The sequence below is a fragment of the Oncorhynchus mykiss genome, chromosome 16, assembly GCF_013265735.2.
Source record: "Oncorhynchus mykiss isolate Arlee chromosome 16, USDA_OmykA_1.1, whole genome shotgun sequence".
Lineage (NCBI taxonomy): Eukaryota > Metazoa > Chordata > Actinopteri > Salmoniformes > Salmonidae > Oncorhynchus > Oncorhynchus mykiss.
The window spans coordinates 34,700,597-34,767,916 of NC_048580.1; the positions used below are offsets into that span (position 1 = coordinate 34,700,597).

The 67,320-nt window shown below is 41.6% G+C and overlaps 1 protein-coding gene across 3 annotated transcripts; it reads left to right on the forward strand.

Annotated features, from left to right (window-relative positions):
- Nucleotides 1-11,054: 11,054 nt before the first annotated feature.
- Nucleotides 11,055-56,517, forward strand: LOC110491855 (DENN domain-containing protein 2D). Of its 3 annotated transcripts, XM_036946748.1 has the most exons (15): nucleotides 23,934-24,636; nucleotides 35,286-35,345; nucleotides 35,988-36,086; nucleotides 38,753-38,922; nucleotides 40,569-40,681; nucleotides 40,782-40,851; nucleotides 40,960-41,037; nucleotides 42,021-42,161; nucleotides 45,065-45,213; nucleotides 45,342-45,513; nucleotides 46,079-46,129; nucleotides 53,703-53,784; nucleotides 54,648-54,893; nucleotides 55,091-55,161; nucleotides 56,086-56,517. In XM_036946748.1, exons 1-14 carry the CDS (start codon nucleotides 24,570-24,572, stop codon nucleotides 55,159-55,161), a joined length of 1,569 nt encoding a protein of 522 aa, XP_036802643.1. In that variant the 5' UTR covers nucleotides 23,934-24,569; the 3' UTR covers nucleotides 56,086-56,517. The 3 variants fall into 3 exon arrangements, with proteins under 3 accessions (XP_021421342.1, XP_021421343.2, XP_036802643.1); XM_021565667.2 differs by lacking the exon at nucleotides 23,934-24,636 and adding an exon at nucleotides 11,055-11,116 and having other exon boundaries at nucleotides 55,091-56,517; XM_021565668.2 differs by lacking the exon at nucleotides 35,286-35,345 and having other exon boundaries at nucleotides 23,932-24,636; nucleotides 55,091-56,517.
- The last annotated feature ends 10,803 nt before the right edge of the window (nucleotides 56,518-67,320 follow it).

Genomic DNA, 67,320 nt, shown 5'->3' on the forward strand with positions numbered 1-67,320 from the left:
CGTATTAGACTTTCGACCCCATGACCTTTATGGGCAACCGACCAAATAAGAAACTGACAACACTGTAGTGTACCTTCATCATTACAGTACACTGTCTGCGAGGAAGAGTGAGCAGATAGCCAGCATCGTTTGAGAGATATGTCACTGGTGAGGAAATGCACATAACAAAAACAAAACGATGCCTTCATACAAACATTGGTTGCTTTATTGCACAAGGTCGTTGGTTATGAGAATACACAAAACAAAGTGATTTGACAGCATTCAACCTTCTGATTGACTAGTAACAGACTGACATTGACACCTGTGTGTTGTGCCTCACTTATAAATAATATACAGTGCCTTGCGAAAGTATTCGGCCCCCTTGAACTTTGCGACCTTTTGCCACATTTCAGGCTTCAAACATAAAGATATAAAACTGTATTTTTTTGTGAAGAATCAACAACAAGTGGGACACAATCATGAAGTGGAACGACATTTATTGGATATTTCAAACGTTTTTTAACAAATCAAAAACTGAAAAATTGGGCGTGCAAAATTATTTAGCCCCCTTAAGTTAATACTTTGTAGCGCCACCTTTTGCTGCGATTACAGCTGTAAGTCGCTTGGGGTATGTCTCTATCAGTTTTGCACATCGAGAGACTGACATTTTTTCCCATTCCTCCTTGCAAAACAGCTCGAGCTCAGTGAGGTTGGATGGAGAGCATTTGTGAACAGCAGTTTTCAGTTCTTTCCACAGATTCTCGATTGGATTCAGGTCTGGACTTTGACTTGGCCATTCTAACACCTGGATATGTTTATTTTTGAACCATTCCATTGTAGATTTTGCTTTATGTTTTGGATCATTGTCTTGTTGGAAGACAAATCTCCGTCCCAGTCTCAGGTCTTTTGCAGACTCCATCAGGTTTTCTTCCAGAATGGTCCTGTATTTGGCTCCATCCATCATCCCATCAATTTTAACCATCTTCCCTGTCCCTGCTGAAGAAAAGCAGGCCCAAACCATGATGCTGCCACCACCATGTTTGACAGTGGGGATGGTGTGTTCAGCTGTGTTGCTTTTACGCCAAACATAACGTTTTGCATTGTTGCCAAAAAGTTCAATTTTGGTTTCATCTGACCAGAGCACCTTCTTCCACATGTTTGGTGTGTCTCCAAGGTGGCTTGTGGCAAACTTTAAACGACACTTTTTATGGATATCTTTAAGAAATGGCTTTCTTCTTGCCACTCTTCCATAAAGGCCAGATTTGTGCAATAGACGACTGATTGTTGTCCTATGGACAGAGTCTCCCACCTCAGCTGTAGATCTCTGCAGTTCATCCAGAGTGATCATGGGCCTCTTGGCTGCATCTCTGATCAGTCTTCTCCTTGTATGAGCTGAAAGTTTAGAGGGACGGCCAGGTCTTGGTAGATTTGCAGTGGTCTGATACTCCTTCCATTTCAATATTATCGCTTGAACAGTGCTCCTTGGGATGTTTAAAGCCTGGGAAATCTTTTTGTATCCAAATCCGGCTTTAAACTTCTTCACAACAGTTTCTCGGACCTGCCTGGTGTGTTCCTTGTTCTTCATGATGCTCTCTGCGCTTTTAACGGACCTCTGAGACTATCACAGTGCAGGTGCATTTATACGGAGACTTGATTACACACAGGTGGATTGTATTTATCATCATTAGTCATTTAGGTCAACATTGGATGATTCAGAGATCCTCACTGAACTTCTGGAGAGAGTTTGCTGCACTGAAAGTAAAGGGGCTGAATGATTTTGCACGCCCAATTTTTCAGTTTTTGATTTGTTAAAAAAGTTTGAAATATCCAATAAATGTCATTCCACTTCATGATTGTGTCCCACTTGTTGTTGATTCTTCACAAAAAAATACAGTTTATATCTTTATGTTTGAAGCCTGAAATGTGGCAAAAGGTCGCAAAGTTCAAGGGGGCTGAATACTTTCGCAAGGCACTGTAACTTAAGAGGAACTCATTTTCAGTGCCTAGAAATAACTTGTGCAGAATCATGTAACAAACATCTTTGTTGAAAATAAATAATCTTCAACCCTTCAAAATAAAATAAAAAAACTCAAAATAATTTAACTACTTTGTTTCTCCAAAATAATTACTCCAACTCTAACTAATTTACAAACAATATCTTAAAATTCAATAGCGAGGCAAGTTTGATCAAACAAACATTGCTTTGGCATCAGTTATAATCAAATGAAAAGTCCTTCTGGACCTTCTAATAAAATAATCACAATCTATAAGTTATTTCTAACATATATGAAATATTTTCACTAATCACAAGATCATGCATCACAGGTCTTGGGAGATAAAGTGCGGACAGGTGTATGGGGTTTCTACCTTTTAAAAAATAGAACTTTACCAGTTACAGTATGGATGTTCTAGCAGGGCTTAGGAATGAAAGTGTGTGGAGTAATCGGCCATGACATTCAACACATATCTGTGAGGGCCCTTAGAAATAATTGTATCCCACTTTGGAGACGTTTAGCTTTGGGAGTGCAGGTTGTTGAGGGCAGCCTCCTTCTCTCTCAGTTGTGCTCTGAAATGGTTGATCCTCTCCTCGCCGACTGCTCAAAGTCAAAGCCATGATACTGTCTGGGGGTCTTTGATATCGATTATTGGGTCTCGTCAGTCAAAGGCGTATCTACCTCTTGGGTCACCAACTCAATATCATCAGCATACATTCATCTCCACCTAGCTTTTATTTACATCACACGATGAAAAAATAGGTTGTCAATTTCAAAAATAATTTCTTTGCCAAGTTTATATGATAATGTATTTTCTGATCAATTAACAATGCAGTGCCAAGGAGATTCATAGCAAACTCATACAAATCTGTTATTGGCATGTTATGGCACAGCTGAGATGATAGTACCCACCTGTTCTGTGTTATGAGCTTCTTCCACTGAGTGACCCTGTTCGTCAGCTCAAGGTCCCCCGAGGAGGTCAGGCTTAACTTCCGCAGCAATTCCCCCTCTCCAGCAATGTTGGAGGCTCATTGGAAGAAGGCTTGGGAGATGCAGGGAAGGACTGAGGAGGTAAGGAACAAGGGGATGAGGAAGAAGTCAAAAGACAGAAATTCAACTTATATAGAACCAGGTGTACAGAAAATATTCTCTACACCTGGTTCTCACACAGATTGGTCTTTGAATGATGCTTCAGACTAGTTTCAAGCAACTTGATCATGTTGCTATCACAAACGGTTTCAAGTCTCATATTAATAAACAGGCACTTCTTAACCAAGGGTTTTGCAAATGTAACCTCAGTAGGGTAGAGAGTGGAAAAAGGGGGGAGGAGGTATTTATGACTGTCATAAACCCACCCCCCAGGCCAACGTCATGACAGTAGAGTTCAATTTTGCACTACGCAGCATTACCTGTGGTACTTAGCTTAGGATATATCTTTATTCACTATGCAAATTCACAGAAAAATGGATATTGGTAAATACATTTAAAGTGTAAGGTATATACCGGATAGGTGTAAAAATGAGAATAGAGAGAGAACAAAAAAAAACTGACAAATCACTACATGTGTATTGCACAGTCTGGAGGATTAGAGCAAGTCAATTGTCTATTCAGGTTTTTTATGCAGCCCTTAGATAATTTTTGCAATAGCAGATTTCTTCAGCATCATCTCAATTTGTGTAAGAGGCACATTTCAAATACTTTTGCATCTCACAATTTTCTATTAATAAACATCATATAACAGGAAGGGAGGGAAAATGTTTGATCTACTTGACACGGTGCAGGTGCTATCAAACTAACACAATTCCACTTTTACTTCCTGTGGCTAGTGGTAACAGCACAACCACTGCATTTGGAGACTTCCTAATATTATAAAGATGTGAAAACATCCAACTTACTGATCTTATTTGAGTACATTTTGGCATTACAATAGTATATTATCACTAGGTTTTATTCAAGCAGATAATAGCATTTGTGCTTCAGGTGGTTCTGAGACAAGGCAGTGCTAGTGTTTCAGTGCCCTCCACAGGTGAATTGTTAGTTCAACTGAGTTGGCTTGCCGCACATTTGTAGAAAATAAATGTCTAATTAACTACTAAAAATAAATAATTAAAGAATACAGATAGATATAATTAAGAAACATGACTTAACCTGGTGTTAAATGTGAGTTATTCTGATGTTTCTTCTTTCTTAGTGTTTTTTGTAACATTACACAAAAACGAGCTGCAGCATACAGGAAGACCAAAATGTGTCAGGTTTGTTTAGATATACTTTGAAACCTAAATCGACAGTCAGACTACCAGTAACCTGCATTACTCAGGAGCTTCCGCTAGCGGCACCCCTCGACAACATTCCTCTGAAAAGGGAGTGCGCGAAATTCAAAAAAATTCCGAAATATGTAACTTTCACACATTAACAAGTGCAATACATCAAATGAAATAAACTTCTTGTTAATCTACCCATCGTGTCCAATTTCAAAATGGCTTTACAGCGAAAGCCCAACCTATGGGGCGGCAGGGTAGCCTAGTGGTTAGAGCGTTGGACTAGTAACCGGAAGGTTGCGAGTTCAAACCCCCGAGCTGACAAGGTACAAATCTGTCGTTCTGCCCCTGAACAGGCAGTTCCCAGGCCGTCATTGAAAATAAGAATTTGTTCTTAACTGACTTGCCTGGTTAAATAAAGGTAAAATAAAAAATAAATAAAATATGGTTATGTTAGGTCAGAGCCAAGTCACAAAAACACACACAGCCATTTTTCCAGCCAAAGAGAGGAGTCACAAAAAGCAGAAATATAGATCAAATTCATCACTAACCTTTGATGATCTTCATCAGATGACACTCATAGGACATCATGTTACACAATACATATGTTTTGCAGAGAGAGAGAGAATTAAAGATAGACTTTTCCTTAATGCAACCGCTTTGTGAGATTTCAAAAAAGCTTTACGGAAAAAGCACACCATGCAATAATCTGAGTACGGCGCTCAGAGACCAAACCAGCCAAAGAAATATCCGCCAAGTAGTGGAGTCAACATTAGTTAGAAATAGCATTATAAATATTCACTTACCTTTGATGATCTTCATCAGAATGCTCTCCCAGGAATCCCAGTTCCACAATAAATGTTTGATTTGTTCGATAAAGATCATCATTTATGTTCAAATTCATCCTTGTTGTTTGCGCGTTCAGCCCAGTGATCCATCTTCATGAGGCGTGAGCATTAGGTCCAGACGAAAAGTCCAAAAGTTCCGTTACAGTCCGTAGAAACATGTCAAACGATGTTTAGAATCAATCTTTAGGATGTTTTTAACATAAATCTTCAATAATGTTCCAAACGGGAGAATTCCTTTGTCTTTAGAAAAGCAATGGAACGCGAGCTACCTCTCACGTGAACGAGCGTCACGAGTTTGTGGCTCTCTGCCAGGTCACTGACTCAAAGAGCCCTTATGAGCCCCCCCTTTACAGTAGAAGCCTCAAACAAGTTTCTAAAGACTGTTGACATCTAGTGGAAGCTTTAGGAAGTGCAATCTTACCCCATAGACACTTCGATAGGCCAAGCTTTGAAAAACTACAAAACTCAGATTTCCCACTTCCTGGTTGGATTTTTCTCAGGTTTTCGCCTGCCATATGAGTTGTTATACTCACAGACATAATTCAAACAGTTTTCAAAACTTCAGTGTTTTCTATCCAAATCTACTAATAATATGCATATATTAGTAACAGGGACTGAGTAGCAGGCAGTTTACTCTGGGCACGCTTTTCATCCAAACGTGACAATGCTGCCCCCTATCCCAAACAGGTTAAAACCTTTTAGGGCTAGGCATCCCTCTAGCGAGACAACTTCTGGTGAAACTGGAGGGAACGCAATTTGAATAAATAATCATAAAAATTATGGATATTAAACATTTAGGTACATGCAAGTGTCTTATATCGGTTGAAAGCTTAAATTATTGTTAATCTAACTGTACGATTTACAGTAGGTATTACAGCAAAAACATGCCATGCGATTGTTTGAGGACGGCGCCCCACAACAAAATATTTTTCCACCGGATATTCACAAATAGCAATCACCTACTTTTTGAAAATATTCCTCTGATTTGTCATCCAAAGGGTACCAGCTATAACATGTAGTGTCGTTTTGTTAGATAAAATCCTTCTTTATATCCCAAAAAGTCAGTTTAGTTGATGTCTTCGATTTGACGATTTTTATTAGTTTTTGAAGTTAGAAGCCTGAAACCTTGAGCATAGACTGCTGACACCCTGTGGAAGCCATAGGAATTTCATTCAGGGAGCTAATTTTCAGTATGACCTTATACCTGCCATTGTAAGAGGATGGTCTCAAAAACAACAACATTCTAATTGGTTTTTCATTGGATTTTCTCCTACCATATCTATTGTGTTATATTATCCTACATTATTTTAACATTGCTACAAACTGCAAAGCGTTTTCTTTTCAATGGTACCAATTATATGCATATCCTGGCTTCTGGGCCTGAGCAACATGCAGTTTACTTTGGGCACGTCATTCAGGCGTAAAATTGAGAAAAAAGGAGCCTAGCCCTAAAGGACCGGATCCTTTTTTCAATTTCCGCCTGAAATGACAAACCCAAATCGAACTGCCTGTAGCTCAGGACCAGAAGCAAGGATATGCATATTTTTTATACTATTTGAAAGGAAACACTTTGAAGTTTGTTGAAATGTGAAATTAATGTAGGAGAATAAAACACATTAGATCTGGTGAAAGATAAAACAAACAAGCGTTTTCAAAAAGAATGTTGCATCATCTTTGAAGAGAAAGGACAGACAGTGATGTAGGATTCTAGGTGTAATTTAGATGTTGTCCACAAGACAGCAGTGTGTATGCGCAAAGTTTCAGAATTACATCACTGCATAATATTTTGTATCAAGTCTGTCAGGTCTAGACCCAAGCCTCCCCCTGTACCTGGACTTTGAACTATTCCCTCTGGGCGCAGGTATAGTGCACCCCTCAGCAGGAAAAACAGAACAAGACAATAATTTGTGCCAGGTGTGTTATCCCTCCTAAATAGCTTGGGCTAATGTTCCTATCGATTCAGTAAAGGCAGCGTTTAAAAAAAAATGTTTATGTATTGGTATGTAACTGTTATGAAAAGTTGTATTGTCAATTTTGTTTTGTATTTAAAGGCCACTTTAAATGTGTACATGACACCGCAACAAAATCTCCCCATGGGGACAATAAAGTCAGTAAGTAAGTAAGTTGTCCTTCACGAGTTTGCCCAAATGTGCCCAATTGGTCAATTGATACATTTTCAAGTACATACAGTGCCTTGCGAAAGTATTCAGCCCCCTTGAACTTTGCGACCTTTTGCCAAATTTCAGGCTTCAAACATAAAGATATAAAACTGTATTTTTTTGTGAAGAATCAACTACAAGTGGGACACAATCATGAAGTGGAACGACATTTATTGGATATTTCAAACTTTTTTAACAAATCAAAAACTGAAAAATTGGGTTCCTACATTTGAATATAAAAATGTATTTTATCAAACAAAACTATGCTACATTTGTATCTCTGGGACCCTCAGGATGATTGAATGTAAGGACATTATTCACCTTCAGAGGTGAATGTATCAAACCAGTTGCCGTGATAGTTCACAACAGAACACTATACTCAAACAATAGCATGGCATTTTTTCGCTGTAATAGCTACTGTAAATTGGACACTGCAGTTAGATTAACAATCATTTAAGCTTTCTGCCCATATAAGACATGTCTATGTCCCGGGAAGTTGGCTGTTGTTAACCTCTAGTGACACCCCATCCCGTGAACGGGACCGTTGTCATCATCTGACACTAATTAGCATAACGCAACGGACATAAATATTACTAGAAAATATTCCTATTCATGAAAGTCACAAGTGAAATATATTGAGACACAGCTTAGCCTTTTGTTAATCACCCTGTCATCTCAGATTTTCAAAATATGCTTTACAGCCAAAGCTAGACAAGCATTTGAGTAAGTTTATCGATAGCCTAGCATAGCATTTTGTCCAGCTAGCAGCAGGTAACTTGGTCACGGAAATCAGAAAAGCAATCAAATTAAATCGTTTACCTTTGATGAGCTTCGGATGTTTTCACTCACGAGACTCCCAGTTACATAGCAAATGTTCCTTTCTTCCAAAAATATTATTTTTGTAGGCGAAATAGCTCCGTTTGTTCTTCACGTTTGGCTGAGAAATCTCACGGAAATTGTAGTCACGAAAACGGCGAAAAATATTCCAAATTAGCTCCATAATATCGACAGAAACACGGCAAACGTTGTTTATAATCAATCCTCAAGGTGTTTTTCAAATATCTATTCGATAATATATCCATCGGCACACTTAGTTTTTCAGTAGGACCGATTGGAGTTATGGCTACGTCTGTATTTTACGCGAGAATCTCTGGGAGCATCAGGTGACCACTTGCGCAATGTAGCCGCCTATGGGTATTCTTCAACATAAATGCGTAAAACTACGTCACAATGCTGTAGACACCTTCGGGAATACGGAGAAAGAGTAATCTGGTTGATAGCCCATTCACTGCTCAATAAGGACGCATTGGAACGCAGCGCTTTCAAAACATGAGGCACTGTTTCGCCTGCAACATCAGTTCTGTTATACTCAGACAATATTTTTACAGTTTTGGAAAATTTAGAGTGTTTTCTGTCCTAAGCTGTCAATTACAGTGCCTTGCGAAAGTATTCGGCCCCCTTGAACTTTGCGACCTTTTGCCACATCTCAGGCTTCAAACATAAAGATATAAAACTGTATTTTTTTTGTGAAGAATCAACAACAAGTGGGACACAATCATGAAGTGGAACGACATTTATTGGATATTTCAAACTTTTTTAACAAATCAAAAACTGAAAAATTGGGCGTGCAAAATTATTCAGCCCCTTTACTTTCAGTGCAGCAAACTCTCTCCAGAAGTTCAGTGAGGATCTCTGAATGATCCAATGTTGACCTAAATGACTAATGATGATAAATTACAATCCACCTGTGTGTAATCAAGTCTCCGTATAAATGCACCTGCACTGTGATAGTCTCAGAGGTCCGTTAAAAGCGCAGAGAGCATCATGAAGAACAAGGAACACACCAGGCAGGTCCGAGATACTGTTGTGAAGAAGTTTAAAGCCGGATTTGGATACAAAAAGATCTGCACAAATCTGGCCTTTATGGAAGAGTGGCAAGAAGAAAGCCATTTCTTAAAGATATCCATAAAAAGTGTTGTTTAAAGTTTGCCACAAGCCACCTGGGAGACACACCAAACATGTGGAAGAAGGTGCTCTGGTCAGATGAAACCAAAATTGAACTTTTTGGCAACAATGCAAAACGTTATGTTTGGCGTAAAAGCAACACAGCTCATCACCCTGAACACACCATCCCCACTGTCAAACATGGTGGTGGCAGCATCATGGTTTGGGCCTGCTTTTCTTCAGCAGGGACAGGGAAGATGGTTAAAATTGATGGGAAGATGGATGGAGCCAAATACAGGACCATTCTGGAAGAAAACCTGATGGAGTCTGCAAAAGACCTGAGACTGGGACGGAGATTTGTCTTCCAACAAGACAATGATCCAAAACATAAAGCAAAATCTACAATGGAATGGTTCAAAAATAAACATATCCAGGTGTTAGAATGGCCAAGTCAAAGTCCAGACCTGAATCCAATCGAGAATCTGTGGAAAGAACTGAAAACTGCTGTTCACAAATGCTCTCCATCCAACCTCACTGAGCTCGAGCTGTTTTGCAAGGAGGAATGGGAAAAAATGTCAGTCTCTCGATGTGCAAAACTGATAGAGACATACCCCAAGCGACTTACAGCTGTAATCGCAGCAAAAGGTGGCGCTACAAAGTATTAACTTAAGGGGGCTGAATAATTTTGCACGCCCAATTTTTCAGTTTTTGATTTGTTAAAAAAGTTTGAAATATCCAATAAATGTCGTTCCACTTCATGATTGTGTCCCACTTGTTGTTGATTCTTCACAAAAAAATACAGTTTTATATCTTTATGTTTGAAGCCTGAAATGTGGCAAAAGGTCGAAATGTTCAAGGGGGCCGAATACTTTCGCAAGGCACTGTATATGCATATTCTAGCATCTTGTCCTGACAAAATATACCGTTTACTACGGGAACGTTTTTTTTCCAAAAATGAAAATACTGCTCCCTAGTCACAAAAGGTTAACAATGTCAATCTAGTCACATTATCGCATATTGAGCAATAACTGTCCCGATTTCAGGACACCAATCCAGTAGAAGTTAACACCAACATTGGGAGTAATTTTACACCACTGAGTGTTCATTTCACTCTGACTCCTGAAATCAATCAACACTGGTCAATTTGCTGTGTACAAGCTTAATGTTGATTGATTTGACTGAGGTACATTCCTTTGAATTGTTCAGTAGAAAATTATATTACAACTGGAAAAACCCTCATTAACTTAATATGTTTCAATTTGAATACTGAAATCCATTCCAAAAACAAATTGCATTGGAATTGACCTAATCTCTCGTGGACAGATTTTCATGGACGGGTGAAACGAGAATCTGTCAAGACTCACATAAAATTATGTGATTATGAGCAGCAGTAGTTCCTGGTTTGGGGTTTGTCATTGATTATTTGGACAAATCAGGATTTGGTGAGGTGATTTTCAAGCCTGTGTGAGGATGATACACTGTTTCCACTAGATTCCACAGCTACAATGTAAAATTGATATCATGTAGTAGTGACACAAGGAGGGCCTTCACAAGACTGAATTTGGTGCTTGAGGTCGAAAGATGAAGCTGTTAGGACATTTAGGGACGATTTCCGGGACTAAGATTAAGTTTAGTCCTGGCACTTTCAAGTTAACTTTGAAACTCTGCTTGGTATCATATCCTGTAAACTACACAGATGCTTTGGATTTCTGTTTCTTATGACGCATGACTCCAAGCACATCATATTGTTAGGCAAACCAAAAGGGTGTGCCCACAGTTTAAATATAGAGTTTCAAAGTCTACATTAGAGCAAACAATAACTGATAGCTTGAAGGAGAGACAATACATTGTGAGGGAGTCTGAAATATGAGCCTCACTACTGGGTTATGAGATTCAAACCACACTACTGAACAAGATGGACACTACGCTCACAGGTAATGAAAATATCTTAACAGAGGTGATCACTGTAAATAATCTTCAAAAGTAGTTGAAGGTCAGATGTTGACATGTCACTGCTTCCAATTAATTGTATTTCTTTAAAAAAAAAAATTCTCAACTACTTATTATCTCTTCCGGACAAATAGAGCTAGGATGGCGGGAGAAGCAGAGAAACTGAAGCTTTTCCTCTTGTCGATCCCAGTGTGAGCATCCCCGTCATCCCTTATTATTTGGGATTAACTAATTAATGAGGTCATTTATTTGGAATTGACTCAGAAGAAATACATCGGTCTTGACCTAGTGCCATAGACACCAAAATTGTTATTCTCCTAGCCAAATTGATACATATCGTCATTATTTCTGCCCATTTTTCTAAAATGTTGATTAAACCTTCCTTCAGTTCACATACAGAAGTAAGGTGTAATCTTGAAGCTTAATCTCAAGCGAAGGTAAACCGATGGCGAGTAGGCTGGATTTAGGTTTGGGGGGGGGGGGGGGGGGGGGGGGGTGCAGTCCTACTCGTCGGTGCGTGAGGCCTCAAGCGTGAGTGGCTCTCATCTAAACATCTACGATCTCCCTCTCCCCTTCTGTCTGAACCTGAATAGTTGTATACCGACCATGCAAATAAAGCATGAATTGAAAAAATCTTCAAAGCATTCCAGAGGAGAGGGAGGAGGTTGATGCTCTTGTGACAGGCGCCTCAGTAGGACCCACCCCTCTGGTCCAGCTGAGGCTGGTGGCAGACTGGTTAAAGGGTAAACAAACCAAACTATTCATCGCTCAACCTCATGGATGCCACGATGCATCACTTTACAGTGCAGTCAGAAAGTATTCAGAACCCTTGACTTTCCACATTCTTACAGCCTTATTCTAAAATTAATAACATATTTGTTTTGTTTCTCATCTACACACACACACACACAATACCCCATAATGACAAAGAGAAAAACGGTTTATAAAATGTGCAAAAAAAAATGGGGTACGACAGTAGTCTCAGACCCTTTGCTTTGAGACTCGAAATTGAGCTCAGGTGTGTCCTGTTTCCATTTATCATCCTTGAGATGTTCCTATTACTTGATTGGAGTCCACCTGTGGTAAATTGAATTGATTGAACATTATTTGGAAAGGCACACACCTGTCTATATAAGGTCCCATAGTTGACAGTGCATGTCAGAGCAAAAACCAAGCCATGAGGTCTAAGGAATTGTCCATAGAGCTCCAAGACAGGATTGTGTCAAAGCACAAATCTGGGGAAGGGTACCCCAAGAACACAGTTGCCACTAGTGATGCAACAATGGCATTTTTTGGCCGATACCTTATATTTTCCTTGCCAAATAAAACGATCCCGATACCCGGTATTTAAAATATTGGCGGACTTAAGCATTTTAGTACAGTTAAATAGTTAACACACACACACAGCGGATTAAGGCACTGCATCTCAGTGCAAGAAGCGTCACTACAGTCCCTGGTTCGAATCCATGCTGCCATGCATGCATCCATGCACATCCGGCCATAAACGGGAGTCCATAGGGCGGCGCACATTTTTGACAGGGAAGGCCGTCATTGTAAATAAGAATTTGTTCTTAATCTGACTTGCCTGGTTAAATAAAGTTCACACCAACCAAAAATATATTTGTTGGCATTTACGCATGTCCCCATTACCAGCAAAACATAATCAAAACCTATTTCTTGCACTTACTTTGTGCTGTTTTGTTGTTCAGTCGTTTTATTCTCAACCAGGATTTCTATGGAACGCTGTTTGGGTCTTTTTGTGTCAAAAAATACACACGTCAAATAGTGTTATTTGACGTGTGTATTTTTTGACACGCAAAGACACAAATAAGCTTGACCAATCAGGACCTGAATATGACTGCACAATAATTTAATGCATTCAAACATCTTTTACATAGTTCTTACACATTGATTACACTATCACTCATATGTCACAATGATTCATCGATACGTCTGCTATGATGCTGGTAAAGTTGTCTCGCGCACCTACAGTGCTGGTCATCTCATGGATACAAACAGTGTTCTTCCCCAAAAACATAGCAAAACGACAATCTGTTTCAGTAGCTATAGTTAGCTAGCAATATAACTAGGTATCATAAAATAACCCTAATTTATAAGACATTTCTTATTTGATTAATGGTGGTCGGACCCATCTATGTTTTAGCTAGCCACAATAGTGGATAGTATGTAATTGACAGTGATGCAAATAGTAAACTTGTCATCATTTAATAGATCATGCTAAACGAGGTTGGAATGTTGTTACATAAAATTAACAAAAGACAATGATTTGTTAATTTGACAAAAATCTGTTGAAATCACACTGGATGTATTAGACTTTAGAATTGCATTGGGGACATCCTTATTTCACTGCACAGCCTTACCTATGGATTGTGGATCAATGACATAGGGTATCAGTCTACTCAGTGACACCTAGAGAACATTGGCATCGTAGCTCTTAATGAGGGACTGAACTGAATTGAACACTATTCCTGAGGAAAAACAATACTGCGTGGACGTTTGAGGCTGATAACGTTGGGAAAATTGTTTTCAGGCTGGTTGTATTGGTGCTTTAGCTGAGTACCTAGCTAGCTAGCCTGCTACCTCAGAAGTTGCAGTCAAACAAATAATGCTTTATTACCAACGCAGTATTGTAAACACATTGTTCGTGGCCAGTGTTTGCAGACTTTTTTTGCACAGCTTTGACAGTGCTACTGATAGTAGTGGTGGCGCTTGGCTTACACATGCATATTCAGAACAAACATTCTGTAATAGAACTGTTATTTGACGTGTCAAATAGTGTTATTGTCATTTGATGGTTCTTTTTAGACACGCAAAGACCCAAACGGCATTCCAAAGTATGTTGTGAAGCTAATAGCAGTGACGCTATTACTGTGTAACTCCGGTAGGGCAACATCAGAAAAATAGCGCACTTGGTAGTGTGTACCAGTGCTCGACCAGTCGCGAAAGCCAACTTCACCCACGACAGAGAACGGTTGATTGTCAAGGGCAATGAATTCCATTATCTTGGTGTTAATGGATTTTGCCTTGGAGCTCTCTCGCTGCTATTCTTACTTTCAAATGACTGCTCGACTCGTTGACTGCTCGATCCATCCAGCAGACATTGTGGGCTAGGTTAGGAATGCTGTGTTGCACGTGTAGAGCAACATTACGTCATGTACGTCAGCTTTGGCATTTTTAGCTAATATCGTCCGATTACGATATGTTCACCGATATATCAGGCATCCCTAGTTGCAGCAATCATTCTTAAATGGAAGAAGTTTGGAACCACCACCACTCTTCATAGAGCTATCAGCCCGGTCAAATTTAGCAAACGAGGGAGAAGGGCCTTGGTCAGGAAGGTAACCAAGAACCCGATGGTCACTCTGACAGAGCTCATCTGTGGAGATGGGAGAACCTTCCAGAAGGACAACTATCTCTGCAGCACTCAACCAATCAGCCCCTTATGGTAGAATGGCCAGACAGAAGCCACTCGTCAGTAAAAGGAACATGACAGCCCGCTTGGACTTTGCCAAAAGGCACCTAAAGGACTCTGACCATGAGAAACAAGATCTTCTGGTATGATGAAACTTTGATTGAACTTTTTGGCCTGAATGCCAATCGTCATGTCTGGAGGAAACCTGGAACCATCCCTACAGTGAAGCATGGCGGTGGCAGCATCATCCTGTGGGGATCTTTTTCAGCGGCAGGGACTGGGAGACTAGTCAGGATCGAGGAAAAGATGAACAGAGCAAAGTACAGAAAGATCCTTGATGAAAACCAGCTCCAGAGTGCTCAGGACCTCATACTGGGATGAAGGTTAATCTTCCAACAGGACAACAACCCTTAGCACAGAGCCAAGAAAAGGCAGGAGTGGCTTCCAGACTAGTCTCTGAATGTCTTTGAGCTGTCCAGCCAGAACCCGACTTGAACCCGAACTAACATCTCTGGAGAGACCTGAAAAACGCTCCCCATCCAACCTAACAGAATTTGAGGGGATCTGCAGTGAAGAATGGGAGAAACTCCCCAAATACAGGTGTACCAAGCTTGTAGCGTCATACCCAAGAAGTCTCGATGCTGTAATCGCTGCCAAAGGTGCTTCAAAGTACTGAGTAAAAGGGTCTGAATACCTTTGTAAACGCAATATTTAAAGAAAAAAATAGAAATTTGCAACAACAAAAAAATGTAAATCCATCTTAGAATAAGGCTGTAATGCAACAAGCTGTGGAAAAGGTCAAGGGGTCTGAACTTTACGAATGCACTGCATGATGATTAATGTCAAATCACTGATCTTTGCCAAATGTGTGTATAGAATAAGTCTATAGGACATAAGCATATAGGATAGCATTTAATGGTGAAAACCATCATTATGGAACTGTTAGTGGCAATTGATAATGCTACAGTGCCTTGCGAAAGTATTCGGCCCCCTTGAACTTTGCGACCTTTTGTCACATTTCAGGCTTCAAACATAAAGATATAAAACTGTATTTTTTTGTGAAGAATCAACAACAAGTGGGACACAATCATGAAGTGGAACGACATTTATTGGATATTTCAAACTTTTTTAACAAATCAAAAACTGAAAAATTGGACGTGCAAAATTATTCAGCCCCTTTACTTTCAGTGCAGAAAACTCTCTCCAGAAAGTCAGTGAGGATCTCTGAATGATCCAATGTTGACCTAAATGACTAATGATGATAAATACAATCCACCTGTGTGTAATCAAGTCTCCGTATAAATGCACCTGCACTGTGATAGTCTCAGAGGTCCATTAAAAGCGCAGAGAGCATCATGAAGAACAAGGAACACACCAGGCAGGTCCGAGATACTGTTGTGAAGAAATGTAAAGACGGATTTGGATACAAAAATATTTCCCAAGCTTTAAACATCCCAAGGAGCACTGTGCAAGCGATAATATTGAAATGGAAGGAGTATCAGACCACTTCAAATCTACCAAGACCTGGCCGTCCCTCTAAACTTTCAGCTCATACAAGAAGAAGACTGATCAGAGATGCAGCCAAGAGGCCCATGATCACTCTGGATGAACTGCAGAGATCTACAGCTGAGGTGGGAGACTCTGTCCATAGGACAACAATCAGTCGTATATTGCACAAATCTGGCCTTTATGGAAGAGTGGCAAGAAGAAAGCCATTTCTTAAAGATATCCATAAAAAATGTTGTTTAAAGTGTGCCACAAGCCACCTGGGAGACACACCAAACATGTGGAAGAAGGTGCTCTGGTCAGATGAAACAAAAATTGAACTTTTTGGCAACAATGCAAAACGTTATGTTTGGCGTAAAAGCAACACAGCTCATCACCCTGAACACACCATCCCCACTGTCAAACATGGTGGTGGCAGCATCATGGTTTGGGCCTGCTTTTCTTCAGCAGGGACAGGCAAGATGGTTCAAATTGATGGGAAGATGGATGGAGCCAAATACAGGACCATTCTGGAAGAAAACCTGATGGAGTCTGCAAAAGACCTGAGACTGGGACGGAGATTTGTCTTCCAACAAGACAATGATCCAAAACATAAAGCAAAATCTACAATGGAATGGTTCAAAAATAAACATATCCAGGTGTTAGAATGGACAAGTCAAAGTCCAGACCTGAATCCAATCGAGAATCTGTGGAAAGAACTGAACTGCTGTTCACAAATGCTCTCCATCCAACCTCACTGAGCTCGAGCTGTTTTGCAAGGAGGAATGGGAAAAAATGTCAGTCTCTCGATATGCAAAACTGATAGAGACATACCCCAAGCGACTTACAGCTGTAATCACAGCAAAAGGTGGCGCTACAAAGTATTAACTTAAGGGGGCTGAATAATTTTGCACGCCCAATTTTTCAGTTTTTGATTTGTTAAAAAAGTTTGAAATATCCAATAAATGTCGTTCCACTTCATGATTGTGTCCCACTTGTTGTTGATTCTTCACAAAAAAATACAGTTTTATATCTTTATGTTTGAAGTCTGAAATGTGGCAAAAGGTTGCAAAGTTCAAGGGGGCCGAATACTTTCGCAAGGCACTGTAGTTGGTAACATGAGCTTAGTGAACTCGTACATTTACTGAACAAAAACAACTCAACAATTTCAAAGATTATATGAACTGTAACGCAGCACAAAGAAATCCGTCAATTGAAATGAATTAATTAGGCCCTAATCTATGGATTTCAAATGACTGGAAAAACAGATATGCATCTGTTGGTCACAGATACCTTAAAAATAGGGGCGTAGATTAGAAAACAAGTCAGTATGTGGCGTGACCACTATTTGCCTCATGCAGTGCGAGATCTCCTTTGCATACAGTTGGCTGTTGATTGTTATTGTAAGGGGTGCGTAACTGGTGGCAGGGAAGTCAGACGCAGGAGAGCAGAACTAGGTAATAGCCGGAGCAGTTTAATTGCAAAACCAACGGCATAAAGAAATAACCAACATGGGTACAAAACCCAATGCGCACCAGTAAACATGTGCACAAGCACTTAAAACAAACAGTACCACACAAAGACATGGGGGGGAACAGAGGGTTAAATACAGGTGTGTAGGAAAACAAGACAAAACAAATGGAAAATTAAGTGGATCGACGATGGCTAGAAGACCAGTGACGCCGACAGGCGAACGCCGCCCAAACAAGGAGAGGAACCGACTTCAGTGGAATGGTGAAATGGTGGCCCACTCCTCTCCAATGGCTGTGCAAAGTTGTTGGATATTGGTGGGAACTGGAACACGCTGTCGTACCCCTCAATCCAGACCATGCCAAACATGCTCAATGGGTGACATGTCTGAGTATGCAGGCCATGGAACAACTGGGACATTGTCAGCTTCCAGGAATTGTGTACAGGTCCTTGCAACATGGGACAGTGCATCATCTTGCTAAAACATGAGGCAATGGCGGGGGATGAATGGCAGAGCAATGGGCCTCAAGATCTCATCACATAATCAGTGAATTCAAAATTGCCATTGATAGAATGTAATTGTGTTCATTGTCCGTGGTATATGGCTGCCCATACTAAACTCAGCAAAAAAAGAAACATCCTCACTGTCAACTGCGTTAATTTTCAGCAAACTTAACATGTGTAAATATATGTATGAACATAAAAAGATTAAACTAAAACAAACTCAACAAGTTCCACAGACATGTGACTAACAAAAATTTAATAATGTGTCCCTGAACAAAGGGGAGGGGGGGGTCAAAATCAAAAGTAAGTCAGTATCTGTTGTGGCCACCAGCTGCATTAAATACTGCAGTGCATCTCCTCCTCATGGACTACACCTGATTTGCCAGTTCTGGCTGTGAGATGTTACCCCACTCTTCCACCATGGCACCTGCAAATTCCTAGACATTTCTGGTGGGAATGGCCTTAGCCCTCACCCTCCGACCAACAGGTCCCAGACATGCTTAATGGAATTGAGATCCGGGCTCTTCACTGGCCATGGCAGAACACTGACAATCCTGTTTGCAGGAAATCACGCCACAGATCAGTATCAGTAAGCAGTATGGCTGGTGACATTGTCATGCTAAAGAGTCATGTCAGGATGAGACTGCAGGATGGGTATTACATGAGGGAGAAGGATGTCTTCCCTGTAACGCACAGCGTTAAAATTGCCTGCAATGGCAACAAGCTCAGTCCGATGATGCTGTGACACACCGCCCCAGACCATGACGGACCCTCCACCTCCAAGTTGATCCCGCTCCAGAGTACAGGCCTCGGTGTAACGCTCAGTCCTTCGACTATAAACGCGATTCCGACCATCACCGCTGGTCTGGTCCAGCGACGGTAGAATTGTGCCCATAGGCGACGTTGTTGCCGGTGATGTCTGGTGAGGACCTGCCTTACAACAGGCCTACAAGCCCTCAGTCCAGCCTCTCTCAGCCTATTGCGGACAATCTGAGCACTGATGGAGGGATTGTGCATTCCTGGTGTAACTCGAGCAGTTGTTGCCATCCATGTACATGTCTCGCAGGTGTGATGTTCGTTTGTACAGATTCTGTGCAGGTGTTACACGTGGTCTGCCCCTGCGAGGACGGTCAGCTGTCCGTCCTGTCTCCCTGAAGCGCTGTCTTAAGCGTCTCACAGTACGGACATTGCAATTTATTGCCCTGGTCACATCTGCAGTCCTAATGCCTCCTTGCAGCATGCCTAAGGCACGTTCCCGCAGATGAGCAGGGATCCTGGGCAACTTTCTTTTGGTAATTTCTAGAGTCAGTAGAAAGGCCTCTTTAGTGTCCTAAGTTTTAATAACTGTGACCTTAATTTCCTACCGTCTGTAAGCAGTTAGTCTTTTAAAATATATATATTTTAAATGTCACCTTTTATTTAACCAGGCCAGTTGAGAACAAGTTCTCATTTACAACTGCGAGCTGGCCAAGATAAAGGAAAGCAGTGCGACAAAAACAGAGTTACACATGGGATAAACAAACATACAGTCAATAACACAATAGAAAAATGTACACACAGTGTGCAAATGTAGAAGAGTAGGGAGGTAAGGCAATAAATAGGCCATAGTGGCAAAATAATTACAATTTAGCATTTACACTGGAGTGATAGATGTGCAGATGAGGATGTGCAAGTAGATACTGGGGTGCAGAAGAGCAAAAATAAATAATTGGTGGAATGAGGAAGTTGAGTGGGCTATTTACAGATGGGCTGTGTACAGGTGCAGTGATCAGTAAGCTGCTCTGACAGCTGATGCTTAAAGTTAGTGAGGGAGATATGGGTCTCCAGCATCAGTGATTTTTGCAATTCGATCCAGTCATTGGCAGCAGAGAACTGGAAGGAAAGGCGGCCAAATGAGATGTTGGCTTTGGGGATTACCAGTGAAATATACCTGCTGGAGTGCGTGCTACGGGTGGGTGTTGCTATGGTGACCAGTGAGCTGAGATAAGGCGGGGCTTTACCTAGCAAAGACTTATAGATGACCTGGAGCCAGTGGGTTTGGCGACAAATGTGAAGCGAGGGCCAGCCAATGAGAGCCCACAGGTCACAGTGGTGGGTAGTATATGGGGCTTTGGTGACAAAACGGATGGCACTGTGAGACTACATCCAATTTGCTGAGTAAGGTGTTGGAGGATATTTTGTAAATGACATCGCCAAAGTCAAGGATCGGTAGGATAGTCAGTTTTACGAGGCTTTGTTGTGAAATAAGAAGCCGATTCTAGATGTAATTTTGGATTGGAGATGCTTAATGTGAGTCTGGAAGGAGAGTTTACAGTCTAACCAGACACCTAGGTATTTATAGTTGTCCACATATTCTAAGTCAGAACCGTCCAGAGTGGTGATGCTAGTCCGGCGGGTGCGGGCAGCGATCGGTTGAAAAGCATGCATTTAGTTTTACTAGCATTTAAGAGCAGTTGGAGGACACCGGAGTGTTGTATAGCATTGAAGCTCGTCCGGAGGTTTGTTAACACAGTGTCCAAAGAAGGGTCAGAAGTATACAGAATGGTGTCGTCTGCGTAGAGGTGGATCAGAGAATCACCAGCAGCAAGAGCGACATCAATGATATATACAGAGAAAAGAGTCAGCCTGAGAATTGAACCCTGTGGCACCCCAGAGGTCCGGACGCCCCAGAGGTCCAGACAACAGGCCCTCTGAGTTGACACACTGAACTCTGAGAAGTAGTTGGTGAAGCAGGCGAGGCAGCCATTTGAGAAACCAAGACTGGCTGTTGAGTCTGCCGATAAGAATGTGGTGATTGACAGAGTCAAAAGCCTTGGCCAGGTCCATGAATACGGCTGCACAGTACTGTCTTTTCTCGATGGCGGTTATGATACCGTTTAGTACCTTGAGCGTGGCTGAGGTCCATCCATGACCAGCTCTGAAACCAGATTGTATAGCGGAGAAGGTACGATGGGATTCCAAATGGTCAGTGATCTGTTTATTAACTTGGCTTTCAAAGACTTTAGAAAGGCAGGGCAGGATGGATATAGGTCTGTAACAGTTTGGGTATAGAGTGTCTCCCCCTTTGAAGAGGGGGATGACCACGGCAGCATTCCAATCTTCGGGGATCTCAGACGATACGAAAGAGGTTGCACAGGCTAGTAATAGGGGTTGCAACAATTGGAGGATAATTTTAGAAAGAGAAGGTCCAGATTGTCTAGACCAGCTGATTTGTAGGGGTCCAGATTTTGCAGCTCTTTCAGAACATCAGTTATCTGGATTTGGGTGAAGGAGAAGCAGGGGGGCTTGGGCAAGTTGCTGCGGGGGGTGCAGAGCTGTTGGTAGGGGTAGTTAGGTGGAAAGCAAGGTCAGCCGTAGTAAAATGCTTATTTAAATTCTCGATTATCATGGATTTATCAGTGGTGACAGTGTTTCCTAACTTCAGTGCAGTGGGCAGCTGGGAGGAGGTGCTCTTACTCTCCATGGACTTTAGTGTCCCAGAACTTTTTGGAGTTAGTGCTACAGGATGCAAATGTCTGTTTGAAGAAGCTAGCATTTGCTTTTCTAACTGCCTGTGTATATTGGTTCCTAACCTCCCGGAAAAGTTGCATATTGTGGGGGCTATTCGATGCTAATGCAAAACACCACAGGATGTTTTGTGCTGATCAAGGGCAGTCAAGTCTGGAGTGAAGCAAGGGCTATATCTGTCCTTAGTTCTAAATTTTTTGAATGGGGCATGCTTATTTAAGAGGTTGAGGAAAACACTTTTAAAGAATAACCAGGCATCCTCTACTGACGGGATGAGGTCAATATCCTTCCAGGATACCCGGGCCTGGTTGATTAGAAAGGCCTGCTCTCTGAAGTGTTTTATGAAGCGTTTGACAGTGATGAGGGGTGGTTGTTTCACAGTGGACCTATTACGGACGCAGGCAATGAGGCAGTGATCGCTGAGATCCTGGTTGAAGACAGCAAAGGTGTATTTAGAGGGCAGGTTGGTCAGGATAAAATCTATGAGGGTGCCCGTGTTTATGGATTTGGGCTTGTACCTGGCAGGTTCCTTGATAATTTGTGTGAGATTGAGGGCATCTAGCTTAGATTGTAGGACAGCTGGGGTGTTAAGCACATCCCAGTTTAGGTCACCTAACAGTACGAACTCTGAAGATAATGGGGGGCATCAATTTGCATATGGAGTCCAGGGCACAACTGGGGGCTGAGGGGGGTCTATAGCAAGCGGTAACACTGAGACTTATTTCCGGAAAGGTGGATTTTTAGAAGTAGAAGCTCGAACTGTTTGGGCACAGACCTGGATACAGAACTCTGCAGGCTCTCTCTACAGTAGATATAACTGCCAAAGAGGGCGGGGTTGTCATCTTGGCAGAAAATATTGTAGTTGGGGATGGACATTTCAGAATTTTGTGGCCTTCCCTAAGCCAAGATTCAGACACGGCTAGGACATCAGGGTTGGTGGAGTGAGCTAAAGCAGTGAATAAAACATTCTTAGGGAGGAGGATTCTGATGTTAACATGCATGAAACCAATGCTTTTACGGTTACAGAAGTCAACAAATGATAGCGCCTGGGAAATAGGTGTGGTACTGGGGTCTACAGGACCTGGATTAACCTCTACATCACCAGAGGAACAGAGGAGTAGGATAAGGGTATGGCTAAAGGCTATAAGAACTGGTCGTCTAGTGCGTTGGGAACAGAATAAAAGGAGCAGATTTCTGGGCGTGGTAGAACAGAGTCAGGGTATAATGTACAGACAAGGGTATGGTGGGTTGTGAGTACAGTGGAGGTAAACATAGGCGTTGAGTGACGATGTTTTGTCTCTGGTGGGACCAGTTAAGCAAGGTGAGGTCTCTGCATGTGTGGGAGGTGGGACAAAAGAGCTAAGGCAAGGTGGGCAAGGTGGGTGGGACTGAGGGCTCTACAGTGAAATAAAACAATATGGACTAGCTGAAATAGCAGTAGACACGGCATATTAACATTAGAGTGAGGCATAAAGCAGTCACAGGTGTTGATCAGGAGAGCTAAGACAACGGGTAAATGGCGATGAATGGGCAGAGCGGGTCAGTTAGGTACATAGAGGACCTGAGTTCGAGGCTGGGGCTGACAGATAAACAAAATGACGTACGGTGTTATTGAAACAGTCCAGGGGCCATCAGCTGTGTAGCCGGGTGATCATAGGGTCCAAAGAACAGCAATAGGTGAGTCAGGGAGCCGTTCAGTAGTCAGTACTACGCTAGGTGAGTGGGAGACACGGCGCTTAGAGAGCTAGCAGGCCAGGGCAAGAAGATGGGTCTTCAGCGGCATCGCAACAGAAAAGCCCGCTGTGACCACATTGGGCGACCACGTCGGCAGACCAGTTGTGATGGATCGGCGGGGCTCCGTATGGACAATAAAGAGTCTAGCTCGTTGCTAGCTCAAGGTGGTCTTAACGACCATTCCACCGGTGCATGTTCATTAATTTTTTATGGTTCATTGAACAAGCATGGGAAACAGTGTTTAAACCCTTTACAATTAAGATCTGTGAAGTTATTTGGATTTTTACAAATGATATTTTTAAAGACAGGGTCCTGAAAAAGGGGCATTTCTTATTTTGCTGAGTTTATAACCCCACTGTCACCATGGGCCACTCTGTTCACAACATTGACATCAGCAAACCGCTCTCCCATACAACGCTTACACGTGGTCTGAGGTTGTGAGGCTGGTTGGATGTACTGCCAAATTCTCTAAAACGACATTGGTCTCCAAGGGCATAGAAAGGAACAAATTCTCTGCCAACAGCTCTGGTGGACATTCCTACATTCCTGCCAATTGCATGCTCATCAACTTGAAACATGGCATTGTATTGTGTGACAAAACTGCACATTTTTGAGTGGCCTTGTGTTATGCTCACGCTGTTTAAATCAGCTTCTTGACATGCCACACCTGTCAGGTGGATGGATAATCTTGGCAAAGTGGAAATGCTCACCAACATGGATGTAAGCACATTTGTGCACCAAATCTGAAAGAAATATGCTTTTTGTGCATATGGAACATTTCTGGGATCTGTCACTTTACATGTTGCGTTTATTTGGTCAGTATTGTAAAGGCTAATTAATAGTTATGAGCTGTCCTACATAACTGCACTGAAAACAAAAAAGGATATCTAAGAAAAGTTTTAAACGATTTATTAGGGATGAAATATGTTTGTCTGATATGTTTGTCGCCTATCCTATGTCAATTTTATTTGATTCTCATCTCGACTCACCAGATGAAATTAGCTGTAATTCTAGTTATCAAATGAATAGTTATGCATTGGTAGCGTAATTGTATCGGATGAAGCACTTCCACGTGAGACACTGACAATTGATCGAACCATAGGCTCCGCGCACTGTACAGTTTGGTGCGTTCATCTCTCCAATTCCCAGAGAAGCCAACACGTGAACATTGAGCAACAGCATGCGTTACTTGTGCGACTATTCTCCTTGTGTTGCCATGATGAATGTGGTTGATACATATTAATTTGAGAAACGACAAGCAGTCCAGGGAGATAAGAGGCTCAACGTTGATACCTGTGTGAGCTATGAGTGGAGAGGTATCGAGAAGGATTCGAAAAAGACATGGATTAAACAACTTCACGCAGAGATCGAGTGAGTAGATGACATTAATTTATTGGCTAAAACGTTTTAAACATGTTCGCATTGAGAATGAATGACTGATTGTATGACAAGGTTTGTAAAAATGTAAGTGTACATTTACTGAAAAAGTGTCTTCAATCAAGTCGCTACTCGCGTTCCGGCGGTGCCAACAGCAGGCAGGTTTCCATTGACCAGTTTATTCGACAAAAGCAACGTCGCAACAAACAAATATTTGCGCCTTGTGTAATGGAAACCGCAGATGAGACATTTTCTTTTAAGATCGACAATTTATCTTGTCTAACTTGTCTTTGCGACAAAAATGGAAACGTTGTTTTTTTTATTGAACCTTTATTTAACTAATAATTTACGGTACACGTGGATGGTGATGTCAACGTAACTATGAAGCGCCACTCCACCCACATGTAGAACTAATTCGAAATGTCTGCCTGCTAAATGTATTTCAACTATAAAAAATATTATTTGCAGGATCCTTGTCCTGATATTTAACAATGGCGGAATTACTTTGCTTGTGTGATTGGTTGGAAGCAAGTTTCACCATCTAATTATTTCAGGTCTACAGGAGTGCAAGTTTCATAATGGCACTGCCCGTGGCGATATGTTGGCACATGGGAATTAGAATGTCAAATGTTAGTCAATTCTAACATTTTATCCATGAAGGTTTTTGAGGGCTACCTGATATATAGGTGGAAGGGCATGCAGGCCTGTCATCAGTGTATTAATGCGCAATTTACCTAAATGGGTAATGGTAACGCTTCAACCACATTTACATTTTGACACTAGGTTTTCTGAAAGTGTTTATTTCCTACGACCTCGTTCCATCCACCGTTTTTACATGAGTTAAGTCATACCAGGAAACGGGACGTTTCGCTACAATTTTACAAATGCAGACAATTTCTTCAACATGGGGGAATCTTTGTTAAATTGCTAGAAATGGCAGTGAAAACGCGTTTATGCGCAAATATTGATATAATTATCATATAGAAGTAAACGTGGAGTCACGCTGTTGATTATTTTGATGTTAGGAAGTGGAGATGAAATACGACCAAAGGTATGGAGACACCTGCTTGTCGAACATCATTCACTGATGTTGGGCGATTAAGCCCTGTCACAGTGGGTGTTCCAATTCATCCCAAAGGTGTTCGATGGGGTTGAAGTCAGGGCTCTGTGCAGGCCAGTCAACTTCTTTCACACCGTTCAACAAATAATTTCGGTATGGACCTCGCTTTTTGCACAGGGGCATTGTCATTCTGAAACAGGAAAGGGCCTTCCCCAAACCGTTGCCACAAAGTTGGAAGCACAGAATCGTCTAGAATGTCATTGTATGATGTAGCACTGGAACTAAGGGCCAAGCCTGAACCATGAAAACAGCCCCAGACCATTATTCATCCTCCGAACTTTAGTTGGCACTATGCAGTCGGGCAGGTAGCGTTCTCCTAGCATCCACCAAACCCAGATTTGTCCATCGGACTGACAGATTGTGAAGCATGATTCATCATATCGGGGGTTCCCGAGTTGCGCAGCGGTCTAAGGCACTGCATCTTAGTGCATGAGGCATCACTACAGTCCCTGGTTCGAATCCAGGCTGTTTCACATCTGACCATGATTGGAAGTCCCATAGGGTGGCCAGTGTCATCCGGGTTTGGCTGGGGTAGGCCGTCATTGTAAATAAGAATTTGTTCTTAACCTTTTTTATTTAAGGAGGCAAGCCAGTTAAATAAAATCATTCCAGAGAATGCGTTTCCACTGCTCCAGAGTTTAAGGCAGCGAGAGTTACACCACCCCAGCTGACGCTTGGCATTGCGCATGGTGATCTTAAGCTTGTGTGCGGCTGCTCGGCCATGGAAACCCATTTCATGAAGCTCCCAACGAACAGTTCTTATGCTGACGTTGCTATAGTGTTGCTTCAGCAGTCTGTGGTTACACTCAAATCCAATGTGATTTGTCACACACATGGTTAGAAGATGTTAATGCGAGTGTAGCGAAATGCTTGTGCTTCTAGTTCCGACAATGCAGTAATAACCAACGAGTAATCTAACCTAACAATTCCACAACTACTACCTTATACACACACGTGTATCCGAAATAGCCAAATCCACTCATTTGAATCTGTCCATTTCCTTCCGTTCACCAGTCCATTTTGAACGTGTTAAAACTTGTCATTTGACAAGGAATTTAGCTTGTGTATCCCATCAGGTAGATGCAGAAGTAAATGCCTATAAAAGCGTATGTGCACTCAGCATGCGTGTGTGGAGGGAGTGGTCTGAACGCAATTAAGTAAGACATGAAGGGGAAAGGAAATGTAGGGAGCTGAACTGTGATGCTTGGTTTCTTTTTTGTTGTGTCCCAAATGGAACAGTGGAGTCAACGCACATCAACGTTTTCTTCAAGACATCAATTACGAACAAATGGTTTTATAGTATTTGAACAAAATGTGATCTCTGGTTAAAGAGAGAATTTTGACGTCCTTCTCGATTACCCATCCCTAGTGGGGGAGAATTCTTGACAAACACGGGATACTTGAGCGTGAATCTCAGCAGCGTTGCGTTTCACACACCTAAACCAGTGCACCAGGTACTTTTCAAAGGCACTTCATATTTTGCCTTGCCCCCCAGAATGGCACATACAATGTCTCAATTGTCTCGAGGCTTAAAGTCTTTAACCTGTCTTTTCCACTGAAAGTGATTTTACAGGTTACATCAATAATGGATCATAGCATTCACCTGCTGAGTCTCATGGAAAGAGCAGGTGTTCCTGTTTTGTACACTCGGTGTACGTATTTACATGAATGCTATGTGAATTTAGGCTTGTAAATAATGATTAGGATTTTGCATACTAGTGCATCAAACAAACCGTCAAACAAATGAGCCCTTTAATTTGAGCTTTTTGTGGCCAACTTATGTTCAAAGTTTTGGGCTTCAGAACATGTTCACTCTTGATGTATTTGATCTTCAAAGGCTGTAACAAGTTCCTGTTATAGGTCCTAGGCCCATAACTGCTATGATTTGATAGTAACGGACTAACATACAGTGCCTTCAGAAAGTATTCAAACCCCTTGACTTTTCACATTTAGTTGTTTTACAGCCTTAATAAAAAAACATATTTACATTGCCTGCCACACACACACACAATACCCCATAATGTCAAAGCGGAATTGTTTTTTTGAAAATGTTACTTATTCTTTATAAATCTGAAATGCTTTTTAATCAATAAGTATTCAACCCCTTTTATGCCAAGCCTAAATAATTCAGGAGTCAAGATTTGCTTATCACATGGACTCACTGTGTGCAATAGTGTTTAACATGATTTTTGAATGACTACCTCCTCTCCGTACCCCACACATACAATTATCTGTAAGGTCCCTGAGTCGAGCAGTGAATTATCGACACAGATTTAACCACAAAGACCAGGGAGGCTTGGAAAGAAGGCCCACCTATTGGTAGAAGGGTAATAAAAAAAAGCAGACCTTGTATATCCCTTTGTGAATGGTGAAGTTATTAATTGCACTTTGGATGGTGTATCAATACAACCAGTGACTACAAAGAAACCGGTGTCTTTCCTAACTCAGTTGCCAGAGAGGAAGGAAACCACTGAGGATGGACCAACTTCGTAGTTACTCAACAATACTCACCTAATTGGCAGAGTGAAATGAAGGAAGCCAGTGCAGAATATAAAATTCCAAAACATGCTTCCTGTTTGCAAGAAGGCAGTAATGTAATATTGCAAAAAAATTTGGTAAAGTAATTTGCTTTTTGTCCTGAATAAAGTGTTATGTTTGCAGCAGATACAAGACATTACTCAGTACCACTCAGTATTTAAGCATAGTGGTGGCTGCATCATGTTATTGGTATGCTTGTCATTGTTAAGGGCTAGGGACTTTCAGGATAAAAAAAAAAGAGCAAAGCACAGGCAAGTTCACTGAATTCCCTTTTCAGCAGAACCTAAACCACAAGGCCAAATCTACATTAGTACCAAGAGGACAGTGAATGTTCCTGAGTGACCGAGTTAGTTATGACTTATCTATTTGAAAATCTATGGCAAGACCTGAAAATAGTTGTCTAGCAATGATCAACCAATTTGACAGAGCGTGAAGAATTTTGAAAGGAATGTGTAAATGTTGGTGGAAGCTCTTAGACTTAAGGTGTCAGCATTAATCGGCAAAAGCATGACAGTTTGGTTACGCAATGGGAGGGGTATAGACAGAGTAAATTTATCATACATACATTTGGAAGCTATGCTCACCATAAACATAATACTTAGCACCCTGACAACCACTCATTCGGATTAGAAACGCAATATATTTACAGGTAGATGTCTGTCTTTGTTCTCTCTGAAACCACTCGATCCCGGCTACGGGAGGTGGTTTGACGCAAGTCTCTGGTTGTCCACCAGAGGTCACATTGTCCTTAGTTGTAGGCTTCTGTCTGGGAGTGTTCTTTTAGAATTGATACTTCAGGTGTACCACAGTGGTGAGGAATCTGTTCTTCCCTCTCGTCTTTGGTCACATGTCCTAGACTAATTTACATACACAGCTGCAGACTGAATGTTTGGAGTCTTTACCTTCTTCACTCATTGAGAGTTTGAGGGTCCTACCATTCTCAGCTTGGTAGTCACTGCTCCACGCTGTCTGGTCTTGTAGTTTTAACAAGCCACACCCTTAATGAGGTCAGAGTTTGTGTCAACATGATGGACCACCTTTCAGGCCAGAGTGCTTAAAAGTGCTTAAATACAGACCAGAGAACGTGCAGTGGCCTACACATTCTCTGGTCTGTATTTAAATGTTTATTTGTTCTCTGGTCTGTATTTAAATTCTCAGTGAGTCCTTTTAAGCACTCTGGCCTGAAAGGTGGTCCATCATGTTGACACAAACTCTGACCTCATTAAGGGTGTGGCTTAGTGTACATTACATTTTTTCACATAGTTTCATATTTAATCATTCAAGTTTTACAACATTTAAATGTACGTCTGATATACTGTGTGAAAGCTCTTAAAAGTTAATGTTTCCATTTATAACATCTTTCAGATTTTTAATGACATCACAAAATATACATTAATTTCCCATATTCAATTTCTCATCATTACCAACATTCGGAGGATGAAATATGTTGTCCATTGTTTGATGTTAAAGTTCTTGGGCGGTAAACTCTTCATAAGTCACCCAAACTAGGCCACAAAGGGTATCGTCTGCAGCCTATGGTTTACGGAGGGAGTGCGCTGATCCACTAACCTGATCCTTTGGATCGTCATAGGATAGTCATGACTAGGGATGCACGATATATCGGTGAACATATCGGAATCGGCCGATATTAGCTAAAAATGCCAAAATCGGTGTCGGTCCAATGTCCAGTTTAACGCCGATGTCAAAGCTACCGTGCATACCTATATAGCGTAGGCACATGACATAATAATGGCACGTACAATTTTGTGCAACACAACATTCCTAACCTAGCCCGCACATGGTGTGCTGTGTGGCTTGAGCAGTCATTTTGAAACAGTAAGACATTTTCAGCGAGACAACTTAGACAAAATCCATTAAAACCGTTCTGCCGTAGGTAATGTTGGCTTTTGCCAACTGGGCGAGCACCGGTACACACTACCAAGTGCACTATTTTTCAGATGTTGTCCTACTGGAGTTGCACAGTAATCGCGTCACTGCGATTAGCTTCACGACATGCATACTATAGGATGCTGTTTGGGTCTCCGAGTGTGAAAAAATAACCAGTGGCACTGTCAAATCTGTACAAAAAAAGTCTGCAAAGGCCAGCCACGAACGATGTGTTTACAATACCACGTTGGTAATAAAGCATTATTTGTTTGACCGCAACTTCTGGGCTAGCTAACTTTAGCTTGGTACCTAGCTAGCACCAATACAACCAGCCTGAAAACAATGACCAGTAGAACCTGCAGTCATTTTCATTATTCTTAACGATTATTTAGGGATCCTTGTAAGTATTGTATTGTTTGCCTATTGAAATTGAACTTCAGTTCATGAAAATAAATAGCTAGCCAGCTACTTAACCCTGTTGCCAAAAGCTAACGTTATAAGCAGCCAGCTAGCGTCATCTGGCTAGTGAGGCTCGACCGAACCGGGTTATGTGTTGTAAAGCTAGCCACAATAAGGATTAGTCACAATTGTGGAATTTGCGGTTTGCCTTCAAAAAAGTGTCATTGATGCAAATGATAAAATAATATGCCATACTTTTATTCTGAAGGCTAACCGCAAAGTCCACTTGTGGCTAATCCTTACTGTTGCTAACTTTACCAATGGATTCGACCACAATTAATCAAACAAGAACTGTCTTATAAATTAAGGTTATTTTAGATGACACCTAGCTATATAGTTAACTATAGCTACTGAAACAGTGTCTTGTTACACGTCCAATAGTGTTATTTGACATGCATCTTTTTTGACACGCAAAGACCCAAACGGCTTTCCATAGAAATCCTGGTTGAGAATGAAACGACTGAACAACAAAACAGCACAGAATCGAAGTTGAAGAAATAATTTTTGATTGTTTTACTGGTAATGGGGACATGCGTAAATGCCAACAAAATAACCTTTTGGGTAGTGTGGTGTGTGACCTTTTTTATATTAACTAGGCAAGTCAGTTAAGAACAAATTCTTATTTACAATGACGTCCCGGACGACGCTGGGTCAACTGTGCGCCGCCCTATGGGACTCCCAATCACGGCCGGATGTGATACAGCCTGGATTCAAACCAGGGACTGTAGTGACGCCTCTTGCACTGAGATGCAGTGCCTTAGACCGCTACGTGTGCAACTACTTAACTGTACTAGAATGCTTCAAAGGCTGCAAAAATATAAAATATCGGTCTATTTTCTTTTTGGCAAGGAAAATATTGGATATCGGTATCGGCTAAAAATGTAATCGGTTCATCACAGTGCATTTCTGAAACCGCAGAACCTAAACCATGAATCACTGACTTTAGCGGTCTATCATGGTCATATTTCAAGTGCAATAATACTTTAGTACATTACATACAGATAAAGGTTTAGGGAGGAAGAGAGAGTGAGCGAGAACCTTGCCAGAATGAGAAGCTACCAATCCCTAATTGGATTGAGTTGAGGCTTGCTGGCTGTCAAGAGAAGATGTTGTAACATGTTATGTAACCTGAAGGACAGGCAGCACACCCTGTGATGGAGAATTAATTCTTTACACCTACGACGCAGTATGTAAGCCTGACTGTTCTCATGTTCTTCTAGCGGCCCTGCTGCGCTACAGCCATCGGGCATTGACATCAGCTATCAGCCATTAAATGAATGCTTCGTTTGAAATTAAAGCTGCTTTGCTGCCCACGTCCAATGGCAGCATCCAAGCTCAAGAATTGCTGATGCTCAATTCTTGATGGCTGATGCGTGCATTAATTCCGTATTGTGAATTCAAATAATGATAATTTAAGTTGATTTGTTGCATATACACCACTCGTTATTTTACAAAAATGTATGAAGTCGAATTGCTACTAGCGAGCAGAAACTCTTGCTAGCTACATTTGACTATTTTCACAATGTAAACAAAAGCAACTTGTGTATTAGAGGATCATTTAGGTCAACCACTAGCTGGAAAAAAAAGCTATTGTACTTAATCAACGAAAATGGTATAGTCGAGGAAATTAAAGATGCTCTTCCCCTCTGCACCTCTCCCCTCAAAGCAAAGCGACACGTATAGTGGCGCTGAAGTGTAATGCAGAGTTTCCCAACCTTCCACTTATTATATAGGAAATTTCAGAATTAGCACACCTGATTCAAATAATGAAGAGCTTGGTGATTACTTGACTTATTGAGTCAGGTGTGAGATTTAGTCTGTAAACTAAAGGCAGTATTGAACGAAACACATCCTTGGTAGTCCAAGTGTAGTGCTTGTGAATTAGTGGTAAATAAATATGTAGAAAAAGGAAGCACATCCAGTTGCTGGACAGAAAAAAGATGATAATAAGTAATGTCCCAACTGTTGTTTCTCAGTGGTTTTATATAGACCAACAGATATCCAACAATGTGTCTTTGTCAGGCCCAAATTATGTGTCTAGTAAATGTGTCTGCAGTGCAGCTAGCAAGGGAGTCTATTTGGACAACTGTGAGAAGAGGCATAAATTGGCGAGAAACGGTCAGTGCTCTGGTGAGAATAAGTTGAGTAGGTATGTGGTAATGATTAGGTGACATTTAATCTCTTTTCAAACATTTTTGTTTTTGTGAACTCCATTTTACACACAGACAACACAATATAACCCAGGGATTGGCAACTTTGATGGGGGCCACAAAAAAAAACAGAAATCATCATGAGGGGCCGCAGTGGTCTTCATACCCACATCCACACATCCATTTAGCGGCCCCCCTCTTGACAGGGGAGAGAAGAAAAATACGTTATAATTTACTGCAGTTCTACATTTTAAACAGGGCGTGGAGAAAATATTGCAGGTTTGCTAGCTAATTTCCAGCAATTCTACACATTTTGCCGGAAATTAGCAGTTTTATAGCTAATTTCAAGAAATTATACACATTTTGCCATAGGGAGGGGATAATTGTTTGCAGTTCGATACCAGAGTGAGAGTAACTAACAAAATCAATGGGGCCCCCCTAGTTGGTAATTCAACCATGATTACTACAAGTTTAGACAACTGAATAAAGAGTCCAGGTATTCATTTGGTGGTTCTGTTGGAAAAGTAGCCTGAGTCGCTGACTAGGCAAATGCATAACTGGAGCTCTTTAGGTAGTTATATAGCTGAAATGAGGTATGGCATAACTCAGTTCTTGACTATTTTCACAACTTTTGGGGGATTTGAAAAGTATATGGACACCCCTTCAAATGAGTGGATTCGGTTATTTCAGCCACACCCATTGCTGACAGATGTATAAAGTTGAACACACAGCCATGCAATCGCCATAGACAAACTTTGGTAGTATAATGGCCTTACCGAAGAGCTCAGTGACTTTCAAAGTGGCACCGTCATAGGATGCCACCTTTCAAACAAGTCAGTTCGGCAAATTTCTGTCTTGCTAGAGGTGCCCTAGTCAACAGTAAGTGCTGTTATTGTGAAGTGGAAACATTTTGGAGCAACAACGGCTCAGCTGCGAAGTTGTAGGCCACACAAGCTCACAGAACAGGAGCACGTAGAGTGTCCTCAGTTGCAACACCCATTACTGAGTTCCAAACTGCCTCTGGAAGCAACGTCAGCACAAGAACTGTTCGTCGGGACCTTCATGAAATGGGTTCCCATGGCCGAGCAGCCGCACTCAGGCCTAAGACCACCATGCGCAATGCCAAGCGTCAGCTGGAGAGGTGTAAAGCTCGCCACCTTTGGACTCTGGAGGGATAGCAGGGATTATAGAAAATTAACACAGGTCTCATAAACAATCTCTCAAACACAAGCCCACGTGCTAGTGAGTATCCAGCTAATATTTTTTATTTCACGCTTAGCCAACTTGGATCTTATTTGCTAGCTAACAGAGCACATCAGTTGAATTATTATGAACACCATTCTCCAACTGTTTGAACAGCATGCTAGCCTGTCCACTTTGTTCAGATGTTGAAATCAAGGGCCCTACATTAGTTGAGAATTCTTTGTAACTGTTTTATGCTTTTGAATGTTTTATACTAGCTGTTTAGTATTTTATAATCTTTATTTAACAAAAATGCTGCTAGCGCTATGTGGTACCGCAGTGTGCGAGCGACAAACTGGACAGTACTTTTCCTGAATGAATGTTCATTGATACATCAATTTTTTTTGTGTGGTGTTTGCTCTGCTAGAAATTGAACATGATTTTACTGTAATAATGTGTTTCGGTGTCCATATGACCTATTTATTTTTTTATTTATTCTGTTGGACCAAACCTTAAATGCAAATTGCGAGTTGAAACCGCTTGTCAGAGACTGAAGTGATCTCATGGCACGCGGGTTGCTGCTTCTGAGGAGATGGGAGAGGCAGGACTTGCACAGCGTTCACCGTCACAAATAGAACTGACTTCTATTTTAGCGCTTGGCAACGCAGACGCTTGTTGGAGCACGTGAGCCGTGTGGGTGCAATGATTGAATAACATTGCATGTGTAAATTTAATATGTGGACGCAAGCATTGCATGAGCATCTTGTCATTATATACTGATCTCTGGTGTAACTGGGAAGGTGCACAGCACAGGAAGAGCAAACGAGATGAAAAAGACATGAGAACAATCGGACAAACGCTCATCAAAATGAAAAATCCCCAAAACCTTGATTCTGCGTTACAGACATTTGGAATATAGTGCAAAAACATATATTGAAATGAATCAAAATCGATATATTTCCCAGCCCTAGCTGAACTGTGCATGTTTTGTCCTTTTGTTTCCACAGTGCTGGTCTGTAAACCGTAATAGTGAGCATGGAAATAAAATTGGACACATGTTCAGTCATTTTGGTTGACTGCAACACTGTAGTGTCTGTTAATGGTTGAACTGTTACACACACACTAGGTAATGTCATTGGTGGACAATTTATCAACTGGCAAACCATGTGGTCATTTTGTCCATAAGCCAACCTATGTATTGCTCTGGACAGTTTTGTTGGTTCAGTATGTTTCAATAAGGTGGAACCTCTGGCATTATGGGAACGTTATGACAAACCAGTTTCACAGAATGACTTTCCCCTGAACAGGTGAGCAACCTCAAGGTGCTGCCAATGGGAAAGAGAAAGACGCCCCATCATGTGATCTCAGTGAGTAGTTACAGTAGGCCTTATTGGGCACAGTACACATTTTTCACTTTGACTCTACCTTTAGCTCTAGGAGTGTGTTCCATGGCTTTGTTTGGTCCAGGCGGCTTGTAACCATAAAAGCATACTGTTAACCAAATAAAGGTATCAAAAGTTTAAAGGGAAAATACACACATTAGAGATGTAATGATAACGCTCCACAGGTGCCTCCAGTGTTTTCTTGTTTGAGCGTAGATTAGTTTGCTGATGACTAACCTATGAGCAAGGTCAGAGCACAGAATTGCAATATTCTACTTAAGCTGTTTCCATTGTTGTACATTTTATGATTTCACATTGTTTGAAGTGGTCCATATTTTAGCACATCAGTCACAGGGTTCTTGTTTTACTCTGGTCAATCTGAAGGCAGATGAATGTGAGGTTTAGGTGCCAAAGCTCCAGTAACAGGGTAACGCATTGGTCATGTTCAATAGGGCACTCCAAATATAAATATATATTTTTTTTTACGTTTTGCAACAGAAAAATAAGTGTTTCTTATTAGACAAGTCCACCTAGTCCCTCCCGGTTTCAGTTAATTTTGTTCCGTTTGGTAACATGACCCTTGTGTAGGAGTTACTAATCATCTGTTGGTCCGGTGGTCCCTTCTAGGCACTGTCCAGCCTAGTGAGGATGAGGAGGTTGAGAGAGGTGCCCTCAAGAGGCTCAGCACAATGTGGTCTTCATTCCGGGCCAAGCTCAACAGAGATCGTGAGTATAAGGCCTTAAAACGCTCCATGGAAACGTCTCGTTACATTAAAAAACGTATTGTTTTCTATTAAGTACTTCCTATTTCTCACACACACAATACTTTTCTGCGCAGCCAGAACCATGATTTGGTCAGTATCCTAATGATTCCTGTGATGCATGTGTCTGCCCAGGCCCTAGGCCCATTGCGGTGGGGCCTGCAGCTGTGATGAGTGAGCCACTCTCTCCCCTGATGTGCGCTCCGAAAAAAAAAGGCTTCTATAGTATAACGTTTCAAAATCCAATTGCGGCTAAAACACAGCTTTTGGAAGCAACTGTTGTTGAGACGACTTTCTGTGGGTATCATTTGTTTTCCTCAACTCTTAATATTAAGTTCAATAGCAATTATCTTACAACATAAATATTTGATATGGCTTTGAGATACGACATAGGCATCAGCCACTGTGAGTGCATAGGGTAGTAGGCTACAACAAAACATTTTCAGGACATTCAATTTACTGTTAGATTAATACATCACTTTTTCAGTTGATGGAACCAGCACATGATTTGGTTGCGCAAATGTTTTGCCGCTGTACAGCAATAATGACCTGACCTGTGTCCCATAATGTACCTGTATTCCAAACAGAACCAGGCTAATAATGACTTGCCATCTTTTAAATTAGCATGCCCTTGCAGAGCTTGACATTCAGGTAAATTTGCCAGTGGCACACCAGGCCAGTGCCAACAGAAAGCTACTGGCCCAGGAAAACAGGCAAATTATGTCTTTAATTTGTGAGCTGAACAAGTAGACTATAATATATAACCTGGAATATAATATAGCTTATAGCCTACCATACACAAGTAATTACATTTTAAGTTGACAATATCGTATTTACATTGATTGAACGAATCTGCACAATCTCAAAGGTGTTATTGTTCGTGATTGTAAACATGTTGTGTTTTCAGGTTTTCACTCTCAAAATAACACTTAAAAAATACAAAAACCTCAAATGCTAAAACCACATTAAAGGAGATCCAGTTTGAGGTCTGGGAACAACAACAAGAAACAAGAAAGTTGCCCTTTACTTCAATTGCACTCTTAGCAAGAGATTGTTGTTTGGCTAGCAGTGTTTTTGTGCTGTGCAATGTACAGTAGGCTACATGTGATGGCAGAGTTTGCTAAATAAATGCCTTTGCGATTGATGCAAATCATGATATCATTACTACTTGGCAGTCAATATATAATTGGGAAGATTTTTTGGGGAAAGCCTTCAGAAATGTTAATTCAAACAGTGCATGATGACTGAATTGCGCATTACAATGATTCAACCAAGACTTCGTACTAAACTTTTTGAATAAATAGTTTGCATACCCATTGTTGCATACCCATGGATGTTTTTTTTTTTTTTAAATGGCAGAAAGAATATGAACAGCTACATTTTTTTTCACTGGCACCCTAGCGACCAATTAAAATGGGTGTTTCACTGCCAAGTCAAAGGGTCATGCATACCATCCGGATGTGTGATCATGTTCTCTGTAGCCGACGTGAGGAAGACCTTTAAACAGGTCAACATTCAAGGCCAGACGGATTACCAGGATGTGTGCTCCGGGCATGTGCTGACCAACTGGCAGGTGTCTTCACTGACATTTTCAACATATCCCTGACTTGAGTCTGTAATGCCAACATGGTTCAAGCAGACCACCATAGTCCCTGTGCCCAATAACCATAAGGTAACCTGCCTAAATGACTACCTATCCGTAGCACTCACATCTGTAGCCTTGAAGTGCTTTGAAAAGCTGGTCATGGGTCACATACCATTATCCCGGAAACACTAGACCCACTCCAATTTGCATACTGCCCCAACAGATCCACAGATAATGCAATCTCTATTGCTCTCCACACTGTCCTTTCCCACCTGGACTAAAGGAACACCTACTTGAGAATGCTATTCATTCACTACAGCTCAGCGTTCAACACCATAGTGCCCTCAAAGCTCATCACTAAGCTAAGGATCCTGGGACTAAGCACCTCCCTCTGCAACTGGATCCTGGACATCCTGACGTCCCCCGCCAGGTGGTGAGGGTAGGTAGCAACACATCTGCCACGCTGATCCATGGCCAGGCACGACTCCAACACCATCATTAAGTTTGCTGACGACACAACAGTGGTGGGCCTGATCACTAACAACGACGAGACAGCCTATAAGGAGGAGGTCAGAGACAGGTCTGCAACCATCGGCACACCTCGCTGTCCCTGACATCTTCAGCCTCTCCAAAGAACACAGATTTAGATTTTTTTTGTGGCCTCCTTATGGATGCGGTAGGTACTGTAGCAAGTCCTTTGCATTACTGTGTAGCACCCACTTGGGAGATGCCACGGCAGCCGCTGGCGCCAGAATGCCTACCACACATCGGTAATCATCAAAGTAGTCCTGATATCTCCGCAATCCTCTCACTGCACTTCTCCACTGCCGTTGAAGCCGATGTCCGCATTCTAACCAAAACAGCTCCCAGTTCCAGCAAGCTAGCATACACTTTTCAACATCGCAGTGTTATAAAACCTGGACAGATCAGATTATTAATCAATTCTTATTTAACTATCAAAAACAAAGTGGATAAAAAGACACAACTAAATGTTATGTTACTATATAGTAAGCGTCTGCTTACACAACACAATGTTGTCGCTGCAGAGGTGAAGGAGCCATGTCAGGAGTCTCTGGATTCAGCCCCAGTGGGCACCACAGCCCGGGAGCAGCGCTACATGAGCGGGCACTACTTCTTTGAGTACCTGGTGGTGGTCAGCCTCAAGAAGTCCAAAGAGGGGGCCTACGAGCCGCAGATCACCTACCAGTTCCCCAAGGTGAGTCCGCTAGTTGGACACACTGCATGTCTCCTGAAAGGGATATGAAGGAAAAATGTGAAGAAATTAAAAGTGCATTGGAAGTCCTTGAAGATTAAAAGGGAGGTAGGATAAAATAGTTCAGGTAGGCCTTCAGCAAGGAAAGTAGGAGGGTTGCTAAACATCAGACAGGCATCCAGTAGTGGACTAAGTTGTGATTAAACGGCAGAGCACTCACAATAACACAGGCAGAGATCTAGTTGATCTTAGAATGCTCATTAGAGTGCATTCGGAAAGTATTCAGACCCCTTGACCATTTATACATTTTGTTACGTCACAGCCTTATTCTAAAATGGATTAAATCGTTCCCCCCCTAATCAATCTACACACAATACCCCATAATGACAAAGCAAAAACAGGTTTTGAGATACATTTACCTATTTAATACATCACATTTACCTAAGTATTCAGACCCTTTACTCAGTCCTTTGTTGAAACACCTTTGGCAGCAATTACAGCATCAAGTCTTCTTGGGTATGACGCTACAAGCTTGGCATATGTATTTGGGGAGTTTCTCCCGTTCTTCACTGCAGAACCTCTCAAGCTTTGTCTGGTTTGGTGGGGATTGTCACTGCACAGCTATTTTCAGATATCTCCACAGGTGTTAGATCGGGTTCAAGTCCGGGCTCTGGCTGGGCCACTCAAGGACATTCGGAGACTTGTCCAGAAGCCACTCCTGTGTTGTCTTGGCTGTGTGCATAGGGTCGTTGTCCTGTTGGAAGGTGAGCCTTTGCCCCAGTCTGAGGTCCTGAGCAGTCTGGAACAGGTTTTCATCAAGGGTCTCTCTGTACTTTGCTCAGTCCATCTTTCCCTCTCCTGACGTGTCTCCCTGCCACTGAAAACTATCCCCACAGGATAATGCTGCCACCACCATGCTTCACCATAGGGATGGTGCCAGGTTTCCTCCAGACGTGACGCTTGGCATTCAGGCCAAAGAGTTCACTCTTGGTTTCATCAGACCAGAGAATTTGTTTTCCTTTAGGTGCCTTTCCATCTGGCCACTTGAACATAAAGGCCTGATTTGGTGGTGTGCTGCAGAGATTGTTGTCCTTCTGGCAGGTTCTCCCATCTCCACAGAGGAATTCTGGAGCTCTGTCAGAGTGACTATCGGGTTCTTGGGCACCTCCCTGACAAAGGCCTTTCTCCCCCAATTTCTTAATTTGGCCAGTTCTTGGTGGTTCCAAACTTCTTCCATTTAAGAATGATGGTCACTGTGTTCTTGGAGACCTTTAATGCTGCAGACATTTTTTGGTACCCTTCCCCAGTTCTGTGGGAACTTATATAGACCGGTGTGTGCCTTTCCAAAAAAAGTCAAATGAATTGAATTTACCACAGGTGGACTCCAATCAAGTTGTAGAAACATCTCAAGGATGATCAATGGCAACAGGATTCACCTGAGCTCAATTTCTAGTCATAATAAAGGGTCTGAATACCTATGGAAATAAGGTAGTTAAAATAAAATAGATTTGTGAAAAAGTAATTGTTTTCGCTTTTTCATTATGGAGTGTTGTGTGTAGATTGAGGAAAAGGATGTAACACAGTGGAAAAAGGGAAGGGGTCTGAATACTTTCCAACTCTCGGTCGCTCTGTCTCTCACTCTCACTCAGAGGGATGGGATGGTGAGATTCCAAAGAGAGGAGGAAGAAAAGACCCTGAAGGCCATCACGCTCTTCTGTTTCCCTGAGGGGATCAGCTGGGCCCCCCTAACAGAGTACCACAGGTAACGCTGCACCTGATATGAATGTCCAGAATTTTTCCTAGTGGGAAAGCTGGGTGTGTTATTGATAATCAAATATAAATGCTTTCACACATTTCTCTAGTGAGACATTCTCCTTTGTCTTGACTGAGATCGATGGCAGTAGAAGGAATGGATACTGCAGAAGGTTACTGGTAAGTTTCACTTTGGTTTTTCACTTCAGATGCTCTACCTTAAGATTTATTATAGTGTGACAAATGTCTCCTTATTCCTCTGTCTGTTTCTCCATTGTTCTCGCCTAGCCCCACGGCAAGGGAGCGCGCCCCCCTGAGGCCTTCTGCATCATTAGCAGGCTGGCTTGTTTCGGACTCTTCTCCAAGGTAACCCGCTCAGGTTATTGGCTTTCGGCTGTCAACAATGAGTGTTTTGCACAGAGACTGCAGCATGGATGAGTTGAACTGGCAGAAACCTGGGTGTAACGATGGTTACTCAGATTTCACCATTAAAGAGATATAGGCCACTTTTTTTGTGTTTTTGAACTGATACAATCAATTTCCATACACTGCTACATGCTCCAAAAATGCTAGCCAGGAGATTCTGGTAAATAACCAACGAACAAACTTAAAAGCAGTTTGGACAAGATGACAACACTGTAGGTAAGTCTGTAAAATAAGTTAACTTTTAAAAAAAGTTAACTATCCCTTTAAAGCTACTAAGACCAAGCTAATTCTCACCTTATCACAGTTCTGTGGAAATCCCTTGGAAACAGCACCTAACCTCCCCTATCGGAAAAAATAAAAAGGTACGCTCTTCCACTTAAGTAGAACTGGATGTGATGGGCACCTCTCGCAATTCTGACAACTGTTCATACCTTTATTCAGTCGTGTGTGAAATTGGACTGCGTTTCTGTGTTTATGTAAAGATGTGTTATGGTACGAGAAAATGACTTTGATGTATGAGCCTATTAGACTGGTATGGGGGTTTTGAGATGTCCTAGTTTGTACGGTTCATATGTTCTCCCTCTTTGTGGCACTTTATCATTAGCCCCTGTCTGTGGTCAAAGTTGAAGTAGCTGATTTTTATAAATCATAATTCACTGCTTTTCAGTGGTGCCCCAAATCATTTGACATGAATATTGACACACACCACCGCTACACTATCACTTAGGTTAGTGGGAATACTAAGCCCCACAGTTTACTTCCTCGTATTCTGCTGCACCATTTCATTGCGGTTTCTGTTGGTTTTGTGAAGGGCTTGAAAGTTCACCCACTGAAATGTGTGTGTGTGTGGTAATTGTTATTATTCCAGTGGTGCACAATGACGATGTCTGAGTTGGAATATTCCTGTCGGTCTTCTGGTGCAGATCTTTGACGAGGTGGAGAAGCGACACCAGATCTCCATGGCGATGATTTACCCGTTCATGCAGAGCCTTAGGGAGGCAGCGTTCCCCGCCCCAGGCAACACTGTCAAGATCAAGAGCTTCGTTCCCGACAAGGGCACCGAGGTTAGCACCCTGACTTAGCCACATTACTAAGTTAGTATAGCACAAGACAATTTTGACACCTACCATCTCAGATTGTGTTGAAATAATTTATTTAGTTAGAAACCGATGATTAGCATTCCTGAAACATTAGTTTGTTGAAATGTCATTTGATCTCTAGCATCCGATTCGGACCATAATTATTTCTAACAATGAGTATGAGGAATCCAATGATATGCTCAAAAGCCACCGGCGGAGCACCTACACGCCAATCCCACCCCAACAACCAGCCAGTATGCAGTATCATTTCCCTGTCTGAACATGGAGCTGAGGCTTGAACTATTGCTTCTTTATACTATGTAATGTTATTCCCTTTGAAAGTGAGGATTTCTTTTCATCTGATTGAAGTCGCTTTCATTAGTTACCATAAATTAGTGTGAAAGTACCAGATTTTACCCGCTACATGTCGCTCTTCCTGCTACTGTCAAGGCCATTTATCAATTATTCTGGTCTCTTTATTCATTTTAATCACAACATTTTCTTTGCAACCTTGGGTAGAAAACCAATAGCTTTTGCTGATTATGAAAATAAATGTTGTGGTCATTCTCAAGCCAGTCCTCCATGAAAGCTATTCAGTTTGTCCTTCTCTTAGGTTTAATCTGTGTCCAGGAAACGGACACCCTGTGTGGTTTATTGTCTTCAAAAAAGGTCTGGATTAGTTAGACCATTCCTCGTTTAAAGCAAACCATTAGGCCACAGCAGTTCTAATGGCTTCAATGGTAAACATCCCGAACACACTGTCTGGTGTTGGGTTTAATGGTAAATATCACTAATCATACTACATATAAAGATGTTTTCTAGTAATTGTATTGAAAAGCATATGACTGCCATGCAATGGTTTAGAATTGTATTTTATTGTCACAACATTTTAGTCATAGCCCATTTCTCCATCAAAGTTTTGGGCATGTAGGAAAAGTCTTCATATGAGAATTGCACCATAGGGATAGCCCTCAGAGAGCTGCCATTTGTTGGACAATTCAAGTAGAGTTGGGTTGAAGCATTAGGTTTCTAAGAGAAGGACTTGCTTTCAGGAGAATGTATAAAAGGGTGTGGCAGGAACAGCAGCATCTAGTGGGCAAAACCTGGGGGCGTATTCATTACACCGATTCTGTTGCAAAATATTTCTTAAACGGAACAGGGAGGGGCCTACCTGAATTTGTCCAATATTGTTGTTTTGCTCTGTTTACTTCCGTTTGGTTCTTAAACGGTGAACGTGTCCATAATGGATACACCCCTGGTACTTTCACACTAATTTATGGTAAATAATGCAAATGACATCAATGGCTAATTTCTCTGAACAGGGGAAAAAACACATCAGAATCACAGGGAATACATTGAATGGGTGAGTAAGCAAAACTCCAAGCCGCAGCTCCATACTACGTCTCGGATATAGAGAACGGATACTGATTGTTGGGGTGGGATTGGCGTGGGGTTTAGGAGGTCCATGTGTGACTGACTATTTTATTGGATTCATCATGTCTACCCAATAGTAGGATGATGTTAGGTCCAAATTGTATGTTGTGTACTATATTTGTTGAATATTGTGAGAGTCCTATAAAAGGGCCAAATTGGGTGCAATCGATTTAGTTTCAAATGTTAATTTCAACAAAATGTTTTATGGCTTGCTGACATGGGACGACTCCATGGTCTTCCTTGAGACTTGGGTGGTATTCATTAGGGCACATCATAACAAAACATTAGGATGATGGGAATAATTGGTTGTAATGAAAACCAGAAACACAGTTCCAAAAGTTGAGAAATGTCCACATTGATTGGTGATGAGCAATATGGTGGAAACATACTCCGGCCCCGTCACCAATCTGATCATCCAGGCCAGGAGAAAAGAGATTCTGGATGAGGGGTACTCCTCTTCCAAGCTACAGGAAGTCAAACTAAAGCACACAGCTAGAGATCTAGGAGACACACTGCTAACAAGATGCACAAAGGCAGTTGGACGGACACACACACACAGCTAGTGAAAAAGGAGACCATGCCAGCAGGTGGAGATGCATTGACTGAAAAGAAAAGGAAATCCATTTAGCCTGGGATAATGCTGATAAGAAAAGAGATGCACTAGGGCAGAGGTGACACACACAGCCAACATGAAAATAGGAACGTCAATGCCTGCAAGAATAGTAGACATTTGTGTACACACATTCCACAGTGTGTATGTTTAGTCATTTGCATTCATTTTGGATAACCCCAAGTTACTGCTCTGGCACCATTGGGTAAAGTGTGGTGTATATGACTGGTTAAACATAACATCTGTGTGTCTACACACACACAGCACTATGTGTGTGTGTGGTGCTGTGTCTGAACTTGCCCTCTTACTCAATGTTTCCCCCAGGGCTAAAATCCCAGTAACACCAATCCCATCCTGCAACATTCCTTCTTTCAGGTCCTTTTTTCCACAATTAACCCCCACACACACTCTAGTTGTTGCTGTATTGTATCTGTACGTTTAGGTGTGATTACTTTAGTAAACTGCTATATATTTCAGCAAGTACACTCATTATGAAAAATTTAGGCTGAACTATGCCTCTGAAAAATCAACTGTGCCGCAGATGTGGCTGGGACATGCTTTCAATGGGACTATTGTAGTTAATTAGGAGGGTACCCCGACTAGGATTCAAACCCTGTCCCCGGTGACTGCCATTCCAAAATTTTTGCCATTATACCAAGAGTTAAGCCATGCTTATCAAGAGGCTGAACTATCTTGAGGTAAAGTTGTTCCCCGCTTGCTCGCATTACAAAAAAATAAAAATCCACTTTTTTTTTAAATTGACTTTATTACCTTACTGTATGTAACATGTTGGTGACGGTGGGGACATTTACTGTATATAACAATAGGAATTGACTGTCTACAGATCATCAGTCTGACGCGTCCGTTGGACTCGTGGCTGGAGCATGTGGACTTCCGCACGCTCTTCCGTTGCTTGACCAATGAGGAGGTGGTGCTGGTGTTCGCTGCCGCCGCTATGGAGCGACGCATTGTCTTCATAGCCGTGGAGCTCAGGTACTGCGCACACACACACACCATTATTTTAGTCGTCTCAGACACGCATACATCAACTTCATCAATTGAGAGCTTAACTACTTCACACAGTGACACACACACACTGAATAAGTCTGACCCCTCCACAGCACCCTGTCCCAGGTGATCCACGCTGTGGCCGCCCTCCTCTATCCATTCACCTGGCAACACACCTTCATCTCCATAGTCCCTGAGATCCTCATCGACGTTGTTATGGCCCCCACCCCCTACCTGCTGGGAGTGCAGAAGCGGCTAATGGATCAGGTCACGGACCAGACCGACGTGAGTCCCCCTCCCCATTAGCCTCGGACACCCTGATCATGTACATTCCGAAAGCCATGGGAACCTGTCGGCAGGAAGACTCTAAACAGGGGTAAAGTACGGTAGAGACTTTGAATAATAGAAGGATGGCCCCCTGAGACTACAGCAGTGTTAGCACCAGAGAAACGTTAAGGATTAGAGCTGCTAATGTGGGCCTTTCAGAAGCAACCCATTACCCCTAAGCCCTTGGATAGGTATAAGCAATATGGCAAAGTCTGCTAGCCTCTCTGTTAAAGCTCAGGAACTTCCAAGGAGGTAGGGGCTAAGAGGTTGTTCCTGGATCAGAGCCACGGTCTATCTCAATTCATCTTTCCTTGCCACCTCAACGAATTGGAGGAGGTCAAAGGTCCCTCCCCTCAGGCCTTCTCCTCCAATGCATTCTGATGAGGTGAAGATGCGAAGAATCAAGGATAGATGATTTGAGAGATCCCCCTGAATGACTGGATGGAAAGTTTGGGAGTCTAGTTGTAATGGTGATGTATTGGTGTTGAAATAGTCATTCTAGGCTCTGTTCTCCCTAACACAGCTCCTTGTGGTGGACTTGTCAGAGGATCGGAAGGACACTTTCCTAGTTCAAGTAAGTGTCTGAAATACCTGTCCTGTGTTGTCTGAAGAGTGGAACGAATGGCCTACGTTTACAGACACAATTAAGTATCACATTTACTTGAACGCCTGCTTTTGAATTGAAATTCTTTGTTTCACTGTTTTGCACTTACATATGCACTATGCAAAAATCGCTCCACCATTTCCTGGTTGCTAAAATTCTAATAGTTTGCCTAATTTCAGTTTGACAAGACAAGCAAGTATAGTGTAGAGCAGGAATGGGCAACTGGCGGGGCCCCTCTTTTGAAGGCCCTCATATACAGTACCAGTCAAAAGTTTGACACCTACTCATTCCAGAGTTTATTTTTACTTTTTTCTACATTGTAGAATAATAGTGAAGACATCAAAACTATGAAATAACAAATGGAATCTTGTAGTAACCAAAAATGTGTTAAACAAATCCAAATATATTTTATATTTGAGATTCTTCAAAGTAGCCACCCTTTGACTTGATGACAGCTTTGCACACTCTTGGCATTCTCTCAACCAGCTTCATGAGGTAGTCACCTAGAATGTGTGTAATTTCTTCTTAGGGCTGCAATCCCGTTAACGGGATCAATATGACAACAGCCAGTGAAAGTACAGGGCGCCAAATCTCATAATTAAAATTCCTCAAACATACATTTTATACCGTTTTAAAGGTAATCTTGTTGTTAATCCCACCACAGTGTCCGATTTCAAATAGGCTTTACAGCGAAAGCACCACAAACGATTGTTAGGTGACCAACTCGCAGAAAAACCCAGTCATTTTTCCAGCCAAAGAGAGGAGTCAAAAAAAGCACAAATAGAGATACAATTAATCACTAACCTTTGATGATCTTCATCAGATGACACTCATAGGACTTCATGTTACACAATACATGTATGGTTTGTTCAATAAAGTGCATATTTATATAAAAAAATCTCAGTTTACATTGGCGCTTTACGTTCACTAGTTCCAAAAACATCCGGTGATATTGCAGAGAGCCACATCATTTCACAGAAATACTTATTATAAATGTCGATGAAAATACAATTCTTAGACATGGAAATATAGATATACCTCTCCTTAATACAACCGCTGTGTCAGATTTCAAAAGAACTTTACGGAAAAACCAAACCATGCAATAATGAGACGGTGCTCAGAAAAAAAAATATCCGCCGTGTTGATCAGAAATCACATTATAAATATTCCCTTACCTTTGATGATCTTCATCAGAATGCACTCCCAGGAATCGCGGTTCCACAATAAATGCTTATTTGTGCGATAATGTCCATTATTTATGTCCAAGTAGCTACTTTAGTTTAGTACACAAATCCAAACGCTTGTGCAGGTCCATCCGAACATCGGACAAAAACTTTTTGAAGTTATATTACAGGTCGAAGAAACTTGTCAAACTAAGTATAGAATTTATCTTTAGGATGTTATCATAAATCTTCAATAAAGTTCCAACCGGAGAATTCCTATGTCTGTCTGTAGGAAATCCATGGAACGCATGTCGCTATCATGTGAAATGCGCGTGACCAGGACCTGGCCAGACCAGGACCAGACCACTGACTCAAAGAGCTCCCATCCGGCTCCACTTTATTTGATTTGATTTTTTATTTCACCTTTATTTAACCAGGTAGGCTAGTTGAGAAGAAGTTCTCATTTGCAACTGCGACCTGGCCAAGATAAAGCATAGCAGTGTGAACAGACAACACAGAGTTACACATGGAGTAAACAATTAACAAGTCAATAACACAGTAGAAAAAAAGAGTCTATATACATTGTGTGCAAAAGGCATGAGGAGGTAGGCGAATAATTACAATTTTGCAGATTAACACACTAGAAGCCTCATTCAAGTTTCTAAAGACGGTTGACATCTAGTGGAAGCCCTAGGAAGTGCAACTTTATCCATATCCCACTGTGTATTTAATAGGGGCTGGGTTGAAAATCGACCAACCTCCGATTTCTCACTTCCTGTTTGGATTTCTTCTCAGGTTTTTGCCTGCCATATGAGTTCTGTTATACTCACAGACATCATTTAAACAGTTTTAGAAACGTCTAACTTCTAAACTTCTAGTGTTTACTCTGGGCACCTTTCATCCAAGCTACTCAATACTGCCCCTGCAGCCATAAGAAGTTAATGCGTTTGAGCCAGTCAGTTGTTGTGTTGTGACAAGGTAGGGGTATTAGCCCCATTTGGTAAAAGATCAAGTTCATATTATGGCAAGAATAATCAGAGAAATGACAGTCTGTTACCTTTTACATGAAGGTCAGTCAATCTGGAAAATTAAGAACTTTGAAAGTTTCAAGTGCAGTTGCAAAAACCATTAAGTGCTATGATGAAACTGGCTCTCATGAGGACTGCCACGGGAGAGGATAAGTTCATTAGAGTTACCATCCTCAGAATGGATGGTAAGTTCAAGTAACAGACATCTCAACATCAACTGTTCTGAGGAGACTGCATGAATCAGGCCTTCATGGTCGAATTGCAGCAAAGAAACCACCACTAAAGGACACCAATGAGAAGAAGATATTTGCTTGGGCCAAGAAACTCGAGCAATGGACCTTAGACCGGTGGAAATCTGTCCTTTGGTCGGAGTCTCATTTTGAGATATTTGGTTCCAACCGCCGTGTCTTTTTGAGATGTAGAGTAGATAAGCGGATCTCTGCATGTGTGGTTCCCACCATAAAGCATGGAGGGGGAGGTGTGATGGGGTGCTTTAATGGTGACACTGTCTGTGATTTATTTACAATTCAAGGCACACTTAACCAGCATTGTTACCACAGCATTTTGCAGCGATACGCCATCCCATCTGGTTTTCAATTAGTCCCACTATCATTTCATTTTCAACAGGACAATGACACAAAACACACCTCCAGGCTGTGTAAGGGCTATTTGACCAAGTAGGAGAGTGATGGAATGCTGCATCAGATGACATGGCCTCCACAATCACCCAACTTCAACCCAAATTAGATGGTTTGGGATGAGTTGAGCCTACAAGTGCTCAGCATATGTGGGAACTCCAAGACTGTTGAAAAATCATTCCAGGTGAAGCTGGTTGAGAATGCCAAGAGTGTGCAAAGGGTTGCTACTTTGAAGAATCTCAAATTTAAAATGTATTTTGATTTAATAAATGTTTGATTAATACATGATTCCATGTGTTATTTCATAGTTTTGATGTCTTCACTATTATTTTACAATGTAGAAATAGTGAAAGAAGAACCTACTCATTCAAGGGTTTGAGTCAACACTTTACTGGTACTGTATATATATATATATATATATATATTTTTTTTTTTTTAACTTGGTGGGGTCTTGACTGACTGTTGCAAGTTAGAATAGAATACACAGGGTGCAATTTTGAAACTGGGTTGTGCATCAGCAGTTTTTCACTTATGTCAGTCAGTCACTCAATTAGCCCATGTCAGCTAACATTGTTTTAATTGGCCTCTAGACTAACTTAACAATTATCTAAACTTAGTAATTTTGGTTGAATTACCGGCCGGGGGGTCCCCATTTGTTTTTGTTAGACAGTCTTACTCAGATTTCATATTCAAAACTGCAAACATTTCTCTCTACCCTTGGCAAAATGTGTTCAATGGTAGGAAATTTGCTGTAAAACAGCAAATTTTCTTCTCCGCCCCATGGCAAAATGTATAGAATTGTTGCAAACGTGCTTAGAAACTGTAACATTTTCTTTATGCCCCATGGCAAAATGTGTAGAATTGCATGATATTAACTCTAAAGCAAAAATAAATTAAGTATAGTGTAGAGCAGGAATGGGCAACTGGCGGGGCCCCTCTTTTGAAGGCCCTCATATACAGTACCAGTCAAAAGTTTGACACCTACTCATTCCAGAGTTTATTTTTACTTTTTTCTACATTGTAGAATAATAGTGAAGACATCAAAACTATGAAATAACAAATGGAATCTTGTAGTAACCAAAAATGTGTTAAACAAATCCAAATATATTTTATATTTGAGATTCTTCAAAGTAGCCACCCTTTGACTTGATGACAGCTTTGCACACTCTTGGCATTCTCTCAACCAGCTTCATGAGGTAGTCACCTAGAATGTGTGTAATTTCTTCTTAGGGCTGCAATCCCGTTAACGGGATCAATATGACAACAGCCAGTGAAAGTACAGGGCGCCAAATCTCATAATTAAAATTCCTCAAACATACATTTTATACCGTTTTAAAGGTAATCTTGTTGTTAATCCCACCACAGTGTCCGATTTCAAATAGGCTTTACAGCGAAAGCACCACAAACGATTGTTAGGTGACCAACTCGCAGAAAAACCCAGTCATTTTTCCAGCCAAAGAGAGGAGTCAAAAAAAGCACAAATAGAGATACAATTAATCACTAACCTTTGATGATCTTCATCAGATGACACTCATAGGACTTCATGTTACACAATACATGTATGGTTTGTTCAATAAAGTGCATATTTATATAAAAAAATCTCAGTTTACATTGGCGCTTTACGTTCACTAGTTCCAAAAACATCCGGTGATATTGCAGAGAGCCACATCATTTCACAGAAATACTTATTATAAATGTCGATGAAAATACAATTCTTAGACATGGAAATATAGATATACCTCTCCTTAATACAACCGCTGTGTCAGATTTCAAAAGAACTTTACGGAAAAACCAAACCATGCAATAATGAGACGGTGCTCAGAAAAAAAAATATCCGCCGTGTTGATCAGAAATCACATTATAAATATTCCCTTACCTTTGATGATCTTCATCAGAATGCACTCCCAGGAATCGCGGTTCCACAATAAATGCTTATTTGTGCGATAATGTCCATTATTTATGTCCAAGTAGCTACTTTAGTTTAGTACACAAATCCAAACGCTTGTGCAGGTCCATCCGAACATCGGACAAAAACTTTTTGAAGTTATATTACAGGTCGAAGAAACTTGTCAAACTAAGTATAGAATTTATCTTTAGGATGTTATCATAAATCTTCAATAAAGTTCCAACCGGAGAATTCCTATGTCTGTCTGTAGGAAATCCATGGAACGCATGTCGCTATCATGTGAAATGCGCGTGACCAGGACCTGGCCAGACCAGGACCAGACCACTGACTCAAAGAGCTCCCATCCGGCTCCACTTTATTTGATTTGATTTTTTATTTCACCTTTATTTAACCAGGTAGGCTAGTTGAGAAGAAGTTCTCATTTGCAACTGCGACCTGGCCAAGATAAAGCATAGCAGTGTGAACAGACAACACAGAGTTACACATGGAGTAAACAATTAACAAGTCAATAACACAGTAGAAAAAAAGAGTCTATATACATTGTGTGCAAAAGGCATGAGGAGGTAGGCGAATAATTACAATTTTGCAGATTAACACACTAGAAGCCTCATTCAAGTTTCTAAAGACGGTTGACATCTAGTGGAAGCCCTAGGAAGTGCAACTTTATCCATATCCCACTGTGTATTTAATAGGGGCTGGGTTGAAAATCGACCAACCTCCGATTTCTCACTTCCTGTTTGGATTTCTTCTCAGGTTTTTGCCTGCCATATGAGTTCTGTTATACTCACAGACATCATTTAAACAGTTTTAGAAACGTCTAACTTCTAAACTTCTAGTGTTTACTCTGGGCACCTTTCATCCAAGCTACTCAATACTGCCCCTGCAGCCATAAGAAGTTAATGCGTTTGAGCCAGTCAGTTGTTGTGTTGTGACAAGGTAGGGGTATTAGCCCCATTTGGTAAAAGATCAAGTTCATATTATGGCAAGAATAATCAGAGAAATGACAGTCTGTTACCTTTTACATGAAGGTCAGTCAATCTGGAAAATTAAGAACTTTGAAAGTTTCAAGTGCAGTTGCAAAAACCATTAAGTGCTATGATGAAACTGGCTCTCATGAGGACTGCCACGGGAGAGGATAAGTTCATTAGAGTTACCATCCTCAGAATGGATGGTAAGTTCAAGTAACAGACATCTCAACATCAACTGTTCTGAGGAGACTGCATGAATCAGGCCTTCATGGTCGAATTGCAGCAAAGAAACCACCACTAAAGGACACCAATGAGAAGAAGATATTTGCTTGGGCCAAGAAACTCGAGCAATGGACCTTAGACCGGTGGAAATCTGTCCTTTGGTCGGAGTCTCATTTTGAGATATTTGGTTCCAACCGCCGTGTCTTTTTGAGATGTAGAGTAGATAAGCGGATCTCTGCATGTGTGGTTCCCACCATAAAGCATGGAGGGGGAGGTGTGATGGGGTGCTTTAATGGTGACACTGTCTGTGATTTATTTACAATTCAAGGCACACTTAACCAGCATTGTTACCACAGCATTTTGCAGCGATACGCCATCCCATCTGGTTTTCAATTAGTCCCACTATCATTTCATTTTCAACAGGACAATGACACAAAACACACCTCCAGGCTGTGTAAGGGCTATTTGACCAAGTAGGAGAGTGATGGAATGCTGCATCAGATGACATGGCCTCCACAATCACCCAACTTCAACCCAAATTAGATGGTTTGGGATGAGTTGAGCCTACAAGTGCTCAGCATATGTGGGAACTCCAAGACTGTTGAAAAATCATTCCAGGTGAAGCTGGTTGAGAATGCCAAGAGTGTGCAAAGGGTTGCTACTTTGAAGAATCTCAAATTTAAAATGTATTTTGATTTAATAAATGTTTGATTAATACATGATTCCATGTGTTATTTCATAGTTTTGATGTCTTCACTATTATTTTACAATGTAGAAATAGTGAAAGAAGAACCTACTCATTCAAGGGTTTGAGTCAACACTTTACTGGTACTGTATATATATATATATATATATATATTTTTTTTTTTTTAACTTGGTGGGGTCTTGACTGACTGTTGCAAGTTAGAATAGAATACACAGGGTGCAATTTTGAAACTGGGTTGTGCATCAGCAGTTTTTCACTTATGTCAGTCAGTCACTCAATTAGCCCATGTCAGCTAACATTGTTTTAATTGGCCTCTAGACTAACTTAACAATTATCTAAACTTAGTAATTTTGGTTGAATTACCGGCCGGGGGGTCCCCATTTGTTTTTGTTAGACAGTCTTACTCAGATTTCATATTCAAAACTGCAAACATTTCTCTCTACCCTTGGCAAAATGTGTTCAATGGTAGGAAATTTGCTGTAAAACAGCAAATTTTCTTCTCCGCCCCATGGCAAAATGTATAGAATTGTTGCAAACGTGCTTAGAAACTGTAACATTTTCTTTATGCCCCATGGCAAAATGTGTAGAATTGCATGATATTAACTCTAAAGCAAAAATAAATTATCCGCTTTCGAATATATTTTCAATGACCGAAAATATTGTATGTTCAGCTGTTTGAAGCTGGTGTACAAAACCGACAAGTAAAAGACACAAACAAAACTTAAGAACGGGAAGCATAGAAATAACACACACAGAACCGATTTACAGCTTCCTAGACTCCCTTTCAATGAGCGACAGATCTATATTTGGTCTGGTCGCCTAAAAAGTTACATACTGCAGCTTTAAAACTATGGGGAGGTCATGTATTTTTTGCTTTGACATACCATTGAATACGGTTCCTCTGTTTCATAGATCGGGGATGAGAAGTCTATTCTGCCCCCTAAGCTTCAAGATGAAATACTGCAGGCACTAAGAAACAGGAAAGAAAAATCCAGTGAGTAGTTTCATATATAAAAAAGCTGATTATCCAAAATGATGTGTTGCATGGGGTATTCTTTCACGAAGTGTCCAGAGATTATCACACTTTTGCACCTGCAGTACCACATCAGGTGTTCAGATAGACATACTTTGACACAATTCAAATGTGATATGAATACATGCCATTTATTAACTGTAACCTCTGAAAATACAGGTGCCTGACAAAATAAATGAAGAACTTGAGTAAATGAGGGATACAAAGTATATTGAAAGTAGGTGCTTCCACACAGGTGTGGTTCCTGAGTTATTTAAACAATTAAAACATTCCATCATGCTTAGGGGTCATGTATAAAAATGTCCAGTTGCCCATCTGACTTATTGAGAGGTCTCAAAGGAGCATAGGGGGTTTAAAGTTGGTTCCAGTCACTAGATCTCAACCCAATTGAACGCTTGTGGGAGATTCTAGAGTGGCGCCTGAGATGGCGTTTTCCACCACCATCAACAAAACATTAAATTCTGGAATTTCTCATGGACGAATGGAGTTCCAGACACGTGCAGAATCTATGCCAAGGTGCATTGAAGCTTTTCTGGTGGCTCGTGGTGCCCCAACGCCCTATTAAGACACTTTGTCTTTACGTTGGTATATCCTTTATTTTGGCAGTTGCCTTTAGATTGCTTTATGCTTTCTTTGATCTTTTCGAAGTAATGAGAGGTTAAGGAAAATTAGCATGTGTCATCATAGTAACACAAACTGGTGGAAGGTCAATGTGATGCCTTACTGTGGTACTGGAGAGCCAGAGTGTTATGGCTCATGAGCACTCCCAAATGACACCCCTCTGAGGAACCACCTGGACCGTGTGTGTACCATTTCCCCCTCAGCTGTGGAGGAGCTGAACAGCGTGGTCTTGGAAGCCTTCCTGCCCTTCTTCGTGAAGACTGTTGGCCATTTTGATTTGTACGTGACGCGGAACAGCAGGGGCCAGCCGGGGGTGTTCCAGAGCAGAGCCTTCTACAAGGCCATCAAGTCCAAGACCACGCGGCACTTTGTCAAGAAGTTCCTCCAGACCCAGATGTTTGACCTGTTTATCCAGGAGGTGGAGCAGCAGCCAGCGAGCCCCCAGCAAGGTGCGTGTGCGAGGGAGAGTTTATTTAAATTATACATACTTACATAACCGAACAGTATTTGAAAGATGCTACTTATGTGTTAGAAACCATTTCTGAAGTTGTTTACCATGGTAATGAAGCCAGCTTGTTCCTGGGGTATATGTTTGCTTATCATAAAGGAGTAAATTAATCATCTACTCCTTTTTTTTTTTTTTCAGGAATTTTCCACAAAAAGATTGTTGAATACCAGGAACAGAAGAAAAAAGAGAAGGCGAAGAAGAGACACTAAGTATGAATACACTGTAAACGAGGCCATGATATTACATTTACATGTGTCATTTAGCAGACGCTATTATCCAGAGCGACTTAGTTTGTGCATTCATCTTAAGATATATGTGGTTGTCCCACCTAGCCATCTCTGTCATAGTAAGTGCATTATAGTTGCCATCAGCCAAGTCAGTGGTAGTATGGGGGTGGGGGATCTTTGACTGGGCTTAAAAGGGAGGTGGTAGATAGGGGTGCTCGGGTTGGGGTGTAGGGTAGAGCATAGCCTAGTGGTAGGGAGGGGCAGTTCCTCTTGTTGCTCCATAGGCAAGTACCATGGTATTGTAGTGGAGGCAAACTTCAACTGGAAGCCAGTGGTGTGTGCAGGGTGACATGGGTGAACTTGGGAAGGTTGTATATCATGCAGCGTTCGGGATAGGTTGCAGGTGTTTGATGCGGGGAACACAGCCCACAGTGCGTTGCAGTAGTCCAGACAGGAGATGACAAGTGCCTGGATTAGCACCTGCCCCCCTTCCTGCGTGAGGTAGGGTCGCACTCTACGGATGTCGAGTACGACCGAGACACTGCTTGGATGTTTGCAGAGAATGACAGGGTGTTGTCCAGGGTCACGCCAAGATTCTTTGCACTCCGGGCGGGGGACACCGTGGAGTTGTCAACCATGAAAGGAGAGGTCTTGGAGCGGGAAGGCCTTCCCTGGTAGGAAGAGTAGCTCTGTCTTGTTGAGGTTGAGCTCGAGGTGATTGTGTGTGTATATAAGGGATTTACTGTAGATGTGTGATAATATCTAGATTTTTAGATGTAGATGTAAATATTGGAAGTGAATAGTGTAGTTTATTGTATATAAAAAATACATGTTTTACTATTGTATTTTGTTTTTCCTATTTTTCTCACAAATTTCAATCTTCTCTCATCGATGCAACTTCAACGGGCTTGAGAGAGGCAAAGGTGGAGTCATGCGTCCTCTTAAACATGACCCGCCTAACCGCGCTCCTTAACACCCGCCAGCTTAACCCGGAAGCCAGCCGCAACAGGAGGAAACACCGCCCATCTGGCGACCGGGATCAGTCTGCTGGCACCCGGCCCGCCACAAGAAGTCACTAGAGCGCGATGGGCCAAGTAAAGCCCCCCCTGCCAAACCCTCCCCTAAACCTGACGACGCTGGGCCAATTGTGAGCCATCCTATGGGACTCTCGGCCACGGCCAGTTGTGGCACAGCCCCTCGGGAGGCCCAGTTTGATTTATTTATCTGTATGTGAGCAAGAGTTTGTGTGAGAGGGGTTGGGGTAACAGTGGGTATTTTTAATGTGCTGCTACTGTATAAAATGATACACTGAACAAAAATATAAACGTAACATGTAAATTGTTGGTCCCATGTTTCATGAGCTGAAATAAATAAACCCTAGGAATGTTCCATACACACACAAAGTGTATTTCTGTCAAGTTTTGTGCACAAATATGTTTACATCCCTTTTAGTGAGCATTTCTCCTTTGCTAAGAAAATCCATCCACCTGACAGGTGTGGCATTTCAAGATGCTGTTTAAATATTTATTTTTATATGAACTGTAACTCAGTAAAATCTTTAGAAATTGTTTTATATTTTTGTTCAATATAGATGGTTGACAAGACTAGATTCAGAATTAGTGTTCGCTTCAGTCAGTTACCATCTGAACCTGCTACGATCAATTAGATGAAGCAAAATCAAGTTTTTTTATGACCCTTTACTACTGCTTTCCAGTTTTTCAGTTCTGTTCAAGAAATATGTTGCCAAGTAAAATATCAACAGGTTAACTGTGTGTGTGTGTGTACAAAAAAATCCCTCTGATTTATTTGTGGAAAAGTACAACAGCAGAAATTTGGTAGCATCAAAACTGTACATTACAGATATAAAAAAGGCAAACTGGACTTGAAAAGAAATAATGTTTTTACCACCAAATGGAAGAATACTGACTGAAGCAGGGACAGACTACCTGGACTGGTCCAATAAGGAAAAACAAATGTTACATTGCAGAGGGACATCTGGGAATGCTGTCTTTATTTTTACAGAAACGTGGCTGAAGGACAATACTCAACTGTGCTATTCAACCGTTCAATCCATTTTCCATTATGAATCGAACGCCGGCTTATGGTGAGAGTAAGGTAGAAGTGTATGCTTCCAGATCAACATTTCCTGGTGTACCGAAGTTGAAAACATCTCTAGCTCCTGTTCACATGACCTGGAGTTTCTGATGCTAAAATGTCTCCCTCTCAGATGAGCTTAACACATTCTATGCTTGCTTCGAGGCAGACAATGCCAAGCCTGTCCCAGGCTGTCGTCCCCACTTGCTTCAAGGAGACCACCATCATCCCAGTGCCCAAGAAAACCAAGGTGAGATGCCCAAATGACTATCCTGTCGTCGCACTCACCCCGGTCATCATGAAGTGCTTTGAGAGACTGGTCATGGCCCACAAGGCCAGCATGCCAGGCACACTGGAACCACTCGAATTTGACTACCACTCCAAAAGATCCATGGAAGATGCCATTTCCATCGCTATTCACACGGACCTAACTAGGGCTTTTGCAGTGACTGCATTACCGCCACACCGGCAGTCATGAGTCATGACCCGTTGAGCCACGGTAATCTCCTTTTATGCACGCTGGACATGTTAGTAGTACCCAACTCACTAATGATCATCAGGTCGCTAATGGCCTATTACTCGGGGCTCTATTGTCCCTCTAACCACTCTGACATAAATGTAAATGCATTTGAAAATCACATCAAAAACTTGTCATCAAAACATTGTGCTTTTAAAACTCACTGTGATTGATCAATTTGAAAAAGTTCAACACAGGGTTGAAACCGAGTGGTTAACATTGTGGATGTTGTTTCAAAGCTTAACACAAAGAAATGGATAGTGCCTTCTAAAGTGATGATTCATTCAAAACACCCATATGCATATTAGAACACACAGGCTGATATATTCCCCCCCCCCCTCCACAAAAATAAACAATTAAAATAATGATCTGCTTTTATACAATACATTGCCTACCGGCATGGCATATTACAGAAGGCAGAAAAATAAAAACAATAAAAAGGATTTAATTGAGTTAGCCTACAGAACATTATAGTGAATTTGTATTTTGAAAAGCCTAGTAATAGGGCATTCTTTATATTTTCATAATTAATAGACTGACACATTAACTTTGGCTACAGAATATCTCACCACCGTGCGTATCTATCTCCTCCCCTCTTGCCTTCATTGCTTTCTACAGCGTGTCGAGAGAGGCTGTCAACAGTTTAATGAAAGATGTTTTGTTGATGTTCCCGAACAGATTTCACTGTTTCCCAAATTAAACACTGGGTAACTGCAGGAACAGGGCTGGAGAGCCCATGGCATACATAGTTTGGGGGGAATGTCACTTGTGCATGGCGAAATAACCTGAGTAGGAGGTGGGAAAGTGGCCTCCATTCCTATAGAGGGCCTATGGATGACATGTCTCTTGCCCCTGTTCCCGCCCATTATGGGCCATTCTAAATCTAAACAAAATGTACATATTAGTAAAGACGAGATATTAAATTGAGAATATTCTGATGTGTGAAATAATGATCGCTGGAGAAAACCGAGCACAAGCTTATTTTGCAACTTTCTCAAATAATTGATAGCTTATAGTTGCATCAAGCAGCCCATAAGTATTTTGATTTCTAAGGTTTGTATCATGCACCACTAAAGTTGCCAAATAACAAAAAAAATAGCATATAGGACTTGTTTCAAATGCGAACTTTTTCGCTCAACAGCCACTTCATATGCGCACCAATGGCGTTTTGAGCCCCACCTGTTTAGCTAAAAAATAAATATACAGTTCAAGTGGGAAGTTTACATACACCTTACAGGCTGACCACCGCTCGCTTGCGCTCGCGTTGCAAAAATAAATGTTGATATCCATGTTATTCAATTATTGGACACACACTGCTCGCGCGCGTCAACGAGCGTCTGCGTTGCCACAGCAAAATAGAAGTCATTCCTATTTCTGACACAGACCGCGCTGCAAGTCCTGCTTCTCCCATCTCCTCATTTGTTTATAGAAGCAGGTTCCCACGTGGCATCTCCTCATTGGTTATACCCAAGTGGGAAAGACTAAATGTTTTGCCGGTCATCGTGGTAATACTATGAAAGTTTAGATGCCAATCATCATATAAGTTCAAAGATGAAAAAGCCTGGGAGGAGGAGAGATGACTAGAAACGATGTGGTTGACCGTTTTATGTGTGGATTAATTGTCGGAGTAGAAGTCCTTGTGCATTTCCGGTAAAATAACTTGATGTTTATATCCCAGGACAAATTAGCTAGCAACAGCACGCTAGCTAAATAGAACAAATTAGCTAGCAAGTGCAAGCTAACTAGCTAAATTGCCTTAATATTTAATGCTTTTCGACCTGTCCCCAAATTAATGTAATTGGTTCAGAGTTAGTATAGATATTTTAACCTGTGTGTCGTGATCGCGTTTGGTGTAGGGGGACAAAATATATTTATGCACGATGGCGCGCGCAGACAGTTTGGGTTCCGTGTCAGCCAACTACATTTAAACTCAGTTTTTCACAATTCCTGACATTTAATCCTAGTAAAAATTACCTGTCTTAGGTCAGTTAGGATCACCACTTTATTTTAAGAATGTGAAATGTCAGAATAATAGCAGTGATTTATTTAAGCTTTTATTTCTTTAATCACATTCCCAGTGGGTAAGACGTTTACATATGCTCAATTAGTATTTGGTAGCATTGCCAATAATTGTTTAACTTGGGTCAAACTTTTCAGGTAGCCTTCCACAAGCTTCCCACAATAAGTTGGGTGAATTTTCATCCTTTTGTGATGGCCACTCCAATACCTTGACATTGTTGTCCTTAAGCCATTTTGCCACAACTTTGGAAGTATGCTTGGGGTCATTGTCCATTTGGAAGACCCATTTGCAACCAAGCTTTAACTTCCTGACGGATGTCTTGAGATGTTGCTTCTATGTATCCACATAATTTTCCCTACCTCATGATGCCATCTACAGTGCCTTGCGAAAGTATTCGGCCCCCTTGAACTTTGCGACCTTTTGCCACATTTCAGGCTTCAAACATAAAGATATAAAACTGTATTTTTTTGTGAAGAATCAACAACAAGTGGGACACAATCATGAAGTGGAACGACATTTATTGGATATTTCAAACTTTTTTAACAAATCAAAAACTGAAAAATTGGGCGTGCAAAATTATTCAGCCCCTTTACTTTTAGTGCAGCAAACTCTCTCCAGAAGTTCAGTGAGGATCTCTGAATGATCCAATGTTGACCTAAATGACTAATGATGATAAATACAATCCACCTGTGTGTAATCAAGTCTCCGTATAAATGCACCTGCACTGTGATAGTCTCAGAGGTCCGTTAAAAGCGCAGAGAGCATCATGAAGAACAAGGAACACACCAGGCAGTTCCGAGATACTGTTGTGAAGAAGTTTAAAGCCGGATTTGGATACAAAAAGATTTCCCAAGCTTTAAACATCCCAAGGAGCACTGTGCAAGCGATAATATTGAAATGGAAGGAGTATCAGACCACCACAAATCTACCAAGACCTGGCCGTCCCTCTAAACCTTCAGCTCATACAAGGAGAAGACTGATCAGAGATGCAGCCAAGAGGCCCATGATCACTCTGGATGAACTGCAGAGATCTACAGCTGAGGTGGGAGACTCTGTCCATAGGACAACAATCAGTTGTATAATGCACAAATCTGGCCTTTATGGAAGAGTGGCAAGAAGAAAGCCATTTCTTAAAGATATCCATAAAAAGTGTTGTTTAAAGTTTGCCACAAGCCACCTGGGAGACACACCAAACATGTGGAAGAAGGTGCTCTGGTCAGATGAAACCAAAATTGAACTTTTTGGCAACAATGCAAAACGTTATGTTTGGTGTAAAAGCAACACCCTGAACACACCATCCCCACTGTCAAACATGGTGGTGGCAGCATCATGGTTTGGGCCTGCTTTTCTTCAGCAGGGACAGGGAAGATGGTTAAAATTGATGGGAAGATGGATGGAGCCAAATACAGGACCATTCTGGAAGAAAACCTGATGGAGTCTGCAAAAGACCTGAGACTGGGACGGAGATTTGTCTTCCAACAAGACAATGATCCAAAACATAAAGCAAAATCTACAATGGAATGGTTCAAAAATAAACATATCCAGGTGTTAGAATGGCCAAGTCAAAGTCCAGACCTGAATCCAATCGAGAATCTGTGGAAAGAACTGAAAACTGCTGTTCACAAATGCTCTCCATCCAACCTCACTGAGCTCGAGCTGTTTTGCAAGGAGGAATGGGAAAAAATGTCAGTCTCTCGATGTGCAAAACTGATAGAGACATACCCCAAGCGACTTACAGCTGTAATCGCAGCAAAAGGTGGCGCTACAAAGTATTAACTTAAGGGGGCTGAATAATTTTGCACGTCCAATTTTTCAGTTTTTGATTTGTTAAAAAAGTTTGAAATATCCAATAAATGTCGTTCCACTTCATGATTGAGTCCCACTTGTTGTTGATTCTTCACAAAAAAATACAGTTTTATATCTTTATGTTTGAAGCCTGAAATGTGGCAAAAGGTCGCAAAATTCAAGGGGGCCGAATACTTTTGCAAGGCACTGTATTTTGTGAAGTGCACCAGTCCCTCCTGCAGCAAAGCACCCCCACAACATGATGCTGCCACCCCCGTGCTTCATGGTTTGGATGGTGTTCTTCAGGCTTGCATGCCTCCCCCTACGATCATTGTCCCCATGTGCAGTTGCAAACCGTAGTCTTGCTTTTTATGGCGGTTTTGGAGCAGTGGCTTCTTCCTTGCTGAGCGGCCTTTCAGGTTTTCGATATTGGACTCGTTTTACAGATACTTTTGTACCTGTTTCTTCCAGCATCTTCACAAGGTCCTTTGCTGCTGTTCTGGGATTGATTTTCACTTTTCACACCAAAGTACGTTCATCTCTAGGTCCCATCTCTGGTCCCATGGTGTTTATACAGGGAGAGCTAGAAAGTTCAAGCGCCTTGGGTGCTGCCATAGATTTACATTAGAAGTGCCCATATAAGAAGGCTCAAGGTCATTGGCCACAGATAAAATAACTTCCAATCACGTTATATCTACCTTAGTTTTGGACTGATCATGTCAACATCATACTTTCAAAATCTTAGCTAGAAAGCTATTATAGATAAAACGTATCAGTGCTCATTAGCCATTGGACATAAACATAACACAAAAAAATTGGGTGGTTTGGAAAGAGAATGCGTATTCATTGACTACAGCTCAGCACCATAGTGTCCACAAAAATCATCACGAAGCTAAGGACCCTGGGACTTTACACCTCCCTCTGCAACTGGATCCTGGACTTCCTGATGGGCCGCCCACAGGTGGTAAGGGTAGGCAACAAAACATCTGCCATGCAGATGCCATCCTCAACATTGGGGCCACTCAGGGGTGCGTGCTGAGTCCTCAACATTGGGGCCGCTCAGGGGTGCGTGCTGAGTCCCCTCCATGTTCACCCACGACTGTGTGGCCAAGCATGACTTCAACACCAAGTTTGCTGATGACACAACCATGGTAGGCCTGATCACCGACAACGATGAGACTATCGGGAGGAGGTCAGAGACCTGGCAGTGTGGTTCCAGGACAACAACGTCTCTCTCAATGTGAGCAAGACAAAGGAGCTGATCTTGGACTATAGGAAAAGAAGGGCCGACCAGGCCCCCATTAACATCAACGGGACTGAAGTGGAAATGAGACTGAAAAGATTTGGCATGGGTCCCGAGAGCCTCAAAAGGTTCTACAGCTGCACCATCGAGAGCATCCTGACTGGTTCTATCAACGCCTGGTATGGCAACTGCTCTTGCATCTGACCGTAAGGCGCTACAGAGGGTAGTGCGTACGACCTAGTACATCACTGGGCCAAGTTTCCTGACATGACATCTAGGACCTATGTACTAGGTGGTGTTAGAGGAAGTCCCCAAAAATTGTCAAAGACTCCAGTCACCCAAGTCATAGACTGTTCTCTCTGCTACCGCAAGGCAAGCGGTACCGGAGCACCAAGACTTCGTCTCGGGCCGCCAAACCATGCCAATATATCCAATATAACATATTTGAATAATGAGTGACATTTTCATAAAAAACGTTATTTTGATAAATATGTATATACTATTTCATCCTTCCACAAGATAGTCCCGAAACAAATCTAGGGTTGCTACCCAAGCCAGGTGGTCGTTCGTTCTATTGGTTCGGTTGCCAGAGACGCGACCCAGCCGTTCAATCTTTTTGTTCTGTTTCTATGGACGCGACCCAGTCATTGTCATACTGGCTGGCAACGTTCTTATCCCTTGTTGCTAGCTAGCCAACTACAGCTAACTTACAGTCACGTCAAACAGTGCAGACAGAATAACAAAAGTAGCTGCATTTGTTTAAGCTGTTTTCTAGTGACATTTATTTGGACACATCCATAACAATGCGCTAATGAGACATGATTTCCCCTGGCATAGAAAATGTGCTCTCTCTTCAGGACACTGTTGGTCAGAGGAGCTGGCCAACAACACAGCTAACACAATCCCTTCAAACTGAAGCTGGAAAGACTGCCAACTAGCTGCAATTCATTTAATTTGACCTTTTTTTTCAATCAACATTTCTTTGTATATATCCATAAAAATGATGCCAGCTGATTCATGATTTCAACTGGCTGAGAAACACTGCCTGCCTGTCTGTCTCGTCCTGACTCCCGACCCGTTCATCACCATGTGACAGCTGGAGATCGAATTTGAATATTGTTGCAAATGTCAGAGAGACAGACAGTAAGGTTTATACAAATCTCCGCTGTTGAAAACTAAATGTTAGTCTAAAAGAAATGTAAGTTAATGTCTAGATGCTTTTTATAGTGGAGATCAAGTTCATAACTTCTCTGCCTGGGCTGATGAGACAGTGGTTTGGCAGGAAATAGGCATTTTAACGTCAAAGATTCATAGAGCCGGTGGTAACTTTAACCAATCAGAATTCAGGATTAGACCCACCCATTGTATAAAGCCATTTATAAACTGGGTGGTTTGAGCCCTGAATGCTGATTGGCTGACGGGTATGACGAAACATTTAACTGCTCTAATTACGGTGGTAACCAGTTTATAATAGCAATAAGGCACTGCGGGGGTTTGTGGTATATGGCCAATATACCACGGCTAAGGGCTGTGTCCAGGCACTCCGCGTCAATACCCCATAATGATGAAGTGAAAACAGGTTTTCAGCAAATGTATTAAAAATTTAAACAAAAGTACCTTATTTACGTAGGTATTCAGACCCTTTGCCATGAGACTTGAAATTGAGCTCAGGTATATCCCGTTTCCATTGATCATCCTTTAGATGTTTCTACAACTTGAATTTTCCACAGGTGGACTCCAATCAATTGATTGGACATGATTTGGAAAGGCACACTCCGGTCTATATAAGGTCCGACATTTGACAGTGCATGTCAGAGACAAAACCAAGCCATGAGGTCGAAAGAATTGTCCGTAGTGCTCCGAGACAGAATTGTGTCGAGGCACAGATGTGGGGAAGGCTACCAAAAAATGTATTCAGCATTGAAGGTCCCCAAGACCACAGTGGCTTCCATCATTCTTAAATGGAAGAAATTTGGAACCACCAAGACTCTTCCTAGAGCTGGCCGCCCGGGCCAAACTGAGCAATCGGGGGAGAAGGGCCTTGGCCAGGGAGGTGACCAAGAACCCAATGGTTACTCCTTCCAGAAGGACAACCATTTCTGCAGCACTCCACCAATCAGGCCTTTATGGTAGAGTGTTTAGACGGAAGCCACTCCTCGGCAAAAGGCACATGACAGCCCGCTTGGAGTTTGCCAAAAGGCACCTAATGGACTCTGACCATGAGAAACAAGATTCTCTGGTCTGATGAAACCAAGATTAAACTCTTTGGCATGAATGCTAAGCATCACATCTGGGGGAAACCTGGCAACATTCCTACGGTGAAGCATGGTGGTGGCAGCATGATGCTGTGGGGATGTTTTTAAAGCGGCAGGGACTGGGAGACTAGTCAGGATCGAGGGAAAGATGAACGGAGCAAAGTACAGAGAGATCCTTGATTAAAACCTGCTCCAGAGCACTCGACCTCAGACTGGGGGCAAAAGTTCACCTTCAAACAGGACAACGACCCTAAGCACACGGCCAAGACGACGCAGGAGTGGATTTGGGACAAGTCTCTGAATGTCCTTGAGTGGCCCATCCAGAGCCAGACTTGAACCCAATCAAACATCTCTGGAGTGACCTGAAAATAACTGAGCAGCAACGCTCCCCATTCAACCTGACAGAGCTTGATAGGTTCTGCAGAGAAGAATGGGAGCAACTCTCCAAAAAAGGCTGTAATCGCTGCCAAAGGTGCTTCAACAAAGTACTAAATAAAGGTTCTGAATACTTATGTAAATGTAGTAGTGGAAAAAGTACCCGATTTTGTCATTCTTGAGTAAAAGTAATGATAACTTTTAAGAAAAGATGACTCAAGAAAAAGTGAAAGTCACAGTAAAATACTACTTGAGTAAAAGTCTAAAATTATTTGGTTCCAATTATACTTAAGTATCAAAAGTAAATGTAAATGTATGAATCATTTAAAATTTCTTATATTAAGCAAACCAGATGGCACCATTTTCTTTTTTTTTAACTAATTTACGGAAAGCCAGGGGCTATCTCCTAGACTCTGACATTATTTACAAATTAAGCTTGTGTGTTTTTGTGAGTCCGCCAGATCGGAGGCAGTAGGGTGGTTTTTTACACCACTGTATAAATGTGATATTTCAGTTGTTGTTTTTTTATACATTTGCAAATATTTCTAAAAACCTGTTTTTGCTTTGTCATTATGGGGTATGTTGTGTAGATTGATGGGGGGGGTGGGGGGGCGCGACGACGATGACGATGATTTAATCTATTTTAGAATAAGGCTATGATGTAACAAAATGTATAAATAATCAGGGGGTCTGAGAACTTTCCGAATGCACTCTAATGAGCATTCTAAGATCAACTAGATCTCTGCCTGTGTTGTTGTGAGTGCTCTGCTGTTTTATCACAACTTAGTCCACTACCAGATGCTTTTATTTTTTGGATGCCTGTCTTCGATGTTTAGCAGATTTAAAGTAGATTTTAAAACCAAATACTTTTAGACTTTTACTCAAGTAGTATTTTACTGGGTGTCATTTTTTGTTAAGATGCTGTATCTTTACTTCTATGACAATTTGGTACTTTTTCCACCACTGTTTCAATGTATATGTTCCAAAGGCGCACATCAGTAGCTTGTTCATGTTAATTAACGTCAATTACCGTGAGACCTGCAGTCTTTCGCATGACAATAACCAGTTAACAAAATGTAATGACAGCCTTAACCCTAACACATCTGGACAAGAGGAACTCCTATGTGAGAAGGCTGTTCATTGACTACAGTTCAGCATTCAACACTATTTATACCCTCCAAGCTCGACACCAAGCTTAGAGCCCTGGGTCTGAACATCACCCTCTGCAACTGGATCCTGGACTTCCTGACGGGCCAGGAGTAATTTAATTTGAGCCTGAGAAACTGTCCCTACAGGCAAGGAAAGTAAAATGTTTTTACATTCCTTGCCTACAAGTGGTACACGTGTTTCCAAAATGCAATGCTTTTCCATGGTCATTTAACAGATCCATTCAGTTCCCACTCTTGTGTCCCCTTCTAATGTGTCAATGTCTGCAGCTTCCCTGTGTGCGTGTGCATGTGTGTTTGTGAGCCCGCGCCTCCAGGATGTCCCGGCCCGTGGTACGACACCCCAATTTCAACCAGGACGTAGAGCGCCCTGCAGGTATACTGTCATGGTGGTGGTTTTCTGTGAAAGAGCAGAACAACACATCCATACCTGACCCAAGCTGTCACACATTCCAGATGGAAGAAATGGTATTTGCCTTGAGGTGAGAAAAAATAATAGGGAGCTGCAGCACCCTCAGCACCCCTACTTCGTGTGTGTGTGTGTGTTTCAAGTGACTCTTTCATGTCATATGACTAACAAAAGTACCCCCTGTAACTTAACTGTAGAGAAACAATGAAGCCACATAGATCATCAAACTAATTGCTCCCCAATCCCTGCTAGGTCTAACTGAACCAAACACATTCTA

Bases quoted from the DNA above. Each gene is read 5' to 3' on its own strand.
- LOC110491855 (XM_036946748.1), top strand. From the start codon at position 24,570: ATGAGTGGAGAGGTATCGAGAAGGATTCGAAAAAGACATGGATTAAAC. The intron at 24,637-35,285 runs GTGAGTAGATGA...TCCCCTGAACAG, and splicing joins CAACTTCACGCAGAGATCGA to GTGAGCAACCTCAAGGTGCT. The intron at 46,130-53,702 runs GTAAGTGTCTGA...TCTGTTTCATAG, and splicing joins AGGACACTTTCCTAGTTCAA to ATCGGGGATGAGAAGTCTAT.